Source organism: Brachyistius frenatus, unplaced genomic scaffold, assembly GCF_029030835.1.
Source record: "Brachyistius frenatus isolate BFR_SWC_R1_liver_20210118 unplaced genomic scaffold, ASM2903083v1 Contig_171, whole genome shotgun sequence".
Lineage (NCBI taxonomy): Eukaryota > Metazoa > Chordata > Actinopteri > Embiotocidae > Brachyistius > Brachyistius frenatus.
This window is the reverse complement of record NW_027210770.1, coordinates 354226-424834: the sequence shown is the minus strand read 5'-3', so window position 1 is coordinate 424834 and position 70609 is coordinate 354226. Positions and strand designations below refer to the sequence as shown.

Below are 70609 nucleotides of genomic sequence, written 5' to 3'. Positions count from 1 at the left end.
AATCATCTTCAAAATAACTGCAGATGTGATAACGAGAGATAAAACGTTAAATAACTTCTTTTTTTTTTTGCAGATGATCTACAAACAAGAATATGAAAGTTTAGTTGCACACATCACGTCCTGCACACGTTGTTTTTCAGTGGTTCACTGGTCCGATGCTTCGTGACTTCAATCTGCCTCATCATCCTTAGAAACTGTGACTCAGCACTTCTTCCAAGATCCTCTGCTGTTTTATTTGCACACAAATGAATGCGTGACCGAAGAGACGAGACGTGTTCGACAGCCACAGGAACGTGCTTCAGGTCACCTCGTCATTTAACATCTGCACGACAGACAGAGAAAAGAGAAGATGTCCGTCTACATGCTGGTGCTCCGTCTCAGACAGTGTCGCGTGCCCGAACATCTGTGCAGCACCGTGCAGCAGGTTCCACCTCTGCAGCTCGTCACTGCTGCAGGTTTGAACGGATCAGCTGCTACTACGGAGACAGATGAACAACCGGACTGTTGCCGTGACACCGAACCCCCAGACTCAGAGACGGCCTCGGAGGTTTTGAGGGAATACTCGTAGATTTTCTTCCTGAAGGCGCTGTTGGTGTTCTGCTGCCTCTTAAAGAGGATTATGTAGCACTTTGGGAAGAAGTGACAGCTGAGGATGCCGTAGTTGGAGATGAGAATGACCACCATCTCCACGGCCGGCAGGTACACTCCGGTGGTGGTGACATAGATGGGAACGAAGAGCAGCCAGGAGATGAGGTAGAGCAGCATGCTGAAGGTGATGAACCGCGCCTCGTTGTACTGCTGCGGCAGCTTACGTCCCTTGAAGGCGCAAACGAAGCACACGAAGGCCAGGACGGCGATGTAGCCCAGCATCACCCCGAAGGCCAGGTAGGAGCCCTCGTGACAGTCTGCCAGCAGCGTGGTCGGACTCCGGGTCACGTGATTGGACGGGCTTTTGAGGACGAGCCAGCAGACGCAGGCGGCCGCCTGTAAGGCCACGCAGAAGGTGACTATGAGGTACGGCTTGTAGAGCCTCCGCAGAACCTCCTGCTGCACCGGGTCGAACTTGAAGGCCAGCAGGATCTTCAGGGTCTTCACCAGGATGCAGGAGACACACAGGGTGAAGCTGATGCCGAACAGCACCTGCCGGGCCTTACACTGGAAGCTGTTGGGTCGGCCCACGAACAGCGTGGCGCTGATGTAACTGACGACCAGAGAGAAGAGGATGACTTGGCTCAGGGGCCCTCCGGCGGCCTTCACCACCGGAGTGTCCCGCTGGTGGAGGAACAGCGCCGACACCAGCAGGGTCAGGAGGATGCCCAGAGCGGAGAAGGCGAGCAGCACCGCGGCAAAGCCGTTCTGCCAGGAAAAGGACAACCGCTTTTTGGGGACGCAGCTGGAGCTGCCCTCCGGAGACCACTCGGTGTCGAAGTCGCAGCTCAGACACTGGTCCATGTCTGCGGGGAGGAAGAACAAGGAACCGGTCACATGGCGGCTCACAGAACTCCCGGTCTGACCCGGGTCTTCAGATCACCTGGTTCTGTGTGTGTGTGTGTGTGTGTGTGTGTGTGTGTGTGTGTGTGTGTGTTACCTGTGTTGTTAGAGTAGTAGTTCTCTGTACAGTTGGTGCACTCATAACAACACGTATGTTGACCTTCAGACGTTTTCTTAAACTCTCCAGGAACGCAGCTGTTGGAGCACTTAGAGGTGATGGACTGCAGAGGAGGACACACTGTTACACACTCTTCATCATTACACTCTTTATCACTCTTCATCACTACTCTTCATCACTTAGAGCTGATGAACTGTAGAGGATGAGACTGTTACACACTCTTCATCACTACTCTTCATCACTTAGAGCTGATGAACTGTAGAGGAGGAGACACTGTTACACACTCTTCATCATTACACTCTTCCTCACTACTCTTCATCACTCTTCACCACTACTCTTCATTAATCTTATTCACTACTCTTCATCACTACTCTTCATCACTCTTCACCACTACTCTTCATTAATCTTATTCACTACTCTTCATCACTACTCTTCATCACTCTTTACCACTGTTTTAACTGTAATCAACACGTTCTCTGTTCATAAACTGAAACTCTGAGTCAGCTTCAATGGTCTGTTTTCAGTAAATACACCATGCAGCATGTGTGTGTCTCTCCTTTATGTGTGTCTCTGTCTGTCTCTCGGTGTGTCTGTGTGTCTCTGTCTGTCTCTCGGTCTGTCTGTCTGTGTGTGTGTCTGTGTGTGTACCTGTGTGTGTGTCTGTGTTACTGTGTCTGTTTCTGTGTGTACCTGTGTGTGTGTCTCTGTGTGTACATGTGTGTGTGTCTCTGTGTGTACTTGTGTGTGTGTCTGTGTGTCTCTGCATACCTGTATGTGTGTCTCTGTGTGTTACTTTGTGTGTCTCTGTGTGTACCTGTCTGTGTGTCTCTGTGTGTACCTGTGTGTGTGTGTGTCTCTGTGTACCTGTGTGTGTGTGTCTCTGTGTACCTGTGTGTGTGTGTCTCTGTGTACCTGTGTGTGTGTCTGTGTGTGTACCTGTGTGTGTGTGTGTCTCTGTGTGTACTTGTGTGTGTGTCTGTGTTACTGTGTCTGTTTCTGTGTGTACCTGTGTGTGTGTCTCTGTGTGTACCTGTGTGTGTGTGTCTCTGTGTGTACTTGTGTGTGTGTCTGTGTGTCTCTGCATACCTGTATGTGTGTCTCTGTGTGTTACTTTGTGTGTCTCTGTGTGTACCTGTCTGTGTGTCTCTGCATACCTGTATGTGTGTCTCTGTGTGTACCTGTGTGTGTGTCTCTGTGTGTACCTGTGTGTGTGTCTCTGTGTGTACCTGTGTGTGTGTGTCTCTGTGTGTACCTGTGTGTGTGTCTCTGTGTGTGTGTGTGTCTGTGTGTACCTGTGTGTGTGTCTCTGTACCTGTAGGTCCTGGAACAGCACGGTGCTGCTATGGTTGGTGTATCTGAAGGTGTTGTTGTTTGGATGATACTCGGCCACCACATGGTGAACGTGGATGTTCCTTCCCTGCGACCTCCACATGGTGACGTCGTAGCCAAGATTCAGATCTCCTCTGCTGTCAAACTGAAATCTCTCGTCTCTCAGTCTGAAATCCTGCGAATGCAGAACCTGAAGAACCTGCAGAACACATCGCATTTAATTTCTCTACCGAGTTCCTTTAATCTGTCTTAATCCTGTTATCTCTACTTAACAAGCACTTGAGCACAGACACACTATGAACGTGCTGCATGTGTGTTACATATCAGATCTCATTACTCCAAAAAAGCTTTCCACAGAAAGTCCCCTGAATGTTGTTCAGTAAACAATAAATATCATCAGCAAGTGTCCTCTGCTTTCAGAAACAACAAGCAGTGTTAAAGTGGAAGATGAAATGCTTGGAGAAACCTTTTCAAATGTGTTCTCAGCGAACTCACATTTGTTCTGCAGGTGTGAGAGTCTCTAATCTGTGTTCAAGCTATCATATTCATGTGAACAAGATTTATCCTACAGCTTCTTCCTCATCTGTTACAGGCGTGTGACACCTTATCTCTGATCTGAACTGTAACTCTAACCCTGTAATCATCACCTGGCAACAGGCCTTACCTGCCAGGGCTGCAGCGTGCCCGGGGTGCTGCAGGCTCTGCTGCTGCAGATGGAGGCCACGGCCTGAGCGATGGCGCTCACAGCCATCTCCACACTGAACACACTGTTGGCGTGTATGTGTTCTCTGAGCCTGTTCACAGCTTCAGACATCAACTCAGAGTCTGAAAATTCTCCGCTGCTGTTCATCAGCCTGTAGATCTCCCGGAGGAGGGAGTTGTTCCCGGTGCTGCCCGGTCCAGCTGCCACCAGCCGGCTCAGGTACTCGCTGAACGAGGTCGGGTCTCCTCTTTTGAAAGTGAAGCCCACCACATGTCCTACGTCCTGCAGAGTGAGGTTCCCTGTGACGGAGCTGGAGGTGGACCAGCTGTCGCTGGCCACCCACACTCTCGTCATCGACTGCATGTTGAGTCTGGACGTCAGCGCGCGATGCTGGAGCTCCTGGTACAGATACATCATGTGAGTCGGTTTGGCGAAGGACACGATGACCTGAACCTTGGGGTTCTTGAGGATGGTCTGAGCGGTGTTATTGATGGCAGAGTTGATCTCCGGACTGGTCACTGACTGAGGCAGGACGGATTTAAAGGCCACACAGATGCCCCTCTTAGACGCCTCTGTGACGAAGTGATCCAGAGCCGACCGGCCATAATCTCCGTCGGTGGTGACGATTCCCACCCAGTTCCATCTGAAGGTGCTGAGCAGACTGGCCATGGCGGTGGTCTGGTGCCGGTCGTTGGGAATCGTCCTCATGAAGGCGGGGAAGCGGCTCTTATCGCTGAGGATGACGGCGGTGGAGGAATAACTGATCTGGAAGAGAGAAGAACTCTCTGTTATTACTGTCGGTCAGTGAGTCACATGACCACATCCTACAGGTTCATGTAACGCCTTCATCTTTAACACCACTCTGGAGACACCTGGAGACACTGACACAGCCTGAGATGAACTACGGATGCAACATGCTGACCGTGTCTCTTGACTCTGACTCCTGTCTCTTGTCTTTTGTCTCTTGTCTCTTGTCTCTTGTCTCTTGTCTCTTGTCTATTGTCTCTTGTCTCTTGTCTTTTGACTCTGACTCCTGTCTCTTCTCTCTTGTCTCTTGTCTCTTGTCTCCTGTCTTCTGTTTCCTGTCTCTTGTCTCTTGTCTCTTGACTCTGACTCCTGACTCCTGTCTCTTGTCTTTTGACTCTGACTCCTGTCTCTTCTCTCTTGTCTCTTGTCTCCCGTCTTCTGTTTCCTGTTTCCTGTCTCCTGTCTCTTGTCTCTTGTCACTTGTCTCTTGTCTCTTGTCTCTTGTCTCTTGTCTCTTGTCTCTTGTCTCTTGTCTCTTGTCTCTGACTCTGACTCCTGTCTCTGACTCCTGCGTCTGACTCTGTGGTTCTCAGAACTGACTTGGGGAACCATGCTGAGAGTCAGGTGTCTGGCCACGGCGATGGATATTTCAGAGTAGGAGGCTCCGATGACGGCGATGACCGGTGGGCTGCAGGAGGAGGTGCTGCCTGCTCTACTGCAGTCGGGCTGCTGGGTGAAGTCTGCTGCGGCCCTCAGAGCTGTGCTGACGTCAGAGCAGGAGTCCAGGATTCGATATCCCAGCGTCATGTTGACATCGGTCATGAGAGGGGATTTATTCACAACCTCTATAGCATTGATCATCGCCAATGCCCTCCCCAGGCGTCTCTCTTCAAACCTGTGAGGACAGTTGCAATTTAGTATTCACATTATATATACAATCCAGGTGTATAATCTATAATCCACTTTAACCCACAGCCTATCGGCTGTGTGTGTGTGTCTGTGGACTGTACCAATAAACATATCTGAGAAGTTTGAAGAACATTCACAGATGCAACGATCCAACAGTGAAAAATATGGATGAAATGAGGATAAAATGAGGGTGAAATAAGAATGATATGAGGATGAAAAAAGGATGAAATGAGGATGAAATGAGGATAAAAGGAGGATGAAAAAAGGACAAAATGAGGATGAAAAAAGAATGAAATGAGGATGAAAAAAGGATGAAATGAAGATAAAATGAGGATGAAAAAAGAATGAAATGAGGATGACATGAGGATAAAAGGAGGATGAAATGAAGATAAAATGAGGATAAAAAAAGGATAAAATATGGATGAAATGAGAATGAAAAAGGATGAAATGAGGGTGAAATATGGATGAAATGAGGATGACATGAGGATAAAAGGAGGATGAAAAAAGGATGAAATGAGGATGAAAAAAGGATGAAATGAGGATGAAAAAAGGACGAAATGAGGGTGAAATATGGATGAAATGAGGATGAAAAAGGATGAAATGAGGATTTAAAAAAAGATGATATATGGATGAAATGAGGATGAAAAAGGATGAAATGAGGATAAAATGAGGATGAAAAAAGGATGAAATGAGGGTGAAAAAAGGATGAAAAGAGGATAAAAGGAGGATAAAAGGAGGATGAAAAGAGGATGAAATGAGGATGAAAAAAGAATGAAATATGGATGAAATGAGGATGAAAAAAGAATGAAATGAGGATGACATGAGGATAAAAGGAGGATGAAATGAAGATAAAATGAGGATAAAAAAAGAATGAAAAAAGGATGAAATGAGGATGAAAAAAGGATGAAATATGGATGAAATGAGGATGAAAAAGGATGAAGTGAGTATGAAAAAAAAGGACGAAATGAGGATAAAAAAAGGATGAAATGAGGATGAAAAAAGGATGAAATGAGAATGAAAAAAAGGATGAAATGAGGGTGAAATATGGATGAAATGAGGATGAAAAAGGATGAAATGAGGATTTAAAAAAAGATGATATATGGATGAAATGAGGATGAAAAAGGATGAAATGAGGATAAAATGAGGATGAAAAAAGGATGAAATGAGGATGAAAAAAAGGATGAAATAAGGGTGAAAAAAGGATGAAATGAGGATGAAAAAGGATGAAATGAGGATAAAATGAGGATGAAAAAAGGATGAAATGAGGATGAAAAAAGGATGAAATGAGGATGAAAAAAGGATGAAATAAGGGTGAAAAAAGGATGAAATGAGGATAAAATGAGGATGAAAAAAGGATGAAATGAGGATGAAAAAAGGATGAAATGAGGATGAAATGAGGATGAAAAAAGAATGAAATGAGGATGACATGAGGATAAAAGGAGGATGAAAAAAAGGATGAAATATGGATGAAATGAGCATGAAAAAGGATGAAATGAGTATGAAAAAAAGGACGAAATGAGGATGAAAAAAGGATGAAATGAGGATGAAAAAAGGATGAAATGAGGATGAAAAAAGGATGAAATGAGGGTGAAATATGGATGAAATGAGGATGAAAAAGGATGAAATGAGGATTTAAAAAAAGATGATATATGGATGAAAAAAAGGATGATATGAGGATGGAGGGTCGTCTTGTTGTTATCTGAGCTCACAGTGAACTTTTCTGTTTCCAGAGCTTTAAAGCACATTTCACGGTCTTCAGTCAGACTCCAGCCCATGAAGGTGAGAAGTGTGTCATGTGGCTGAGAACTGACTTAATGTTGTGAGATTATACGAGTAGTGAAAGAGCTCCATGTGGATCAACAGCAGCCTCAGCTCCTCCTCCTCAGAGGTCCAGAGACAGACGGTGAGCTGGCTGCTCTACATCTTCACTACACTGCTGATAGTATCTGAACCAGGAGACACACTTCAGTCCTTCATTTGATTATAAGGGTACATTTGTCTTTTCCTCCATTCACCTTCTCAATAATTCTCTATTTCTCTATTAATGTAATGTCACTGATTTTGTCGACTCTACAGTGTAAATCTGTGTTGTCTCAGTTCTCCTTTTTTTTTTTTTATCCTGCCGGGAAGTTTAACTTCATGTTTCTCTGATAATATGAATAAACACAATAATTCTGCTCCTGTTTGGTTTTACTGTTGTTGAAAGTGGAGAACTTTTAGTTGAATTAATCACAAACTGAATACTGATGATTATTGAGTCATGGTTCACCTGACACACGGCTGCAGGTGGGGAGCGAAGGACCGGTTCTTCCTGTCGATGTCTGCGTGGATGGGAAAGATTCCTCCGATGAGAACGTCTCCTCTGGCCTCTATTCCAGCAGCATGTCCGGGCTCCAGACTGACAGCAGACAGACTGACGATGATGATGGCAGCCCAGATCTTCATCCTGCGCTGACTGTTGTCCCTCTCAGTGTGGTCTCTCATCTGTCTCTCCCTCCTTGTCCTCTCTCTTCACCTTCACCTCCGGCAGACTGATACTCTCCTGTTTAAGCATCCTTACTTGGGTAAAAGAAAATTCTCTCCTATTTCCTCCTTCAGATTTTTGTTCTCATGTTCTCCCCTGCAGCCCCGCCCACTTCCCCATGACTGATGACTCACTGTTTAATATCTGTTGGCATCTCACCTTTTCTCTGTAAACACACACACACACACACACACACACACACACACACACACACACACACACACACACACACACACACACACACACACACACACACACACACACACACACACACACACACACACACACACAAAGTTTACTACACAAACATTTAGTGTTTTCTCAGTGTGCTGACAGATTAATGTACAACTCACTTCACCAGATTCTTTTATAAATACATCATATTGTTGTCATTAGTTCTGTTATTCAGAATTATCATTATGTGTGATTGTCCCATGAACATCGTTTAATATCCAAAACTCCGTCAATGACTATACAAAGGTGTTACCCAGCAGAACAACCTTGTAGTGTGTGAATGGGACTGTGTGTGTGTGTGTGTGTGTGTGTGTGTGTGTGTGTGTGTGTGTGTGTGTGTGTGTGTGTGTGTGTGTGTGTGTATTTGTGTGACCTAATTAATTAATCGGAAGAATTCATTTTACAGATTGTATCTTTATAATGTTATAATAATCATATCACAGATTCTCTGAGCTCATTATTGTTTGTCTGAACTACTGAACACAAACTACAAATATTTTATTTACGTGATAAAACTGTTGTCTGTTGTCTCTGCTCTCTGACTCTGGTTCTGTTAACTGTACAGATGTTCTCCACCTCTGAGTCTGGTTCTGTTAGCAGATGTTCTCCACCTCTCAGTCTGGTTCTGTTAACAGATGTTCTCCACCTCTTCTTCTGGTTCTGTTAGCAGATGTTCTCCACCTCTGAGTCTGGTTCTGTTAACAGATGTTCTCCACCTCTGAGTCTGGTTTCTGTGAACAGATGTTCTCTACCTCTGGTTCTGGTTCTGTTAACATATGTTCTCCACCTCTGATTCTGGTTCTGTTAAGACCCTTCCTGCCACCGTCACTGATGTGATGTTAAGCACAACAGCCCTGGAAGCAACTGTAGGACCAGATGTAAACTTGGAAAATGTCTCTCTTGTTGAGCTCTCTGAGTTAACTAGAATTATTTCTTCATCTGGATCCTCTAGCTGTCTGTTAGATCTCATCCCAATTAAACTTTTTAAGGAAGTCTTCCCTTTAATTAATACTTCCATATTAGATCAGATCAACCTATCTATTGTAACCGGCTATGTACCGCAGGCTTTTAAAGTGGCTGTAATTAAACCTTTACTTAAAAAGCCGACTCTTGATCCAGCTGTTTTAGGAAACTAAAGACCAATTTCCAACCTGACGTTTATTTCTAAAATCCTTGAAAAAGTTGTTGCAAATCAACTTTTTGAACATTTACAAAGGAATGATCTGTTTGAAGATTTTCAGTCAGGCTTTAGAGTTCATCATAGCACAGAAACAGTTCTGGTGAAAGATACTAACAACCTTTTATTAGCCTCAGATAATGGACTCGTCTCTGTACTTGTTCTTCTGGACCTCAGCGCTGCTTTTGATACGATTGATCATACGATCTTATTACAGAGATTAGAAGACGTTATGATGATTAAAGGAACTGCATTAGACTGGTTCAAATCCTACTTATCAGATAGATTCCAGTTTGTCCATGTCAACAATGAGTCTTCCAGACAAACAAGAATTAGTTATGGAGTTCCACAAGGCTCAGTGTTAGGCCCAATACTTTTTACTTTGTACATGCTTCCATTAGGAGATGTCATCAGGAAGCACTGCATAAACTTCCATTGTTATGCAGATGACTAGGCTCCATCATATCTTAGAGATCTTATAGAACCATATAATCCTAGCAGAGCACTTCGCTTTCAGTACGCTGGTCTACTTGTGGTTCCTGGAGTTTACAGAAGTAGAATGGGAGGGAGAGCCTTTAGTTTTCAGGCTCCTCTCCTGTGGAACCAGCTCCCAGTTTGTGTTCGAGGGGCAGAAACCCTCTCGAGATGCATGTAGACACATGCATCTCCATGACGCATGTAGAGACATGCATCTCCATGACGCATGTAGAGACATGCATCTCCATGACGCCCTGCGCTTGTTGTCTCCACCAACAGTTCTTCTCTTCTATCTCTATGCTGTCCTTTTCTCTCTCTGCTCTCCTCTCACCCCAACCGGTCGAGGCAGATGCTCCGCCCACCCCTGAGCCTGGTTCTGTTGGAGGTTTCTTCCTGTTAAGAGGGAGTTTTTCTTCCCTCTGTTGGAGGTTTTTCTCCCTTAAAGAGGAGGTTTTTTTCTCTCCTAGCTTATGTGGGAATTGTTGAATTGTTGGTTTCTCTGTATAATATTGTAAAGTCTTGCTGTAAGGACTTTAATGTGTTAAGTGCCATGAAATAACCTATGTTGTGATTTGGCGCTATATAAATAAAGTTGAATTGAATTGAATTAGATGTTCTCCACCTCTGCCTCTGGTTCTGTTAGATGTTCTCCACCTCTGGTTCTGGTTCTGTTAGCAGAGTTTCCCCACCTCTAAGTCTGGTTCTGTTAACAGATGTTCTCCACCTTTGGTTCTGGTTCTGTTAACAGATGTTCTCCACCTCTGGTTCTGCTTCTGTTACCAGATGTTCTCCTCCTCTGAGTCTGATTCTGTTAAGAGATGTTCTCCTCCTCTGCCTCTGGTTCTGTTAGATGTTCTCCACCTCTGCTACTGGTTCTGTTAGCAGATGTTCTCCACCTTTGGTTCTGGTTCTGTTAACAGATGTTCTCCACCCCTGGTTCTGGTTCTGTTAACGGATGTTCTCTACCTCCGGTTCTGGTTTTGTTAACAGATGTTCTAATTCTCTGGTTCCGTCAACAGATGTTCTTCACCTCTGCTTCTGGTTCTGTTAACAGATGTTCTCCACCTCTTCTTCTGGTTCTGTTAGCAGATGTTCTCCACCTCTGGCTGTGTTAACAGATGTTCTCCTCCTCTGAGTCTGGTTCTGTTAACAGATGTTCCCACCTCTGAGTCTGGTTCTGTTAACAGATGTTCTCCACCTCTGCCTCTGGTTCTGTTAGATATTCTCCACCTCTGAGTCTGGTTCTGTTAACAGATGTTCTCCACCTGTGGTTCTGGTTCTGTTAGCAGATATTCTTCACCTCTGAGTCTGGTTCTGTTAGCAGATGTTCTCCACCTCTGGTTCTGGTTCTGTTGGAGATCCTTCCAGCTATCACTCACGTTGAACTGTTAAGTTGTTGAGTTTTTGAATTATTAATTTTTTGGGTTCCTCTGTAATAGGTTAGGTAGGTTAGGTAGTTACTTTATTAATCCCCGAGGGGACATTTTTTCGCTACAGCAGCATACAGAAGCAATAAGATAATAATAGAATAATAGAAAAAATGTTGTAAAGTTTGGCTTCTCTGAGCAGCGCCCTCTCCTCTACAGACGAGGAGCGCTTGTTTCTCCACATCACATCACTGAGTTTATGAAGCAGCCACAGATGAGGGTTTTATTGAATGTATGATCAGCAGTTTAGGTTAGGTTAGGTTAGGTTAGGTTAGGTTAGGTTAGGTTAGGTTAGGTTAGGTTAGGTTAGGTTAGGTTAGGTTAGGTTAAGTTAGGTTAAGTTAGGTTAAGTTAGGTTAGGTTAGGTAGTTACTTTATTAATCCCCAAGGGGAATTTTTTTTTCGCTACAGCAGCATACAGGAAGCAATAGATAATAATAGAATAATAGAAAGCAATAAAATAGCAGTAAAATAGCAGTAAAAATATAAAATATAAAATGCACAGTATATACAGTATATTCAGTACAGTATATATCTATATATATTATATACAAACAACCAAGAACACAGACAACAGTGTTATTGTTATGTGATGGATTTTGCCAGAGTTTGGGGTATTGTACAGTCTTATTGCGGTCGGCAGGAATGATCTCCTGTAACAGGAATGATCTCCTGTATCAGGAATGATCTCCTGTATCAGGAATGATCTCCTGTATCAGGAATGATCTCCTGTATCAGGAATGATCTCCTGTATCAGGAATGATCTCCTGTATCTGTCCTTGTGACAGCGGAGCTGGAGGAATCTTTTAGAGAAAGTCCTCCTCTGTCCCTGCAGCAGGTGGTGGAGAGGGTGGACAGGATTATCCAATATGGACAATAGTTTCCTCAGCGTCCTCCTCTCCACCACCTTTTCCAGACTGTCCAGTTTGTAGCCGATGATGGAGCCGGCCTTCTCAACCAGTTTGTTAAGTCTGTTGGTGTCACCGGCTCCAATGCTGCTCCCCCAGCAGACCACAGTGAAGTACAAAGCACTGGCCACAACAGATGGTAGAACATCTCCAACATCTCGCTGCACACATTGAAGGATCGAAGTTTCCTCAAGAAAAAGAGTCGACTCATCCCCTTCTTGTAGACAGCGTTGATGTTGGTCTTCCAGTTCAGTATGTTGTCGATGGAGACACCCAGGTACTTGTACTCCTCAACCATGTCCACCTCCTCTCCCAGAACTCTCAGCGGTTGTGGAGCCGTCGCCTTCCTCCTGAAGTCGACCACCATCTCTCTGGTCTTGGCCACGTTCAGGAGCAGGTGATTTCTTCCCGCCCACTCCACAAAGTCCTCCACTACTGCCCTGTACTCATCCTCTCGTCCATCCCTTATACACCGACCACTGACTCCTCCTCCCGTCCATCCCTTATACACCTACCACTGCAGAGTCATCAGAGAACTTCTGCAGATGTCTTGACTCTGAGTTGTTCTGGAAGTCAGTGTTGTAGAAGGTGAACAGGAAGGGAGACAGAACAGTTCCCTGAGGAGCTCCAGTACCACTGACCACCGTATCAGACAGCACACTGCCCAGACGGACAAACTGTGGTCTGCCTGTCAGATAGTCATTGATCCAGGAGACGGTGGACGTGTCCACCTCCACCACCCGCAGCTTCTCACTCAGCAGCAGTGGTTGGATGGTGTTGAATGCACTGGAGAAATCAAAGAAAGTGATTCTCACAGAGTCACCAACAGTCAAACTAAATAAAAAAGAGACTAAAGGTTTATGAGAAGTCATTATTTACCCTGCTTTATTTGATATGTCCAGCTGTCTAATGCCGTCTTAAATCTTTTAATGTCAAAAGTCTTTTAAAGATAAAATCTGTTTTTTTATAGTGAGCATCTGTTTACAACTACACATAGTGGTAGTGCTCAGGCTTCCGCCAGGTGGCAGCACTGCATTAAGAGTATCCGGGGCGGGACAGGAACGACAGCGACCGGAAATGGAAGCTGCTCAGAGACGGAAGAAGAAGCATGGAGGCGGCAGTGTTCATTCTGTCGCTGGTGGACTGCTGTGCACTGATTTTTCTCTCCGTTTACTTCGTATCCTTTTCGTTTGTGTGTCTCTGGTAGATATTGAGCTGTTCCTCAAAGCGGCCATCAGGGAAGGCTGTAACGAGTTCTTCTGATTGTATGAGGCGCTTAGCGGCGCCGTGCTAACCTGTTAGCCGCCTGGCTGCTGGGAGCAGCAGCCCAGACGGACCCCCGAGAGGGCAGAGGGGCGGCGGGACGAGGTGGGCTCACAGGGACCGACTGGAAGGTACACGGAGGGTTTAAGTCCTCCGAGCAAACAGCTGACAGAAATATGTTAACGTGTCTGATAAAACTATCTCATTGACAAACATGAGAGCTTCTGTGTCTTCCTGGCACCATGAAGATCAAACGGGGTCGAAACCTGCTGTAAACAAGCAAATAAACCTGCTGTAAACAAGCAAATAAACCTGCTGTAAACAAGTAAATAAACCTGCTGTAAATAAATAGATAACCCTGCTGTAAACAAGGATAAACATGCTGGAAACAAGTAGATAAACCAGCTGTAAACAAATAGATAAACCAGATGTAAACAAGTAGATAAACCAGATGTACACAAGTAGGTAAACATTCTGTAAATAAGTAGATAACCCTGCTGTGAACAAGTAAATAACCCTGCTGTAAACAAGTAGATAAACCTGAAGTAAACAAGTAGATAAACCTGAAGTAAACAAATAGATAAACCTGAAGTAAACAAATAGATAAACCAGATGTAAACAAGTAGATAAACCAGATCTAAACAAGTAGATGCACATTACATTTAGCTGACGCTTTTATCCAAAGTGACTTACAACATACCGATGGTACACCATCGGGAGCAATTTTAGGGTTCAGCGTCTTGCTCAGGGACGCTTGGGCAGGAGGAGCTGGGGACCGAGCCACCAACCTTCTGATTGGTGTGCAACCCAGTCTACTGTCTGAGCTACAGCTGCAGCCTCCCTCCCAGGCCACAGAGAGACTGACGGAAACAAAGACCATTCACACTCTCATTCACACCTAAGGGCAATTTCTAGAACCACCAATTAACCTGAGGTGCATGTTTTTGGATGTTGGGAGGAAGCCGGAGAACCCGGAGAGAACCCACGCAAGCACAGGGAGAACATGCAAACTGCACAGAAAGGCCCAGGACCGGATTCGAACCTGGAACCTTTTTGCTGTGAGGCGACAATGCTAACCACTGCACCACTGTGCCGCACACCTGCAGTAAACAAGTAGATACACTTACAGTAAACAAGTAGACAAACCAGATGTAAACAAGTAGATACACCTGCAGTAAACAAGTAGATAAACATGCTGTAAACAAGTTGATAAACATGCTGTAAACAAGTAGATAAACCAGATTTAAACAAGTAGATAAACCAGATTTATACAAGTAGATACACCTGCTGTAAACAAGTAGATAAACCAGATGTAGGTCAGAACACTGTTGGCCTCGACAGGTTTAGATTTCCAGTGAAGATGATGATCAATCCTCTTCATCCCTGGTGATCTCCTCCGTCTGACTCCTTGACCAGCGCTCAGATCATCACCCTGTCAGATCTGGAATGTGACTACATCAACGCTCGAGCCTGCTGCTCCAAGCTGAACAAAGTAAGTCTCCTCCCTCTGCAGCACTCAGGTGCTTCATTTATTATGGTCTGGTATTTCTGACTTTATTGTGTGTGTGTGTGTGTGCGTGTGCAGTGGGTAATCCCAGAGATGGTGGGCCAGTGTCTCTCCACGATGCTGATGTTGGTGTCCATGCACTGGTTCATCTTCCTGCTCAACGTGCCTGTCGCAGCCTGGAACATGTACAGGTATGTTGGTTCTGGATCGGTTCTGTGTTCTGAGTCGGGTTCTCGTTCCCAGACACGTGGAACAAACATCTGCTGACTGCATCCTTACTGCTTAATGTGTTGAATGGTATTTAAAGTTTGACGGAGGAGCTCAGAGTCGGAGGGCAGGCCGACCTCCACCTGTTCCTCCACCTCTGCTCCGTCCACCCTGTCAGTAAATATCTCTGAGACGTCTGAGTCAGCTCCTCCGTCCTCGTCCCTGCAGGTACCTTAAGGTGCCCATGGGGAACATGGGCGTGTTTGACCCGACTGAGATCCACAACCGAGGTCAGCTCAAGTCCCACATGAAGGAGGCCATGATCAAACTGGGCTTCCACCTGCTCTGCTTCTTCATCTACCTGTACAGGTGAGGGCTGCGACGGTGTGATCGTCCTGTCCGTCTGCTGCTCGTCTCCTCTCAACTAACTCCTGTTTATGTTTTCTGCAGCATGATCCTGGCTCTGATCAATGACTGAGTCCCTGGCCGCCAAACTTCAGGCTGTTTGTCCCTCACGTCCTGCCGTTCTGTATGCATGAGATGTCTCACAGCAGCTTGACGAGTGTCCCGCTCCACTCCGCTCTTTGTGTCGTCACAGCACTTTGGTTAATGTCGAACCCGTCCGCACCATCTGACAGAACCTCCCTCAACCTTTACTGAGTAAATCCAAGTAGCTGCTGGTGGTCACCTGACTGGTGGGACGATGATCCCACCTCCTCCCAGGACACACAGGAAGGCTGTTGAAGGTCTGCAGGGACACTCGTGCTGTGTTCCAGATGTTGTTCTTGTGTACTAACTCTCTCTACTCTGAGTGCATCAGTGTGTTCACACTGTCAGTACAGAACCATCAGAACACTACAAGTACCAGGATGAAGCACTCAGAACGCTCCAAAACAAGAAGTGTGAAACTCTGGACACTTTCCACCCTAAACGGTCGCCATATTGGCTCCATAGAGGAAGGGGGCGGGGCCACTGACCTAAACGATTTTCAAATTAAAAGCGTCTGAGGAAGCTGCAGATGTTCCTGAAGACAAAGTGTTTCTTTTCCACTGCTGCTGCTGGACAGAAGAATCAGTGTGTTTATTGAGTGTTAAACAGAGGACACAAAAACATGTTGATTTCTGGGTAAAATAATTAAAGCTGCAGATATTTTGGAGGATGATGTGTTCACATGAGGAGGTCATTTCTTGTCAGTGCAGAACATCAGTATGTGATTGAAACAACACAACTCTGTCTAAACTCCTGCACTTCACAGGTAAGAGTCCTGACATGGAAGAGTATCTGTTAGTGTCCTGAGGGAAGTCCATCATCTGGAACACAGCATCGGTCCTTTATCCAGTCCATGTTTGTAGCTTTGGTGACCTCTGACCCCCAGAACAGCATTCATTAGATTAGAGACAGAGTTTAAAAGAGCACACAGTGTGCTAAGGTCAGCTGTGGTTCTCCTCCACCCTGCTGTGGTTCTCCACCCTGCTGTGGTTCTCCACGCTCTGTAGTTCTCCACCCTGCTGTGGTTCTCCACGCTCTGTGGTTCTCCTCTCCACGCTGTGGTTCTCCTCTGGTCCTCTCAACATCTTCAGTTTAAATGTGTGTGCTCCTGTTTCTCCAACACGTCTGTGACCTCCAGCAGTTTGTCATCCTCACACCGTCTGGGACTGAGAGGGTTCAACTGTCTAATCACATATTTGATCACATCTGATCACGTTTGATCACATCTGATCACGTTTGATTACATGTCTGATGCTGAATTGGACTGAAAACTGTGACGACACAAGAGAGCACAAAGTGGAAGAAAACTGCTGCTGAGACTTCTTCTGTATACAGGAGCTGCAGGACTTCAGCATCACACACACTAGAGACACTATATACACACACACACACACACAAACACTAACAATATGAGGTGATGTGTGTGTGTGTGTGTGTGTGTGTGTGTGTGTACAGTGGTCTCAGGCGGTCGGTGATGTGATGCTGCACCTCTGTGAATGGCTGACAATCCCACAGGTGTGCTTGTGTTGTGACAGACTGAGCAGGTGCGCCTTGGTGCTGCCCCCTTGTGTTTACTCTGATTTTGTACTGTACGTTGAAGCCTGGCGCTCCTGTTAGAACGGTTTCTGGATCAGCAGCTTGTAAACGTGGACGCGCGAGCTCATCTTTTTTCTGCCGAACACGTTCATGTCTGACCGTGTTCATTGTGTTCTGCGAGTGTAAACCTTCTTTGATTGGAGGAAATGTGTTTCATAAATAAAGGTGAAAATCTACTCTGTCTGCCTCGGCTGTTGAACGCGTGGAACCTTGCAGCGGTAAACTGACTATTGTTCTGTGTGAAATCATCATGAAGTGACTCATCATAAGTCACAAGTAAGAAATTTAAAACCAAGTCCAACTGAATCACGTCGCTCCTCTGCTGCGTTCTGGATGCTCGCGAAGAACCAGAAGAATAACACGGTGATCTGCAAAGATGAACGTCATTGCGATCACCTTCACACACCTGGAGAAGATCATTACAGTCTGAATGATATGGCATCAGGCTGATGACATCTGAATGTATTTAATGGAGCTGTTGTCCTGGCAACAGTTCGAATGTGTAACTCAGTTAGTTGGATCACCCAAATATAGAGTAGAAAATATGTGAAACATTCTCCTTTTTATGAACACCAAAGGTTCTGTCTCTTGTTATTTGCTGTTTATTTTTTAACTTATTTATATAGATATATAATAAGCAGAGAAAGCAGCATAGCAGCCAGACATAGGAGACTTATTTCAGACAACATACTAGTGTGATGTTTTCATGATGTTTTGGACATGTCAGGATCCCTGTGTGTGTTTTTCCTTTGTTTCCACTGGTCTCCTTTTTTCTCATATTTCTGTCATTGCCCGTGTTTGTTTCCATGTGCTCTGGATTTGGTTGTGGTCTGTGTCTGGTGGGTGTGGTCTCTCCTCTTCCCTCCTCCAGGCTCCTCCCCTCCACTCCCCCGGCGGGCTGGCACAGCTGCACTCCACCGATCACCTCCTGACAGGAATAAAACGTAGACTGTATATGAAATCTATAGTCAAAGACATGTCAAAATCAATTCCACTTTAAAACCCTGAATCTTTATTTAAAATATGCACACAGAACAATTGTCCTACAGAACTATACGGAACAGTACAATCACTTTTTGTAATAACACAGTTAAAATGTCAAATGGTTTCTGCAAGCAAACAAAGTCCCTACTCTGTCTTCTTCAGAGAGGACGGAGAAAAGAGGAAGAGGAGAGGAAGAGAGGAAGAGGAGGCAGATGAGGAGAGAAGAGGAGGAGAGAGGAAGAGGAGATGAGAGAAGAGGAAGAGGCCGAGAAAGAGGAATAAGAGGAGAGAGGAAGAGGAAGAGGCCGAGAAAGAAAAAAGGAAGAGGACATGAGAGAAGAGGAAGAGGAGACGAGAGAAGAGGAAGAGAGAGAAGAAGATGAGAGAAGCCTGAAATATTCAGAATAAGAAACTAAAGGAGTCACAGAGGCAAGAAGTAGAAGAGCACACCTGTGACTGTGTGAGAGACATCGAGTGTGGTGCACCACTGGTGTGTTGTTGTATTGTTGTGTAATTGTGTAGTCGTGTAGTTGTGTAGTTGTGTAGGAGGTGAAGCTGCAGATAAACAGGGTTCCACACACAGAACGGTTCTCCTCTGACCGGTCCAGCTGCTGCAGTCCAGAACATCTGGAGAGATGCTCTGCGATCAGCTGGAAGACAGCAGGAGTGGAACCAGAACCACACATGACCCGGTCTGCAGGCGGTCCGCCTCAGAACACAACAGAGAAATATACAGAACACATCACACAGAACAACAACCGGGCCGGACGGTTCTGCAACTCCTGAAAGGAAACTGTAGAAACCCATCAGAACTTTATGTTACACTGTACAAACTGGTAAAGATACTGTCTCTGTCTCTCACTGTCTCTGTCCCCTCAATGTCCCTCAATGTGTCTGTCCCTCTCTGTCCCCTCAATGTCTCTGTGTCTCACTGTCTCTGTCCCCTCACTGCTCAGGTGTCCATTACTGTCTCTGTCCATCACTGTTCAGGTGTCCATCATAAAAGGACAAGGCTGCTATTTTTAATGTGTTATCATGAACTAATCTCATTGGACGGAACTTACTAACAATCACTGAGTCCAATCAGACTCCTCAGTCCTCTGCTGCCTCCAATACTCACAAAAGCAGAAAGTGTAGATTCATCTGCCACTAGAAATAGTCCCTACAGATGCTGTCTGAACCTTTTCCACGTTTAAAGATTTTCTTCCACAGAGCAGGACGTCAGAGCGTCCTCTAAAGAGGGGTTTATAGAGACAGAGAGAAGAGAGAAGAGCAGCCTTAACGTTTACCTCAGGTCACACAGCGTGGGAGACGGGGAGGGGGTCATTCAATACTACAGTCAATAAAAAACACACGTAGAAATTAAACTTAAAACACAGAACAACTAAAGCCAACCCAAAAAACACCAGAAGAAAAGGGAGTGGTGTGTGTGTGTGTGTGTGTGTGTGTGTGTGTGTGTGTGTGTGTGTGTGTGTGTGTGTGTGTGTGTGTGTGTGTGTGTGTGTGTGTGTGTGTGTGTGGGGAGGAGAGAGGAGCTGCTTCAGGACCACAGAGGACAGATGAACTCTACAGGTCTGCACACATCAGCAGCTGTTTGTCCTCCGAGAGTTGGTACGTCCTGCTGTCTGTCCCTCAGACATAATCATCAAACACTGTCTCTCTGGACAGAAGCAGGAAAAATGAAATCTGCTCTGGATCGGAAACACACGGTACCACAGAGCTGAGAAGAGGAGGAGGAGGAGACGTCCATCAGGGGGTCCTGCAGGTCTGTAGAGTCTCTCAGAGGAACAGGTGACTAAGAACAAACACCTCCACCCGCCGCTACGTCACAGCTAGCACTATCAGTGAACTACTCAGGAATAAATAAAGTCCTTTAGAATAAATAGGAGGAGGTGGGCAGGTCTGCTCGGTGCTGGGGGACCGGGTCCAGACAGGAGGAGGTGGGTCCGAAACCGCAGGTCCTTGAGCCCAGCTTCATGGGGCCGGCTCTGACATCATCACATCTCCAGGAAGCAGCTGTCCAATCACTTTCCGCGCATCTTCCATTCAAGTGTCTACAGAGTCTAAAAGTATGTCGGCGGATCATCAGCTGTCCATGCTGCAACATTCTAAAACAGGAAACAGGAAACACACAGGTCAGCATCCTCAACATCCTCAACATCATCAGCATCCTCAACATCCTCAACATCATCAGCATCCTCAACATCATCAGCATCCTCAACATCCTCAACATCCTCAGCATCCTCAACATCCTCAACATCATCAGCATCCTCAACATCCTCAACATCCTCAGCATCCTCAACATCCTCAACATCATCAGCATCCTCAACATCCTCAATATCATCAGCATCCTCAGCATCCTCAACATCCTCAGCATCCTCAGCATCCTCAACATCATCAGCATCCTCAACATCCTCAACATCCTCAACATCCTCAGCATCCTCAACATCCTCAACATCATCAGCATCCTCAACATCCTCAACATCCTCAACATCCTCAGCATCCTCAACATCCTCAGCATTCTCAACATCCTCAACATCATCAGCATCCTCAACATCCTCAATATCATCAGCATCCTCAGCATCCTCAACATCCTCAGCATTGTCAACATCCTCAACATCATCAGCATCCTCAACATCCTCAATATCATCAGCATCCTCAGCATTCTCAACATCCTCAGCATCCTCAACATCCTCAACATCAACATTCTCAACATTCTCAGCATTCTCAACATCATCAACCTCCTCAACATCATCAGCATCCTCAACATCCTCAACATCATCAGCATCCTCAACATCCTCAGCATCCTCAACATCCTCAACATCCTCAACATCCTCAACATCATCAACATCATCAGCATCCTCAACATCCTCAACATCATCAGCATCCTCAACATCATCAACATCCTCAACATCATCAGCATCCTCAACATCATCAACATCCTCAACATCATCAACATCCTCAACATCATCAGCATCCTCAACATCCTCAACATCATCAGCATCCTCAACATCCTCAACATCCTCAACATCATCAGCATCCTCAACATCCTCAACATCATCAGCATCCTCAGCATCCTCAACATCATCAGCATCCTCAACATCATCAACATCATCAGCATCCTCAACATCCTCAACATCATCAGCATCCTCAACATCCTCAACATCATCAACATCCTCAACATCCTCAACATCATCAACATCCTCAACATCATCAACATCCTCAACATCCTCAACATCATCAACCTCCTCAACATCATCAGCATTCTCAACATCCTCAACATCATCAGCATCCTCAACATCATCAGCATCCTCAGCATCATCAACATCATCAGCATCCTCAACATCCTCAACATCATCAGCATCCTCAACATCCTCAACATCCTCAGCATTCTCAACATCCTCAACATCCTCAACATCCTCAACATCCTCAACATCCTCAACATCCTCAACATCCTCAGCATCATCAACATCATCAGCATCCTCAACATCCTCAGCATCCTCAACATCCTCAGCATCATCAACATCCTCAGCATCCTCAACATCCTCAACATCATCAGCATCCTCAACATCCTCAACATCCTCAACATCATCAACATCCTCAACATCCTCAACATCCTCAGCATTCTCAACATCCTCAACATCCTCAACAGCCTCAGCATCCTCAACATCCTCAGCATCCTCAACATCCTCAGCATCCTCAGCATCCTCAACATCCTCAGCATCCTCAGCATCCTCAACATCCTCAGCATCCTCAGCATCCTCAACATCCTCAACATCATCAGCATCCTCAACATCCTCAACATCCTCAGCATCCTCAACATCCTCAACATCCTCAGCATCCTCAACATCCTCAACATCCTCAACATCCTCAGCATTCTCAACATCCTCAACATCCTCAACAGCCTCAGCATCCTCAACATCCTCAACATCCTCAACAGCCTCAGCATCCTCAACATCCTCAGCATCCTCAACATCCTCAGCATCCTCAGCATCCTCAACATCCTCAGCATCCTCAGCATCCTCAACATCCTCAGCATCCTCAACATCCTCAACATCCTCAGCATCATCAACATCATCAGCATCCTCAACATCCTCAGCATCATCAACATCATCAGCATCATCAACATCCTCAGCATCCTCAACATCCTCAACATCCTCAACATGCTCAACATGCTCAAACTCTTCTGGAGTCTGAACTCTGTTTTTTACTGAAACCTGTTTCTAATATTCTGCACCTGTGTGACATGAACTGCAGCTGGATGACAGGTTTTTTTGTTGTTGGAGCAATCACATGTAATGCTCTCTGCTCTAGCCTCACACACTGGCACAACCCTCCAAACACTCTCCCATCATACGACATCTCCATACCATTGAGCCCCTCTGCGTCCTGCACGTCCAGGAAGGGGGCAGGCCCCCAGATGCGGACGGTGCCGTCATCGGAGGCGCTGGCGAGCAGTCCGGGCAGGACGGGGTTCCAGCTCACACAGTTGACGGTGCGGGTGTGACCAGTGAGCTCTGCGATGGGCAGCTCGCTGCGCCGGTGCCAGATGTAAACTTTGTGGTCTGACAGGAGACAGAGACTGGATCAGCTGGAGGAGACTTAAAGGGACAATCCACCGCTGGACAGCACTGCTGCTGCTGGGTTATAACCTTCAGGTGAACTTCATGTTTACATCTCCAGTTCCCCACAACCCCCTCCTCTGCACAGAGTTACCTTCAGAGAAGCTCCACCTTCAGTCTGAGGCGCCACAGGAGCTCTACAGGAGGCTCTACAGGAGGCTCTACAGGAGCTCTACAGGAGGCTCTACAGGGGCTCTACAGGAGCTCTACAGGAGCTCTACAGGAGGCTCTACAGGAGGCTCTACAGGAGCTCTACAGGGGCTCTACAGGAGGCTCTACAGGAGCTCTGCAGGAGGCTCTACAGGAGCTCTACAGGAGCTCTACAGGAGGCTCTACAGGAGGCTCTACAGGAGCTCTACAGGGGCTCTACAGGAGGCTCTACAGGAGCTCTGCAGGAGCTCTACAGGGGCTCTACAGGAGGCTCTACAGGAGCTCTACAGGAGGCTCTTCAGGGGCTCTACAGGAGGCTCTACAGGAGGCTCTGCAGGAGGCTCTACAGGAGGCTCTACAGGAGCTCTGCAGGAGCTCTACAGGAGGCTCTACAGGGGCTCTACAGGGGTTCTACAGGAGGCTCTACAGGAGGCTCTATAGGGGGCTTGACAGGAGGCTCTACAGGAGGCTCTATAGGAGGCTCTACATGAGGCTCTATAGGAGCTCTGCAGGAGCAGATGACCCGATGCCATCACAGAGGTGCTGTTTTCAATGAGCTCCGCCTCCAGCTGTCTTACCTTCACTGCCGCTGGCGATGAAGTCCTCGTTGTGTCCTCCGAAGCAGGAGTGGATGGTATAGAAGCCCTGGGTCACCCCCTGGTACTTCCTCACCAGAACCCGGTCCTGCAGATCCCACAGGTGGACTCCCTGCAAACACAAAACACGCCTGAACTCACCGCGCTGAGGACGGAGGGATGGACCTCTGTGGTTGGACAGCTGAGGGGGAGGAGCTGCTCACCTGAGTGGCCACGTTGAGCAGGGCTAACCGTCCGTTTTTGGAGACGGTGAAGGACATGATGGGATGGTCCTCCTGCACGCTGCAACGACAGAAGAGGCTGCTTCAGCACAGAGGACAGTCACATGGTGACGTTGCCTGTGAGACCAGCAGGGGGAGCACATCCACTCTGCCTGTGTGTGATGTGACCCATTGTTTGAAGGACACAGCGGTGAGGGTCCCGGTCAAAACGATGCAAGTCTGACCAGTGAGGTCAATATTACACAATGATCAAATCTAAAACAAAACCTTTCATTGGGACCATCAAATCTGTTCCATGTTGAGGAAACTTTGGGTAAAAAAATTTGAAATCCTTCCAACATCACACCAACACCGGCTGCACCCTGTGGTCCCGACAGGACAAAGACTCAGACACGTTTTAACGAGGCCTGAAATGAAGCTGTTGGAACGATGACTGAAGTTTCTAATCCTTCCAACACAACTGAACTTTAGACTCTTTATTCAGTACATTCAAATGAAACGGAAGTCACAAGATCAAATTCAGATCCGGTTCTGTTCAGACAGCGGAAGAAGCAGAACTCTCCCGACTTACATGTTCCTGTCTGTCAGATCCTCAAAGTTGTACCCTCGGATGCGTTGGTGGGTGTCGGAGGCGAGGACGGTCCGGCCGTCACTCAGACACCACAGGCACTGCACCCGGACCCCCTCCCACGAGTCCAGCAGGTTTCCATCTAGATCCTGGGAGGAAGGAGGAAGCAGACTACGTTCAGGATCAGGATCAGGATCAGGAGCAGCATCAGCATCACCACACTGCTGCAGATATACAGGAGACAACTGGTTTTAACGTCATCACTCTCCAGCAGGAATAAAGCATTTTTTTCAGCGATGTGTTAAAGTAGCAACAGATTCGTCCAACAGTCAGCTGTCAGTCTCATACGTCCAGACTCATATCACACGTTGAACCCGACACACAGAAGATCTCACAGTTCAGATCAGAGTCACACATTCAGGATGTGACCACATCTGGAGTCACAGTCTGTCCTGCTGTCAGAAATTCGATGGAGGTGACCTTTGACCTGTTAGATATAAACCATCATCTCGTCATCCTTTTTCATCTTAAATTCTGGAGTTATGGCTGCTAATGTGTTTAAAGTCATGGTGACCTTTGACCTTTGGTGAGCAGTGTGTGTGCAGTGTGTGTGCAGTGTGTGTGCAGTGTGTGTGCAGTGTGTGTGCAGTGCAGGATACTCACACACTGATAGAACTGGCCTCTCTGGCCACCAGTGACGAAGCGCTTGCCGTCTGGGTTCCAGGCCACGCTGGTCAGACTGTCCTCATGAGACTGACTCATCTTGGTCCGTAACTCTCCGGTCTATCAGAGGAGAGACAGGCCTGACTGAACGGATCCGACACCTCCTGTGAGAACAGCCTCTGACCCCGGTACCACTGTCCCTCTGTCCCACTGTCCCTCGATTACCCTGTCCCCTGCTACCACTGTCCCTCTGTACCACTGAGGTGGTGTGTACAGTGTTATCACCTGGGAACCAAATGACAGACTACTCTGGAGATACAAGTTCATTTAACGGTCACAGATTTAAAGGTTCGCTTCACATTTTTACAGTCTATTTTGTAATATTAATACTTTTATTATTATTATTATTATTATTATTATTATTATTATTATTATTAACGCTGGTAAACCTGCATGTAATCTGAGGTAGCTGTGATCGCTGTAATGTTCAAATGATGAAATATTACTTTTAGGACACCTGTGTTATCGTCCGTCCACTGCAGCTCAACAAGGAGACACCAGTCTGGACTACAAACTGTGAAGTCCAGTGGACGGGACTCAGACTACGGCTTGGAGTTAGTTTCATGTCAAGACAGAGACGTTTGTCCTTCGTCTCTGACGGATCCGTCCACAGCCAGAGGAAACGGTGAATGTTCCTGAGGCTGAGTGTGTGTCCGGCTGTGCACCACACACTCGGTATCTCCTGTCCATCATGATGCACCGAAATCACTATAATCATGAACTCAGAGGTCACACAGATCTACAGTCCTCACCCAGTTCTTCACTTTGTCTGCAGGGGACAGAGAGACACTGAGGATGAGCCCCAGCCTGCAGGACGGAGCTAAAGGCTTTAAAAGGATTTTAGGACCTTTAAATCAGGTCATTTAAAGCAACAGTGTCTCAGGACAAACAGTCTGTATACTGACGAACTGCTGCTGATGTCCCTGATCAAACACTGTCTCTGTCCTGCAGGGACTCGGAGTGTCTCACAGACAGACACAATCACAGCTGACTGATGTGGGGTCAGTGACTGCTGCTTGTTTCATTTTCTGACTGTGGTTTGAATCCAGACAGAGAGGTGCATGCTGGGACATGTAGTACCTGCACGTTCCACAGCCACAGCTCGGAGCAGTCGTCGGGACCGCAGGCGATCAGGTAGCAGTCGTCTGGACTCCACGCCAGGTAGGACACGCCATAGGCATGTCCCTCCAGAGTCTTCATCAGCTTCAGCTGCTGGGTCTCCTGAGTGGACACACACCGTCACTGACACCGTCACCGACACACAACGACACACACACCGTCACCGTCACACACACACACACACACACACACACACACACACACACACACACACACACACACCCACACACAACGACACACACCGACAAACCATCACTGACACACAACGACACACACCGTCACCGACACACAACACACACCGACACACAACACACACACCATCACCGACACACAACGACAGACACACGTCACCGATACCAACACACACCGTCACCGACACACCGTCACTGACACACAACGACACACACGACAAACCATCACTGACACACAACGACACACACACCGTCACCACACACACACACACACACACACACACACACACACACACACACACACCGTCACCCACACACAACGACACACACCGACAAACCATCACTGACACACAACGACACACACCATCACCGACACACAACGACAGACACACGTCACCGATACCAACACACACCGTCACCGACACACCGTCACTGACACACAACGACACACACGACAAACCATCACTGACACACAACGACACACACCGTCACCGACACACAACATCACTGACACACACACCGACACACACCGTCACACAACGACAGACACGCGTCATCAACACCAACACACACCATCACCAACACACACACACTGTCACTGACACACACCGTCACACCGTCACTGACACACAACGACAAACCATCACTGACACTGACACACACCGTCACTGACATGCACGACAAACCATCACTGACACACAACGACACACACACACCATCACCAACAGACACCATCACTGACACACAACGACACACACCGTCACCGACACATGACACCATCACTGACACACAATGACACACACCGTCACCGACACACACGTCACTGACACAACACACACCATCACTGACACACACCGACACACACCGCCACAACACACAATGACACACACACACACACACAGTCACCGACACACACCGTCACTGACACACAACGACACACACACCGTCACAGACACACACCGTCACACGACACACACAGTCACTGACACCAACGACACACACACACCGTCACAGAATGACACACACACGTCACACAACGACACACACCATCACTGACACACACTGTCATGACACACAACGACACACACACCGTCACCAACAGACACCGTCACTGACACACAACAACACACACACCGTCACCGACACACACACACCGTCACTGACACAACGACAAACCATCACTGACACACACGACACACACACCATCACGACACATTGTCATTGACACACAATGACACACACACCGTCACACAACGACACACATAGTCACTGACACACAACGACACACACACCGTCACACAATGACACACACACCGTCATACAATGACACACACCGTCACACAACGACACACAACAACACACATACCGTCACTAACACACAACGACACACACACTGTCACACAACGACACACACACGTCACACGATACATACGTCACACAACGACACACACACACACTGTCACTGATACACAACAACACACACCGTCACTGACACACACACACCGACACACATACCGTCACCAACACACAATGACACACACTGTCACTGACACACACACCGTCACACAATGACACACACACCGTCACCAACACACACACACACTGACACTGACACCGATACACACACCAACACACTGCTGGTCTAAGGATGAGTCTCTGATTACCGTGTCCACCTGCCACACGATCACCGTGGTGTCTTTGGAACCGGTCGCTAGTTTGGTTCCGTCGTTGGAGAACTTACAGAACCAGACTTCATTACAGTGTTCAGTGAGGATCTGCTGTGTGTAGCAGGGGAACTGTTTCCTGCAGGATACACACACACACACACACACACACACACACACACACACACACACACACACACACACACACACACGCATTAATTAACAGCTGTGATCTGATTCTGGTGGAAACACGTAAACATAAAGATGACTCGTTTTTTTACAGAGTTCACTAGACTGGATGAGACTCTGCGGGACACCCGACTACAACCGGATCAGGTGGAGGTGTGATGCCGTGCTGCATGTGTGCATCCTCACCGGCTGCAGGCGTGGTCCAGCAGCAGAGACACCGAGTCCAAACCGCTGTCCAGCTTGGTGTTGTGGTAGAGACAGCGTTCCCTCTGCAGCTCCACCGCCTGCTTCAGCAGGGTCTGCAGGCGGCGAGGAGGCAGCATCACCGAGGGGGGCAGGTACGCTGCACACACACACACACACACACAGAGACACATAGAGACACACACACACACACACACACACACACACACACACACACACACACACACACACACACACACACACACACACACACACACACACACACACACACACAGAGACACACAGACAGAGACACACAAACACAGAGACACAGAGAGACACACACACAGAGACACACATACAGAGAGTATTAGTTCAGAGCACATATTGATGAAGCCACAAACAGCTGCTGCTCTTTGATTGAAACCTGGACTCTACATGGGAAGATGATGTCAATCATGTTGGTGTTCATGGAGGTTTTAATACAACATCAAGATTTCATCATGGTTCAGACTGAAATGAAGCTGAACCTGTTCTGCAGTAGTGAACATCTCTTTTCTGAAAATGTTCTGCTTCATGTTACTGTCTCTACAGATGAGGACTGGTTCTGATACAGCCAATCAGATCTCACATCAAACAGACAGCTGCAGGGTTTTCTAGATGATGTATATGAGGTATAATTATGTACAGTAATGTGATGTACATTGATGATGTAATGATGTACAGTGACGATGTAATGATATACATTGATAATGTAATGATGTACATTGATAATGTAATGATGTACACTGATGATGTAATAATGTACATTGATGATGTAATGATGTACGTTGATGATGTAATGAAGTACAGTGATGATAAAATGATGTACAGTGATGATGTACATTGATGATGTAATGATGTACGTTGATGATGTAATGAAGTACAGTGATGATAAAATGATGTACAGTGATGATGTACATTGATGATGTAATGATGTACGTTGACGATTCTAATGATGTACATTGATGATGTAATGATGTACATTGATGATGTAATGTAATGATGTACAGTGATGATGTAATGATGTACACTGATGATGTAATGATGTACACTGATGATGTAATAATGTACATTGATGATGTAATGATGTACGTTGACGATTCTAATGATGTACATTGATGATGTAATGATGTACATTGATGATGTAATGTAATGATGTACACTGATGATGTAATGATGTACACTGATGATGTAATAATGTACATTGATGATGTACAGTGATGATGTAATGATGTACATTGATGATGTAATGATGTACAGTGATGATGTAATGATGTACATTGATGATGTAATGATGTACGTTGATGATTCTAATGATGTACAGTGATGATGTAATGATGTACAGTGATGATGTAATCATGTACATTGATGATGTAATGATGTACAGTGATGATGTAATGATGTACGTTGATGATTCTAATGATGTACAGTGATGATGTAATGATGTACAGTGATGATGTAATGATGATGACACTGATGATGTAATAATGTACATTGATGATGTAATGATGATGTAATGATGTATGTTGATGATTCTAATGATGTACAGTGATGATGTAATGATGTACAGTGATGATGTAATCAGTACAGTGATGATGTAATCATGTACAGAGATGACAGCAGGGGTGGCCAACCAGTCAGAGACTAAGAGCCACATTTTTTACTGTGTTACAGCAAAGAGCCACATCATACACATGGGCACACATGAACATCACCCCATCCCTTCCTCTCACACACACACACACACACACACACACACACACACACACACACACACACACACACACACACACACTGCTCAGCCAGATTTATTGTAAATGTCACACACCAACATGATAATGACAGACATTGACTCCTACAGTACTAAGACCACAGACCAGTCATTTTCAACAATGAACATTGTGTGCACTGTCTCACACACACAAACTCTCAGTTCAACCAAGTCCACAAACAAAAACATAATATAATTACATAATTACATAATACATAATTACAATAGCGTTTTTCTTTTATAATGCATGTTGCTTAGTGGGACTTCTGGCATTCCTTGAACAATCCTCTTCAAATCTGGCTTGTATTCCGTTGTTGCCACTCGAAGCAATTCTTTCACACGGGTGTCAGTCAGAACAGATCGATGCTTTGATTTCACGTGTTTCAGGGTAGAAAACACAGACTCGTTCACAGATCCGATCATGGCTGGCGCTCCATCCGTGGCTATTGCAGTTAGCTTCGGTGTGGGCAGATTTGCTTTCGCAAATGCAGCCATCATTGTTTCTTTCACATCTATGCCACGGGTTCTGTCTTTTAATGGCACAATATCAAGGCATTTTTTAACGAACTCCCCTTCATTGTATGGCTTTTTAGCCCGTGCAATGTTCCAAGCCAGTTGATACGATGCAAGCGTTACGGTCTCTGAGTGCTTTGTAAATTTTTGGAAAAACTGTATCTGCTTTTCTGCCTGACTTTTCAAAGTGTCCAACTTGTGCTTGCGAAGTTCAGTCCCTTTTGGAAATCCCTGGTCGATGTTAGCATGGAGTGAGCTGAAGTGGCGCTGAAGATTTGAAGCTTTGAAATGCGCTAATGACGTCTGACATATCAGGCAGAATGGCTCACCATTACGTTCAACAAAAAAATATAAACTCTCCCATTCTGTTAAAAACGTCCTGTGTTCATCTTCATATTTTCGTTTTGCTGTGCATTTTTTCCTGCCATTTTGAGAGCGAACTGGACACAAATTGTTTCCTCAAATGATCTTGCCCCTACTGGAAAACTTTGCGGTATTTTCATCTCACGCGCATGCGCGTTTGACAAAAATACCGTATTGAACTCAAGCGAAGCGAACACGCACATTAAAAAAAAACACAAACACTACCTCCAAGAGACTTACAACTGAATGTACTATTCTGTATATCCCAATTTTTTGGAGGGGTAATCCTGTCCTACCTCTCTGTCTAAAGTATTTGCAAAATCAATAAAAAGATTTTAAAAGAAAAAAAAAAACCCCACAAACTTCGATATGAATGTAAGAGCCGCGGGTTGGCCAGGCCTGATGTACAGTGATGTACAGTGGGTACGGAAAGTATTCAGACCCCTTTAAATTTTTCACTCTTTGTTTCATTGCAGCCATTTGCTAAAATCAAAAAAGTTCATTTTATTTCTCATTAATGTACACTCAGCACCCCATGTTGACAGAAAAAAACAGAAATGTAGAAATTTGTGCAAATTTATTAAAAAAGAAAAACTGAACTATCACATGGTCATAAGTATTCAGACCCTTTGCTCAGTATTGAGTAGAAGCACCCTTTTGAGCTCGTACAGCCATGAGTCTTCTTGGGAATGATGCAACAAGCTTTTCACACCTGGATTTGGGGATCCTCTGCCATTCTTCCTTGCAGATCCTCTCCAGTTCCGTCAGGTTGGATGGTGAACGTTGGTGGACAGCCATTTTCAGGTCTCTCCAGAGATGCTCAATTGGGTTTAGGTCAGGGCTCTGGCTGGGCCAGTCAAGAATGGTCACAGAGTTGTTCCGAAGCCACTCCTTTGTTATTTTAGCTGTGTGCTTTGGGTCATTGTCTTGTTGGAAGGTGAACCTTCGGCCCAGTCTGAGGTCCAGAGCACTCTGGAAGAGGTTTTCTTCCAGGATATCTCTGTACTTGGCCGCATTCATCTTTCCTTCAATTGCAACCAGTCGTCCTGTCCCTGCAGCTGAAAAACACCCCCCATAGCATGATGCTGCCACCACCATGTTTCACTGTTGGGATTGTATTGGGCAGGTGATGAGCAGTGCCTGGTTTTCTCCACACATACCTCTTAGAATTAACGCCAAAAAGTTCAATCTTGGTCTCATCAGACCAGAGAATCTTATTTCTCATAGTCTGGGAGTCCTTCATGTGTTTTTTGTCAAACTCTATGCGGGCTTTCATATGTCTTGCACTGAGGAGAGGCTTCCGTCGGGCCACTCTGCCATAAAGCCCCGACTGGTGGAGGGCTGCAGTGATAGTTGACTTTGTGGAACTTTCTCCCATCTCCCTACTGCATCTCTGGAGCTCAGCCACAGTGATCTTTGGGTTCTTCTTTACCTCTCTCACCAAGGCTCTTCTCCCACGATTGCTCAGTTTGGCTGGACGGCCAGGTCTAGGAAGAGTTCTGGTCGTCCCAAACTTCTTCCATTTAAGGATTATGGAGGCCACTGTGCTCTTAGGAACCTCGAGTGCTGCAGAAATTATTTTGTAACCTTGGCCAGATCTGTGCCTTGCCACAACTCTGTCTCTGAGCTCCTTGGACAGTTCCTTCGACCTCATGATTCTCATTTGCTCTGACATGCACTGTGAGCTGTAAGGTCTTATATAGACAGGTGTGTGCCTTTCCTTATCAAGTCCAATCAGTTTAATTAAACACAGCTGGACTCCAATGAAGGAGTAGAACCATCTCAAGGAGGATCAGAAGAAATGGACAGCATGTGAGTTAAATATGAGTGTCACAGTAAAGGGTCTGAATACTTATGACCATGTGATATTTCAGGTTTTCTTTTTTAATAAATTTGCACAAATTTCTACATTTCTGTTTTTTTCTGTCAAGATGGGGTGCTGAGTGTACATTAATGAGAAATAAAATGAACTTTTTTGATTTTAGCAAATGGCTGCAATGAAACAAAGAGTGAAAAATGTAAAGGGGTCTGAATACTTTCCGTACCCACTGTACAGTGAGGATGTAATGATGTACAGTGATGATATATAGTGATGATGTAATGATGTACAGTGATGATAAACAGTAAACATCTGACTACAGTTTTTTGTTTATCACCAGGTGTAAATATAATTGGGAGTGTTTTGGACCTGTAGAAGGTGACTGTGATGAAACAGGACATCAGAGTGGACTACAGAGATAACATGACTGGATCCTGCTGCTGTCAGCTGGTGCACTGTTCACTGGGTGGTGTGTGAGTGTGTTCACTGGGTGGTGTGTGAGTTGTTCACTGTGTGGTGTGTGTGTGAGTGTATTTACTATGAGTGAGTGCTGTGTGAGTGTATTTGCTGTGTGAGTGTATGCTGTGTGAGTGTGTGAGTCACACTCACTCTGGAGCTTGTCCAGCAGCTTTGTTCGAGATGCCGTTCCTTTCCCTTCCCACTCAGCTTTGGCTCGCAGGTCCTCTGCATGGCTGCACATCAGGTACCTTCAGATGCAGGAGCACATTCTCAGTCCCTGTCACACACTCAGGTACACAGAACCTCCACAGGTTTGTCACAGGTACAGAGAACCTCCACAGGTGTGTGGTCAGTCTGAATAATAAAGACTCATCCTTCATGAAAACAGCTGCTGCTTCTCCTTCTCTGTGGATGTTCGTGGTCCCGGAGAAGAGACGTCTTCATACTGTTTCCGGTGACTGATCAAACTGAAGCTCAGTCACATATTTCACACACTTCCCTTCCTGTGGTCAAATGGACACTGCGGTCTTGATGCTGCAGGACTCATCAGAGTGGTGAACTACGAAGCAAGTTCAACATATCCAGGCTTTCTGTGTCTGAGCTGCTCAACAAAGCGGAAACTCTCCGTCAGAGATAATCAGTACTACGACTACTACGGCTCTGAGTGCGTTCAGGTGAAAGGGGAGGAGTTTGTCGTATCTGACCAATCACAAACATGGACAAGTGTACTGAAGTTTGCAGCATAAGTTACCATGGTGATCTAGCCATCTTAAAAGAGAGCCACCTTCATGATACTGACAGTCTCAACATACCTCACTAATAACCCACTGATCTCACTTCAGTCCTCTCTGACCTGCTGCACAAACATACTGCGCACAGATACACAGCAGAGACACAGGTGCCCTCTGTCTGCACAGCCTGGTACTACACTGTCAGGAACACTTAATATAAGAACCGGGACCCTCAGGCCCTCATTACTCTCATGAACTTCACAGAGTTTACAGACAGACTCAGTGCTCCTGTCAATCAAAGCCCACTGTGGCTCCGCCCCCCTCAGTGAGCTGACCCACACACTGCAGGTAGAGAGCTGGAGTGTCTGACTGACCCGCTCAGGATATGGATCCGCTCCGTGTTGTACTTGAGGGGAGTGAGCTCGGCTCTGAGGACCTGCAGGGCCTCCAGGACCTTCCCGTCCTCCAGATACTCCAGATACTTCTGCTGCAGCAGCAGGAACTTCATCCGCTGGGGACAGGGAGGGGACCACAGGGACGGACAACAGGGAGAGGACAGGGAGGGGACAACAGGGACGGACAACAGGGAGAGGACAGGGAGGGGATAACAGGGAGAGGACGGAGGCGACAACAAGGAGAGGACAGGGAGGGGACAACAGGGAGAGGACAGGGAGGGGGCAACGGGGAGAGGACAGGGAGGACAGGGAGGTAACAACAGGGATGGACAACAGAAGGAGGACAGGGAGAGGACAGGGAGGACAGGGAGAGGACAACAGGGATGGACATTAGGACATCCAAACGCTATGTTCTGCTACATTTACACACTCTGTGTTCAACACAGCATCACATGACAGGAAGTCACCGACAGCAGCAGGTCTGATTTTCATCATTTATATTGTTTTAATTCAATGATCATTAAAATGAATGACGATTCAAGCAGCGTTAGTGACGTTAGGAGCTGTGATTTCACCTCATTAAAGGTGCTGCTTCATTAATACAAAGTTCTTAGTTCTTGTTTTGATTTGATTTGATTTTCTTTAAATCTTTAAATTATTTTCTGAACTTAAAGAACCATAATGGGGCTCAGATATAAGAAATTCCTAAAAGTGACATAGCTTTATAAACATCCGCTACATGTGCTGCCAAAATAAGATCTTTAAATCCTGTTTGAATAAACTGTATGTACAGAAACTCACAGCTGGAAGTCTGGATGAACTCTATTCAACACTAACTGTACCATCACACTGATGCAGGAAGTGGGATGATTGACAGCCTAATTCTCATCATAAAACCACAGTCCCCATAAACCCTCTCACTTCCTGTTTTACCTTTTTTTTTTTTTTTTCAGTCAACCAGTATGTGGTTTGTTTTGATGATGAGGAGAGGATGAAGAGCTGCTAACTGAACATGAGGAGTTATGTTGATGAAGCAGCTTTTATTTTGAAAGGCTCACTAACAGAGACTCTGTTGGAGAACTTTAATGTGGAGGAATCACAGGAAGTAAACACTGCAGACTGGTTGGATTAGAAATCATTATGGTGACTGACAGATGTCCTGCAGGGACATAAGACTAAAATAAGACACAGTCGGTGGTCTGAGGTTTGACCTCCACTCACCACGATGGCGCTGGGAGAATGCATCAAGGCCTTCAGCTCGTTCAGGTCACTCTCAGCCTGAGACAGAGACACAGGACACAAAGATGTCTCATTGAGGACAGACAGAAAAATACTTCCGTTTATCAAATCAAATGGGAGTTCTGTCCTCCGGGTCCACAGGCAGAGCTCTGTCCTCCAGGTCCAGGGGCACAGCTCTGTCCTCTGGACCAGACACAGAACCCAGAGTTCTGTTGGAGCTGCTTGGACGTGCATGTCAGGATGTTCACCTTGTCCCACTCTCCCTCGACGACGTGGTTGCGGAACTTGGTGGCAGAAGGATGCTCCAGTCTGCAGCCGGACTCCTGCATCAGGAGGTCCACAGTCTGACTGTAAACAGGAACACAGCACAGGGAAGTGATGAACATGACATCATAAACCAGGACTGTATCGGGCCTCACTGAACCACACACACACTGACTGGACCTGGAACAGAACAGGTCCATCTGAGCTGGATGAGAAATAACATGTAGTGTGTGTGACAGTGTGTCTGACTGGGTGTGTGTCTGTGTGTGTGTGTCACTGTGACATATCAGAACTAATGAGAGCAGGCCTCTGACACCAGAACCCACTAGAACTAACCTGAGCAGGATTTCTTAATGATTCGAGAAAATCTGATCATCTGACTGCAAAGATGATGTCTTTGTTCACCAGAGAGGAGAACCAGGTTCACACACACACACACACACACACACACACACACACACACACACACACACACACACACACACACACACACACACACAGTGTGTATGTCTGTCTGTGTGTATGTCCCTGTGCGGACCCGAAGACCAACTGTCCCCAGTTCTGGATGTCCCGGATGTCCCCGGTCTCCGGACTTACTTGAGACCCAGGTCGTGCAAGTGCTGTCCGATGAGCCGGATCACGTCCTCCTCGGACTGGGACAGACGCTTCTTCTTCTTACCGTCGGCCGCGCTGTTGTTGTTGGAGGCGGGCGGCGCGGACACTCCGTTGTTGTTGTTGTTGTTGCTCACCGCGGTTCCGTTGTTGGACACCGACAGTCCGTTAGAATGGGCTGTCCCGGTGGAGGACGGCTCGCCGTTCTGCGTCCCGTTCTGGCAGGACAGGTCTGGATCCCGGTCCTGTCCTGCCCCGTTAGCCTGCATGTTAGCACGGTGTGTACCGGAGGACCGGGGGGATATGGACGGATGGCGGGATCACCGGGACACTGCGGGGGAAACAACAGCAGCGGAACAGCCTCCGACAGGCCCACTGACCCAGATGCAGCTCCGAACTGCCCTACTCCCCTGCGGCCGAGGCTCCGTGTTTGGCGACGCTGGCCGCGACGATACACGGTTTGGGTTTCGGAGGACGGCGGGACGGAGGCGGGAGTTACGTGGAGCAACGCATTCTAAGGAAGTGGCCGGTGTCGCGCGCTGTCGGAGCGGTACCGCCGCCGTCAAGTTGTTGGGTCGCGCTTGTTATTGTTGCTCTCAGACAGCTGCAGCTCTGTTATGGACATACGCAATGACGTCAGCGGAAATTCCTTCACGTCGTCTTGTGCTCGCTGCGTCACCGCCAGGGGCCGCTGTTTCCAGGCTGCAGTCCCTTAGATCAAAGTCCTCAACAAACTCTCATTGTTCTCCCCCTCTGCACGTCTCAATAAAGTTTATGGTTCTGTTCAGCCTGTTTCACACTCAGAACCGCCCACGGCTGCCTCCTCCACGCGCTGAGCTGTCCACACTACGGTGTTACACATAGAAATAGATTTAATTCCAAAATGTGAACAGGAACGTTGTCACTTCATATGAATAGGAGACAAACTAAAAATGACTTTAACGTCTACTGTAACTTCAGTGAACATCTTTGATGCTGTTTCTGTTGTTGAAGCTGCAGTCTGATGGGAGCGATCTGATTCTAAAACACATTCACCATGTTTTTATTCAGGCTGTTCTTCACATGCACTTTTAAATTTGGACCCACAGATTTTATTTATGAATTATTACTCTTTAATTACATATATTAATCTGTGAAGCTGCCCCTCTCTGTAGCGTTACATACATTTATATATATATCTGTGTTCTTTGAGTGTTTCCATGGCACGTTGAGATGTGCGAGGCTCTGCTGTTATGATTCTCTACCTGGGCTCAGCTCTCTGTCTTCATTCATTTCAGTGCAGAGACATGGCGTCTTTGATCCATCAGCTGATGCTCTTCCAGCCTCTGTGTAGTCTCAGGGTGTCAGTGAACAGATGTGGAGACGTCACATCTGTTTAGGAATGAAACACGGAGGCTCTTCTTTATCAGACTTTTTTTAATCAACTCACTGAATGATGACAAACAAGTGAAAAGAAAGAGGAAACACTGAGTGGGAGTTCTTCCGCTTCAGAATCAGGATGAGACCTGCAGGACGTCTAATCCGGTCCACCGAGAATCCAACTCTGAGCAGGAACAACCAGAACCACCGGACCGAGCTGTTCTGTTGCCTTCTGGAGCCACCTGGTGGCCCTGCGTCGGTCTGTGGGCCTCCACACGGCCCCTCAGTGTTCTGCCGCGGGTCCTCGGCTCAAATAAAAAAACCTGCAGTCATATTCAGAGTCGACACATTTTGAAAAGTGCTGTTTGTTCCCGATCCTGAGATTTTCTCCAACAGTTCAGGGAACAGCCGCTCCTTCATCGTTGGCACTTCTTCACATCAGAGTAAGAAAAACAAACACAAAGTCCTGTCATGTCCATAAATAATCTGATCAATAAACACCTACAGTCTATTTACACCGAGAACACATTCAGTCCTCAAACTGAACATTACATTAGAAAAATAGGAAATAAAGGTACGGAGGCCCAACAGGGACAGTTTAAAATGATCAGGTACACTTGAAAATGTAATGAAGAGTACACGTGTGTGTTAACTGAGTAAAAATTTAAATGAAAAGGCAATAATCAAATTTTCAGTTCACAAACTCATCTGAACGTTCCATGAAACGAAAACAGAAACACAGTTTAATGATTAATGTTCAAAATTAAACATCAAACCTGTTGTTCCATTTAAGAAAACAATGATTACATCACAATGTAAATGAAAATTTCTCAAACAGTTTGTAAATGAAAACAAAAACAGTATCTGACATTTCATTTCCGGAGGACAGTATTCAGATGCAGAGTGAAACGGCGCCCCCAGTGGACTGAGTCTACACTTACAGCAGCCTGTGACGATGAAGGCGAGCGTGACATCACTCCCTGGTTTCTGAATAACATTAATATCATCCACTGAAGGACTCTGAGCGTTAAATCTACAACATAGTTTACAGTTCAATTATAACACACACAGGCCTGAAAAAAATAAAAAGTGGAATATTATGTCTTCATTACATTTAAAACAAAACATGAAGAGAGATGCTGATGTGGAGTTTTATTTTGAAGTGTCCATGATGACTTTAACGTCGTCCCCTCTGGGCTCCATGGATTGGAGGTTCAGGAGAGCGTCGGGTTCGTAGAACAACAAACTATTGCACTTTCATCTGTTTCTGCAGAGACACTGACGGCGTTACAATCAGAGAGGAGCGGAGGATCTCCTGAACATTCACCTGTCCGTTCTCCGCTGCACACCTCCACCTGTCTGTATGTCCCCCTGTCTGTCTGTCCTGTGCAGACCTGTGACGACCCTGAACTCCACCTCCGAGTGACATGACGGTGATCACAGCTGGAAGAGGACCTTCAGTCCTCAGTTACAGTTCTTCATGAGTCAGCGGATCCTCTCCGACAGCACCTGTCCTCCGTCAGGTCTAATGCAGGTGTTGTGAGGTGTCAGCAAGGGGGAGGAGCTGAGAGGAGGACAGACCTGGTCCCACATCACCAGCAGGGGCAAACTGTGGACAGACACCTGAGAGATGCACACTCTCTTCTACACACCCACAGCAGCAGGTGGTTATCAGTCTGTACAGTCACGCTCTCATTGGTCCAGATCCTCCTCCAATCCTCCTCCAGGTCCAAATCCTCCTCCTCATCACAGAGAAGATCTGAACTCAGATCAGTGTGTCCAAAGGAGTCGTCTCCAGTCCGGGTGTCCACAACCCACCAAGTGTTCCGGTGCTGAGGATACGGAACCAAGAAGGCTACTGTGTGTGTGTGTGTACGTACCTCTGTGTGTGTGTGTGTGTGTGTGTGTGTGTGTGTGTGTGTGTGTGTGTGTGTGTGTGTGTGTGTGTGTGTGTGTGTGTGTGTGTGTGTGTGTGTGATGAAGAGATAAAGCTCATCTCTGTATCTAACCACCAGCTGATCATCTTTCACAGCTCCGTCCTGTGTCTGTCTGATTCCTGATTTTAGATCTTAGATCTTACATGAAGTGAGACCAGGAGGACAGATGATGTCCTGCAGTTCTGGTGCCTGCTGATGAGTCGCTGTGTTCGGTTAGTGGTGCAAGCAGAGCCACAGATGGATGACTGTGACTGCAGCAGTCTGACAGCTCAGGTGACAGTCACAGGTGAGACGTGTGTCTATGGACAGGACCAGGACGTGTCTCCATGAGCGTCTCTGTCCATCTCACTCCATCCACTGAACACATAAATGGGGGGCTGATGTTGGATTCACTTTCTGTAACATTATTTTATAAACATTAAAGCAGTTTGTTCGGTTGTTAAGTTTCTAATGGAAACACAGGAGCAGGAAGTGGTGTCACCTTCAGCCTATCATGTCTCACCCTGCCTCCACCTCAGTTTTAATATTATTCTAATATCGTCTCCCTACGTGTCAGATGTCTGACCGTCTCATATTCACTCTTCTTTTAAATTTTCTGGTTCAAACTGAAATTAACGTTCAAACAGTCTTTAGACAGAGAACAGTGCTGAGAGCCATCAGTGGTGTCCGTCCTCTGTCCCTCATCACACAGACAGGGTGTGTGTCCCTGTATCCCCCTGTGTGTATCTCTGTACGTGTGTGTCCCTGTGTGTATTTCTGTATGTGAGTGTGTCCATGTGTCCCCGTGTGTATTTCTATGTGTGTGTGTGTGTGTGTGTGTGTGTGTGTGTGTGTGTGTGTGTGTGTGTGTGTGTGTGTGTGTGTGTGTGTGTGTGTGTGTGTGTGTGTGTGTCCCTGTGTCCGTCCCTGTGTGTCCTTAACTGTCCACCACCTGGTGTGGCAGGGTGACAGAGGATCCGTTGATGAAGGACCCCTGTTTGTCTCGTCCCTTCAGGAAGTAGGTGAGCAGCTCTCCTTTCCCCTTCACGAAGATCGGCCCCCTCCTCACGAAGCGGAAGCCATAGTCCTTCAGGATGTTGTAGCAGTCCTCCACCACCTGGGGGAGATACAAACACACAGAGCGGTGATGATCTGGTCACACACTGGGGGGCCAGTCCCACTCTCCCCCCTCACCTTCTCACAGACTTTGAGGCGTTCCCAGTAAGTCCTCAAGGGTTTAAGACTGTCCCACTGTCAGCTCATCAAGTCCATGAGGACACTCTGGAGACAATGTTACCTGGATGTTTAGCAATGTTGATGAGATCTTAAACCTGTTCATTCCGTTACCTGGATGTTTGTATGTTAACCAAACATGGATGATGTTATCTGTTAGTGATGTTACCTGGATGTTTGAATGTTACCTGGATGTTTGAATGTTACCTGAATGCTACCTGGATGTTTGGATGTTACCTGGATGTTTGAATGTTTAAATGTTACCTGGATGTTTGGATGTTTAAATGTTTGCTGGATGTTTGGATGTTTAAATGTTTGCTGGATGTTTAAATGTTTGCTGGATGTTTAAATGTTACCTGGATGCTTGGATGTTACCTGGATGTTTGAATGTTACCTGGATGTTTGAATGTTACCTGGATGTTTGAATGTTACCTGGATGTTTGAATGTTACCTGGATGTTTGAATGTTACCTGGATGTTTGGATGTTACCTGGATGTTTGGATGTTTAAATGTTTGCTGGATGTTTAAATGTTACCTGGATGTTTGAATGTTACCTGGATGTTTGAATGTTACCTGGATGTTTGGATGTTACCTGGATGTTTGAATGTTACCTGGATGTTTGAATGTTACCTGGATGTTTGGATGTTACCTGGATGTTTGGATGTTACCTGGATGTTTGGATGTTACCTGGATGTTTGAATGTTACCTGGATGTTTGGATGTTACCTGGATGTTTGAATGTTACCTGGATGTTTGGATGTTACCTGGATGTTTGAATGTTACCTGGATGTTTGAATGTTACCTGGATGTTTGGATGTTACCTGGATGTTTGAATGTTACCTGGATGTTTGAATGTTACCTGGATGTTTGAATGTTACCTGGATGTTTAAATGTTACCTGGATGTTTGAATGTTACCTGGATGTTTGAATGTTACCTGGATGTTTGGATGTTTAAATGTTACCTGGATGTTTGAATGTTACCTGGATGTTTGGATGTTACCTGGATGTTTGGATGTTACCTGGATGTTTGGATGTTTAAATGTTACCTGGATGTTTAAATGTTACCTGGATGTTTGAATGTTACCTGGATGTTACCTCAATGTTACCTGGATGTTTGGATGTTACCTGGATGTAACCTGGATGTTTGAATGTTACCTGGATGTTTAAATGTTACCTGGATGTTTGAATGTTACCTGGATGTTTGAATGTTACTTGGATGTTTGGATGTTACCTGGATGTTTGGATGTTACCTGGATGTTTGAATGTTACCTGGATGTTTGAATGTTACCTGGATGTTTGGATTTTACCTGGATGTTTGGATGTCATCTGGATGTTACTTGGATGTTTAAATGTTACCTGGATGTTTGAATGTTACCTGGATGTTTGGATGTTACCTGGATGTTTGGATGTTACCTGGATGTTTGAATGTTACCTGGATGTTTGAATGTTACCTGGATGTTTGGATGTTTGAATGTTACCTGGATGTTTGAATGTTACCTGGATGTTTGGATGTTACCTGGATGTTTGAATGTTACCTGGATGTTTGAATGTTACCTGGATGTTTGAATGTTACCTGGATGTTTGGATGTTACCTGGATGTTTGGATGTTACCTGGATGTTTGGATGTTACCTGGATGTTTGAAATGTTACCTGGATGTTTGAATGTTACCTGGATGTTTGGATGTTACCTGGTTTGATGTTTGGATGTTACCTGGATGTTTGAATGTTACCTTGGATGTTACCTGGATGTTTGAATGTTACCTGGATGTTTGAATGTTACCTGGATGTTACCTGGATGTTACCTGGATGTTTGAATGTTACCTGGATGTTACCTGGATGTTTGAATGTTACCTGGATGTTTGGATGTTACCTGGATGTTTGAATGTTACCTGGATGTTACCTGGATGTTTGAATGTTACCTGGATGTTTGAATGTTACCTGGATGTTACCTGAATGTTACCTGGATGTTTGGATGTTACCTGGATGTTTGGATGTCACCTGGATGTTACTTGGATGTAACCTGGATTTTACCTGGATGTTACCTGGATGTAACCTGGATATAACCTGGATGTTTAAATGTTACCTTGATGTTTGAACGTTACCTGGATGTTTGAATGTTACCTGGATGTTACCTGAATGTTACCTGGATGTTTGAATGTTACCTGGATGTTTGAATGTTACCTGGATGTAACCTGGATGTTTGGATGTTACCTGGATGTTTGGATGTTACCTGGATGTTTGAATGTTACCTGAATGTTACCTGGATGTTTGGATGTTACCTGGATGTTTGAATGTTACCTGGATGTTTGAATGTTACCTGGATGTTTGAATGTTACCTGGATGTTTGAATGTTACCTGGATGTTTGAATGTTACCTGGATGTTTGGATGTTACCTGGATGTTTGAATGTTACCTGGATGTTTGTTACCTGGAATGTTACCTGGATGTTTGAATGTTACCTGGATGTTTGGATGTTACCTGGATGTTTGAATGTTACCTGGATGTTTGAATGTTACCTGGATGTTTGGATGTTACCTGGATGTTTGAATGTTACCTGGATGTTTAAACCTGTGTTTGGATGTGGATGTTTGGATGTTACCTGGATGTTTGAATGTTATGTTACCTGGATGTTTGAATGTTATGTTACCTGGATGTTTGAATGTTACCTGGATGTTTTGGAAATGTTACCTGGATGTTTAATGTTACCTGGATGTTTGAATGTTACCTGGATGTTTGAATGTTACCTGGATGTTTGAATGTTACCTGGATGTTTGGATGTTACCTGGATGTTTGAATGTTACCTGGATGTTTGAATGTTACCTGGATGTTTGGATGTTACTTGGATGTTTAAATGTTACCTGGATGTTTAAATGTTACCTGGATGTTTAAATGTTACCTGGATGTTTGAATGTTACCTGGATGTTTGAATGTTACCTGGATGTTTGAATGTTACCTGGATGTTTGAATGTTACCTGGATGTTTGAATGTTACCTGGATGTTTGGATGTTACCTGGATGTTTGAATGTTACCTGGATGTTTAAATGTTACCTGGATGTTTGAATGTTACCTGGATGTTACTTGGATGTTTAAATGTTACCTGGATGTTTGAATGTTACCTAGATGTTACCTGGATGTTTGAATGTTACCTGGATGTTTGAATGTTACCTAGATGTTACCTGGATGTTTGAATGTTACCCAGATGTTACCTCAATGTTACCTGGATGTTTAGATGTTACCTCAATGTTACCTGGATGTTTGAATGTTACCTGAATGTTACCTGGATGTTTCACAGATGTTACCTCCGAATGTTACCTGGATGTTTGAATGTTACTGTCTGCGGTAGATGGATCACACACTCTAAGGACTTATCTAAAATGACTATTGAGTCTGTGGAGATGGCTCGAGTGTCATCTACAAGATTTCTGGGAATTCTTGTTGATGAGAGTTGGAGTTGGAGAGATCATACTGTCTGTGTTAGCAGAAAAATAAATAAATCTATTGGTCTAATAAGGAGGTTTAGTTGTCTAGTCTCCACACTCTATATTTAATTATCTCTCTCTATTCTCAATAGAATCTGGATCCTCCAGAAACCTTTTGTTTGGACTGAAACCTGATCAGATTCACAAAGTTCATTTCTCTGTTTCAGAAACTACATATTCTTACTATTTATGATTTATAATATTTTTCAAATGTGTTTTGATTTATAAGATACACTCAAAAGAAGGAAATATTCCTGAACAGTTCAAGACTTACTTTAAAGTAAATTCACAGGTTCATTCTTATTCTACTCATCAATTCCCAGATCTTCATCCTTCTAAACTTCTCACCTGCAGAGGTCAACATTCAATACGATACATTGGTACCAAATTAAAGTTCTTCAAAAAAATATTTTAAAAGGTGCTTATAAAAACATTTAACTGCTGTTTTGTAACTGCAACATACGTACACAACATACTCACATCTTTTTACTTCTATATTGACCTTATTGTTTTTGCTGTTGTTGTCGTAAATATTTTTGTTGTTATTTGTTTCCATTATTCCTATGTACTAATATTATTTCCGCATGTAAACTCTGTTTTCTATAACTTTGTGAACTTTTAACATTATCGAGTGGAGGCTTCAAATAAGCCCACTGGGTGTTTTTGGCTCTCACTGCACGGCACAGAACCTTTGTTATCTTGTGTGATTTTTAAAATTTGTACAAAATAAAAATCAAATCAATATAAACCTTCCTGTGAAGCTGCCGGGTGATAAACTCAGCTCACAGAGAGGATCAGTTCCTGTTTGAGGCTCCTCCCCTTTGACACCTCCTTCATGTAGGTAGCATAGAGGAGCAAGATGTTCGAGGCTATCTCGTTACTTTTATTGTGAAGAAACGTTCAACATCCTGTATGACAGGTGAAGCTGGTGATGGTGTCACCACAGAGAGAAGGACACCCGTGTTCACCTGTAGGTGGGACACCTCCCTCTCAGCAGGGTGGGCGGTCCATCTATCCATCACTGTCACCACCTGTCCATCACTGTCACCACCTGTCCATCACTGTCACCACCTGTCCATCACCCCCCACCCGACGTACCGATGCGCAGCATGAAGTTGTTGAACGACTGGTAGTTGATGTTCATCAGCGTGACCTTCATGGCCAGAGCGAAGTCTGCCAGGTCGGCCAGGTGCTGCCAGCGCTCTCTGTCCGACTGCTCCTCCTTCTGAAGGACAGACAGGAGACAGGGGGACATCATCAGGGGACATGCTGCAGCAGGATATCCACATTATACAGGAGACAGACTGGAGCAGGATGTCCACATAATACAGATCAGTCATGTGATAAGGGGTCATGTGACCGGGCCCACCTTCATGCAGCTGTAGCCGTTGCTGACGTCTGGAGTAACACCTGAAGCTGCCATGTAGGTGCTGCCGATGGTCTTTATCTTAGTGATACACCGGAACTGAGGCTCGTCCAGCAGCTGACGGGAACACAGAGGACAGCGGACATTAACACAGGAGGAGAGGACGGATAGTCAGAGGACAGGATAGACAGACTGAAGTCAGGAGACATTAACACAGGAGAACAGGATGGACAATCGGAGGACGGGACGGACAGTCGGAGGACAGGAGACATTAACACAGGAGAACAGGACGGATAGTCAGAGGACAGGATGGACAGACTGAAGTCAGGAAACACTAACACAGGAAAACAGGATGGACAGTCAGAGGACTCACACTGTCGAAGTCGGAGATGATCTCGTTGAGGAAGCGTAAACACTCGATGCCTCCGTTGTTGATGCTTTCCTCCGTGTAGAAGTCAGAGAAGTTTGGGATGGAGGCGAACATGACTCCGATCTCATCGTAAGACTGACTGTACAACTCCTGGGACACCGCACGGCATCATGGGAGTTAGAGTTTTATTATGGAGGACAGCCATTACAAGAAACAACAACATGATGTCCAGGGTTGAGATGTCAGCCTGTCTCACTGTCTCTGACTGTCTCTGACTGAAATCTGAACAGACCTGTAATAAACAGACAAACAGGCTGCTGTGCTGAGCAGACAACAAACAGACACATTCATTTACCATCACTGAGAGTTCACAGGTGTTTTCAGTACAAAACTTTCACTTCTTAAATCCCTGATATTCTCTGAAACTCTCCAAAACTTTCTGAAACTCCCTGAAGCTTCACCTGTGCAGGTAAAGGCCGTTTGTCCTCTCACAGAGAGGGACTGAGGACAGAAGTGGACTCTGTCTCACCTCGTCCCGTTTCTTGGAGCCTAGGAAGTGTCGGGCTACGTGTTCAGGCAGCATGTTGGTGACCAGAGCTTCATTCCAGCGCCGCATCTCATACACCTTCTCCTTCTGCTCGTGGACCTCGATCTTCCACAGGAACAGCGTTCGCGCCAGCTTCTCCACCTGAGACAGAACCAGCACCAGCACCAGAACCAGAACCAGAACCAGAACCAGAACCAGAAACCAGAACCAGCACCGGACACATTTCCTGCTTCAGTCTGAACTCAGAGTTTACATCACGTATTGAGTGAAATTCAAACCATTCAGCAGTGAATCTTTGTTCTGTCTGTCCAACAGTCCTCTGTCTGTCCAACAGTCGACTGTCTGCCCAACAGTCCTCTGTCTGCCCAACAGTCCTCTGTCTGTCCATGAGTCCTCTGTCTGTCCAACAGTCCGCTGTCTGTCCATGAGTCCTCTGTCTGTTCAACAGTTCGCTGTCTGTCCATGAGTCCTCTGTCTGTACAACAGTCCACTGTCTGTCCATGAGTCCCCTGTCTGTCCAACAGTCCTCTGTCTGTCCATGAGTCCTCTGTCTGTCCATCAGTCCCCTGTCCAACAGTCCGCTGTCTGTCCATGAGTCCTCTGTCTGTACATCAGTCCACTGTCTGTCCATGAGTCCTCTGTCTGTCCAACAGTCCCATCTGTCCAACAGTCCACTGTCTGTCCAACAGTCCGCTGTCTGTCCAACAGTTAGTCATCTGTCCAACAGTCTGCTGTCTGTCCATGAGTCCACTGTCTGTCCAACAGTTCTCAGTCTGTCCAACAGTCCTCTGTCTGTCAATCTGTCCACTGCCTATCCATCAGTCCTCTGTCTTCCTGTCCTCTCCCACCCTTGTGTTTGGCGTGTCGGTGCATGTCACGTATGAACTCACATGTCTGGAGAAATAATAGAAGCTGCCCATCATGATGAGGATCATCACAGTCATGGTGAACTTGGAGGGGACCAGGAACGACCTGCAGACAACAACAGGGACACACTTCTGTCTGTTAAAGGAGTATTATGCTTCATATCTCCCATTAATGTGTCGTACTAACTCCAGCAGAGACACGGAGAACACTCGGCTGTCCCATTAATAATCCCTTCTGCTGTCACTGCAGGTGTCTCATCTCTGACTGAAACTTTGAACTTCCTGTTCAAATCAGGTTTGTTGAAAAGTTTTGTTTGACTCCTTGTTTCCTGAACCCGAACACGGCGAGAGGAGAGTTACAGTCAGCCTGAAATTCAGCAGAATGATCCTTTAAACCTTCAAACACATCCTGACAGTCGAGTTAGAGGGTTATAACACACACACACACACACACACACACACACACACACACACACACACACACACACACACACACACACACACACACACACACACACACACACACACACACACACACACACACACACACACACACACAGCTCTTACACACAGTCACCAGCAGGAGGCTTTCCCCAGGTGAGGTCCTCCAACTCACCTGTAGTCCTGGAAGCGGGCCGTGTCGTAGCGATCGAAGATGTCCCTCCAGCTGTAGATGTTCACGATGCCGGTTGCCACGGTGATGAGCAGCATCAGGGTGAGCTTCACCATGTGACTGACCTGGACCAGCATGGTGGTGGCCATCAGAGCCAGCACTGCCATGTAGCTGTAGTATTTGGGGTTGTTGAGGCAGCCCTCAAGGCTGGACCAGGACGAGGAGGAGGAGGAGGAGGAGGAAGATGAGGGGATCGTGGTGGTGCTGCTTGAGTCCAGGTCTCCAGGCAGACAGCTCAGCTGGACAGGGAGACACAGAATGATGTCAGTCAGACTGTCCTCCGTGATGAAGCTGCTGCTGTCCTGCAGAGTGTCTCTAACGTTCCTAAATACTCCGTAACAGACAGGCAGTCTGAGAGATCGATACTGAGAACAGGATCTTCTTCAGTTAGCTGATCGGGATCAATACCTTATGTTTGTACAGAGATGTCCAGACACGTCATACATGAACCTATGAAATGAGCATTGACTGTCCAATCACATCCAGGGGGTAAACACAGGCTCAAAGTTCAAACACAGTGAAGGAAGTCTGAGCGCTGAGTGTGACTCAGGCCCAACATCCATACTACCATTACTATTTAGTATGTCCCAATACACAAGTATGTTAAATGTAGCATTCCCAAAGCACCAGGATGTTCTACTACAACCGGTCATATTCTGCAGTCTGCAGGTCAGTGTGATATTCGAGCTGTTCTGACCCACAATCCTCTGCGGCGGAAGATACGCCACATCGACTGAGCTGTCGAGAGAGCTCCGCCCACAAAAGAAAGGAAAAAGAAGAGGCATTAAAAGGAAGCGTACTCGTTCCAAATCGCATCCTTTTTCTTTCTATTTCAGATGTTGCACCACAGGCCGCAATGGATATGACCAAGAGGGTCAAGCAGTATGTTCCAGTTGTAAACATACTATGTGCACCATTACATACTTTGTGAGGGGAGCTGCAGTCCGTACCAACAGAAATAGTGCGAGTGTGAAACTGGATCTGTTCTGTTTCTGCTCAGTTCACAGATTCATGTATGAACTGTCCAAACGTATTGATCCTGATCAGATGAGCTGAGCGGCTCTAACAGAGAGCAGCTCACCATGTCCATGATGTCTGCCATGGTGAGGATGAAGATGGCGGCCATGGCCCAGGTGTTCCGAGCCCACCTGGTGTGGTCGATCCAGGTGGAGAAGGACACCAGCTTCTTGGGAAACACCTGACACACACAAACAGAGAGACACTTTTATTTCCATTTTACCAGGTGGTGCTACTTCCTGTCCTGAACACGAGCACGTTCACACACACACACACACACACACACACACACACACACACACACACACACACACACACACACACACACACACACACACACACACACACACACACACACACACACACACACACACACACACACGTGTGCCTCTGATCACACACACGTGCCTGTGATCACGGACACGTCTCTGCATGATGTATTGATGAGTGCTGTGGAGCCTCCGGCAGTGTTTACAGTGATGGACTGTGTGCTGCCGGACGACCTGAACCGGGCCGGCCGAGCCGTCAATACCAGCCGGCCTGCTGCAGATCAATACACCAGAATTTCCATGATGATGTCCGATCAGAACAAACCAACAAACTTCCAAAAGTTGTCTTTATCTTATAAAAAGAAATGCACTGATGCTGTTTAAATCTGACTATTTTCAAAATACCTAGTCCCCCCCCCCCCCTCCCCCACCACACACACACACACACACACACACACACACACACACACACACACACACACACACACACACACACACACACACACACACACACACACACACACACACACACACACACACACACACACACACACACACACACACATTTTGCTGTCCTCCTTTGACATAAAGACGTCACATTGACTCATTAAAAGCTGTTGTTAGACATGATTCTCTGGTGTAAACTACAGAGATGTAAAATCATCAGACTGCAGATGGACCTTTTAAAGGGACAGTCCGTCCTCTTTGCGTCTCTGACAGAGAAACGAGAAGACTGATGTCTCAGAGGGTCTCTGGACAGACAGTTCAGGAAGCTGCACAGTCACATCTCTGACTGCTGGTCAGCAGGAAACACCTACATCTAAAGTCCCATTTATCATATGTCCCAACATGCAGACAGGAGACTGACACTCATCCTCTTAAATGGACAGGAGGATGTGTTTTCTTTAAATATGTATTTTGTTTGAAGTTAGTTCTTCTGAACAGAACTAACATGCATGTATGTAGACATACACAGACAGACAGGCAGATGGACAAGCAGACAGACAGACAGACAGACAGACAGACTCGGAGGTGTTGTAACTCACTCTGGGAAAGATGGCTGCCAGAGAGCAGATGGTGAGGATGAGTAGCAGGACTTCTCCCACTGCGAAGGTGATGTAGTTTGCGATCAGCCTGTTCAGCAACACAGAGGACAACGTTCAGACAGCTCAGAGAGGAGACAGTAAGTTGTCGTGTCGTCCCCCATCCCCCGTGAGTGAGACCCTGTGAACTGACCGGGGGTCAATGAGCGCCTCCATCACTGCGGTGAAGAGCAGAACCACACAGGAGCAGCAGAAGGCGGCGCCGCTCTGTTTCTCCTTCTCCACGGAGTAGCGGGTCTCCAGGTCCGGGTCCACGAACCTCAGGGACAGACGGTTGGTGTGTTTCCCCTTCAGACTGAGACACACAACAAGCTCAGGTTTTATCATTATTATATATTTATACAAGATCTACCTGCTCCATTTCCAGTGCTGCTGCAGTTTGGGACTGAGACCACAGGGGTTCCCAGAGGACAGACAGGTGTCTACTTACGCCTGGACCGTCTCCCTCTCCAGCAGCGCCTCGTTCAGCAGCTTGTTCAGCTCCTGTTCGTTCTCCTGAGCGTCAATCACCCGCTCAGCCAGGTCCCGCAGACGCAGCCGCCTCCGGGGGTTCGGGAAGGACGGGTTCACCACCTCAGAGACACGGAGAAACACAGAGACACAGAGTGAACACCTGAACCTGTCACTCAGCTGCTCTGTAACAGCTTCATCATCCTCCTCATCAGGAAGGTTACATGACCGTCTGCTTTGTACTCTGACATCAGTTTACACAGTCACCTCCTGACCGGAGGAGGGTCTGGTCTGTGGACCTGTCAATGAAGCTCTGGGGTTCATTAGAACAGAGTGAAGTGAAACCTCCCGATCTGCAGAATGAACTCTACATCCCTCTGTGAGCTTCCTACTCTGAACATGATGGAGCTCCGCCCACCGAAGAGCTCCGCCCACTGAGGAGCTTCAGTCTGTCAGCAGGTTCACAGGAAGACTACCAACCAGACATGATGTAACATGGACTGAGGAGGAACTCATTAAATGTTGGAACGGGTCTGAACCCTGCTCAAACAGCAGCTGTGGTTCTGGAGCTCTCAGTGGGTCCATAGAGAAGAACCAGAACCAGAACCACTCTGAGGAGTGACGCGGCAGATACAGTACACTCACAGCATCCCCACATCAGTTTAATAAATCTATCCAGACATACAGAGGTTACAGCAGGAGATGTGTTCACTATAGAGTCGGTTCTGTTGGACTCTGACTGAACGTCTAGTTCAAGTCATGTGATCAACAGATTGAGTGTCCCAGAGGATGAAAACTGGACAGTCTGGAAAAGGTGGTGGAGAGGAGGACGCTGAGGAAACTATTATCCATATTGGATAATCCTGTCCACCCTCTCCACCAACTACTGCAGGGACAGCGGAGCACTTTCTCCAAAAGACTCCTCCAGCTCCGCTGTCACAAGGACAGATACAGGAGATCATTCCAGATACAGGAGATCATTACTGATACAGGAGATCATTCCAGATACAGGAGATCATTACTGATACAGGAGATCATTCCTGATACAGGAGATCATTCCTGATACAGGAGATCATTCCAGATACAGGAGATCATTCCTGATACAGGAGATCATTCCAGATACAGGAGATCATTCCAGATACAGGAGATCATTCCTGATACAGGAGATCATTCCTGCCGACCACAATCAGACTATTCAATAACTCACCTCTGGCAAAATCCATCACACAACAATGACACCCTGGCACTGCTGTCTTGTATGTTGTTTTGTCCTAATCCATTGCACTGTTGTTTAGGTTTAGGTTAGTTTTGTTTAGTTTAGTTGATTTAATATTATTCAATTTTATTGTATAGAATGTGCATTTTTTTTAAGTTATATAAAATGTTTTGCCCTGTACATGCTGCAGTGACATAAAAATTCCCTCTGAGGGATTAATAAAGAATATATCTATCTATCTATGAACCCTGTACTGTCTGCAGGAGCTTCACTCTGATCTCAGGTTCATATTTAGGTACAAAGTTGCTCTCAAATAAAATCCTTAAGAACAGTTATCAGGATTTATAAAGTCCATCTGTCATCTATACTCTTTGTATCCTGTGCAGGAACACAGGGGGCGGAGCCTATCACACCTGTCTTTAGGACAGCAGTTTTAAAGTGTGAGTTGTAAACACCCTGCAGCCAGCAGGGGGCGTCTGGTTTAGTTACCCGTGTGTCCAGCTCCTCCGGATCCTCCGGCGTGGTGCACGCCGTGTTCACGCTGCCGTTACACTCCGTGGTGTTGATCAGCAGCGGAGAGTTCCCATTGGACGAAGTAACAGACAGCTTCTGATGGGAGACAAGGAAGCAGGAAGTAAGAAAGGGACACACTGTCTTACACTTTCAAATGATGGAGTAAATGATCTAAAGTCAGTGAAACAGATTTGTGTGTTCCTGATGGTCCTGATCTTCTCGCCGGTCTGCTTCTTGTCTGAGGGCGGAGCTTATCTGAACATTTACAGCTTTATGACGTTGAGCACCATGACAGGATTCAGGTGGGACTTCCTGTCACGTGCTCTCCGGGCTGAGGAGGTGAACATTTGAATATGTAAGCATTATCTGGGTGAGAGCGGGGCCTCGGACTCACCACGCCGTTGATGGCGTTCTTTCCCATGGCTCCTTTAGGAACGACCACCAGGTAGGTGTCGATGCCTCGCTCCCTCAGGTAGTCGCAGCGCTCGCCTCCGTACCCCTCCTCCACGTCGAACTCCCCGTGAAGACACTCCATGGTGCTCTGTGAGATGTGGACTCGACTATCCACAGAGGTCAGAGAGGCTGCAGTAATCTCCATGGCAACAACACAGTTTAAATTCCACCATACAAAAGGTTATTACACGACAACACAGCATAACAGCTGTGATGAAGAGGAGGGTGAGTTGAAGAATAAATATCTGTTGGTACTGATACTATATTAAAACTTAGAGCTGGCTCTACTGATGACATCATCGACAAACTGAAGATCTATAGGTGACATCATCGACAAACTGAAGATCTACAGATGACATCATCGACAAACTGAAGATCTACATCATGTTGGAGGTTTTATCGGATCTATTGCAGGGTCCAAACGTTTGACAGCTTCAGTAACGTGACAACAGTCGGTTCACACCTGGTGACCCAAACAGGAGGGTTGGTCTTCATCACTCTTCATCATTAATGTTCAGTGAGGTCAAGTGACTAAAGTCCTGACTCCTCCTTGCTCTCTGAGGAGTATTTGGTTCCTCCTCCTGCTGCTGCAGGATGGCTGCTCCTCCTCACAGATCGAATCAGATCAGAGGGAGGAGCGCTTCATTTAAACATGCTGTCAGATGGTTGGACCTGGTTCATGCTTTCATTCATTCAGTCATGTGATGATCATGCGTCTCTGTGCTTCCTAATTGTTCTTCAGCTGTCAGTCATCAGTAACACCTGAACACCTGGAGCAACACCTAATCTTCATCATCGTCATCCTCTGCCCCTGACCTCTTCATCCTCAATACCTGACTTCTTCCTCATTCTTCCTCAGTCCCTGACCTCTTCGTCCTCCTCGTCCTCAGTACCTGACCTCTTCATCCTTCTCTTCCTCAATACCCGACCTCTTCCTCCTCTCCATCCTCGGCCGCTGACCTCTTCCTCCTCCTCTTCCTCAGCCAGTGACCTCTTCATCCTCCTCTACCTCAGTACCTGACCTCTTAATCCTCCTCTTCCTCAATACCCGGACCTCTTCATCCTCAGCCCCTGACCTCTTCCTCCTCCTCTTCCTCAGTACCCGACCTCTTCATCCTCAGCTCCTGACCTCCTCCTCTACTTCCTCTGCCCCTAACCTCTTCCTCCTCCTCTTCCTCAGTACCCGACCTCTTCATGCTCAGCTCCTGACCTCTTCTTCCTCAGCCCCTGACCTTTTCATTCTGCTTTTCCTCAGTCCCTGGCCTCTTTCTCCTCCTCTTCCTCAGTACCTTTCCAGGTGTGTTCTTACCCTGGTATCCCTCCCGCCTCCATCTTGTTGGCCACGGTGACGTCGGTGGACCAGACATCATACTGCCAGCGTTTTTGACCCAGAACTCCTCCCAGGACGGTTCCACTGTGGACCCCGACCCGCATGTCCACGTCGGTCTGGGTCTTCTCCCGGACGTACCTGCAGTCGGTTTATAGAGAAATCAGATTAAAGACAGGAGACAGGGAGCTGTCCCTCCCTGGACATCACGTCCCCGTCCCTCCCTGGACATCATGTCCCTGTCTCCCCCCCATCAGTCAGAGCGTGAAGGACACTGAATAAATCCATCATGTGGAGTCGGTCCAAAATGTTACATCACATCAATCTGATGACCTCAGAGACACTTTATACACATACAACGATCAATGAGAGTCAATGAGGGTCCATCAGAGTCCTTCGGCGTCCATCAGAGTCTTTCAAAGTCAATCAGAGTCCCTCAGAGTCCATCAGAGTCCTTCAGCGTCCATCAGTCTTTCAAAGTCCATCAGAGTCTGTCAGAGTCCATCAGAGTCCTTCAAAGTCCCTCAGAGTCCTTCAAAGTCCGTCAGAGTCCCTCAGAGTCCATCAGAGTCCTTCAAAGTCCATCAGAGTCCGTCAGAGTCCATCAGAGTCCTTCAGCGCCCATCAGAGTCTTTCAAAGTCAATCAGAGTCCTTCAGAATCCGTCAGAGTCCATCAGAGTCCTTCAAAGTCCATCAGAGTCCGTCAGAGTCCTTCAGAGTCCTTCAAAGTCCATCCGAGTCTTTCAAAGTCAATCAGGGTCCATCAGAGTCCGTCAGAGTCTGTCAGAGTCCTTCAAAGTCCGTCAGAGTCCCTCAGAGTCCTTCAGTGCCCATCAGAGTCTTTCAAAGTCAATCAGAGTCCTTCAGAATCCGTCAGAGTCCATCAGAGTTCTTCAAAGTCCATCAGAGTCCGTCAGAGTCCATCAGTGTCCTTCAAAGTCAATCAGAGTCCATCAGAGTCCGTCAGAATCCGTCAGAGTCCATCAGAGTCCATCAGAGTCCTTCAGTGCCCATCAGAGTCTTTCAAAGTCAATCAGAGTCCGTCAGAATCCGTCAGAGTCCGTCAGAGTCTTTCAAAGTCCATCAGAGTCCGTCAGAGTCCATCAAAGTCCTTCAGAGTCCATCTCAGTCCATCAGAGGGATCAGTGCTACTACACAGAGGACAGACTGAGGACAGACAGAGGGCCGAGGACAGCATGTACTTACGAGATAGCCTCCACCATAGCCAGTCCCATCATGATAGAACAGGCGGCGTGGTCCTCCCTGAAGTCTGGTAGTCCACAGATACAGTAGTAGCAGTCCCCCAGGATCTTTATCCTCAGCTGGTGGTACTTCTGACAGGGGACACAGGGAATACAGAGGACAGTCAGAGGCACACAAGGATACAGAGGACAGTCAGATGGGGACACAGAGGACAGTCAGAGACACGCATGGGGACACGGAGGACAGTCAGAGACACACAGGGGGACACAGAGGACAGTCAGAGACACACAGGAGGACACAGAGGACATTCAGAGACACACAGAGGGACACAGAGGACAGTCAGAGAAACACAGGGGGACACAGAGGACAGTCAGAGACACACAGGGGGACACAAAGGACAGTCAGAGACACAGGGGGACACAGAAGACAGTCAGAGACACACACTGGGACACAGAAGACAGTCAGAGACACACACGGGGACACAGACGACAGTCAGAGACACACAGGGACGCAGGACAGTCACGTTCATGTTGTGTGATTTAGGCTTTTATTGTTTTGTTTTGATCATTTAAAGTGTCTTTGAGTATCTTGAAAGGTGCTACATAAGTAAAATGTATTATTATTATTATTATATTACTATTATTATTGCCATTGTTATTATCATTATTAGCATCATTATTATTAAAATAACAGAGGATTTTGTCTCAGACCTGAGCAGCACACAGCCGGTTTCCTCCATTCATTTTCTGTCATAATATAATCCAGCTGTTTATAATCCAGCTGCTGCTGTTACGCATCACTTCCTGTCAGGGCCTCAAAATAAGAGCTTAATGTGGCAGCAGTGGAACCACCAATCCAGCACTGCCACATGATGCTGCACTGCGACCCTGCATCACTGTGAGGTTGCAAGGCAACCAACAGTGACTCCAGGAAGTAGCTGCGAGCTTCAACTCCCCATAAAACCTTGGCATGTTGTTCCTGCACCTCTGTTTGTTTTACAGATTAAATAAATGAGTTCCAACGAGCTGCTCTGCAACATCACATAAAAAAAAAACATCCCACTGGACACGCTGAGCCAGCAGAATGACATCAGCACGGACCTGACACCGTTAGTGTGAGTGTTGTAACTGTGTGTGAAGCATCATTCTGGAAGTGTTTCATTAAAATGGTTTATTTACATCAACAGCAAAAATAACTTCCTTTTAATAACGATTAATAATCAGTTAATCGATAACTGATATATGGGCTTTGATTCCTCCTGTTTGCACTGTGAATATGTGTGTGGTGTCTCAGGTGAACTCACCGCAGCCAGCTTGTCGAAGCGGGCGAACAGCTCGTTGAGCAGTTTGACGAGCTCCTGCGCGCTGCAGGATGACGACAGCTGCGTGAAGCCCACGATGTCTGCAAACAAAATACTGCAGGAGACACACACACACACAACAACAACAACAACGACGACAACAACACATCAGAGCTGACATCACGGCGGCAGCATGAACACAGTGAAGACGTCACTTCATCTGACCTTCGGTGCTGAATGTTTCTCGGTCAGCTGGCTCTCCTGTGCACTCTGAGTGACGGGCACACGTCTGTCTCAGTGATCGACCGGGTGTTAATGACATAGTGACAGCAGCAGCGACGGATGTATTAGTGGTAGTAAGCAGCAACGGTTCTCATCCCAGGTGTCAAATCAGTGGTGTGACCTCATCGTTCTTCATATCGAATCTTTCTCTCTCTCAGACACACTGACATGCTGCAGAGTGTCTGTGGTTCAGTTTTGAATGAGACTCTATGAGACTGTGACGTTGAACCTTGTGAAGGATCCATTCAGACTGCTGTGAAGCATCATTAGACTGTAGTTCTGCAGGTACAGTGTGAAACATGACATGGTAGTATGATCGCAGCAGACAGCAGACACGCACGACTGTTGGGACTGTTGGGACTTTTGGGACTGGTGTTACAGACTGAAGGACTCTGTGTTACAGACTCTGTGTTTCTGGTGTCTCTGACTCGCTGTTACAGACTCGCTGTTTCTGACTTGGTGTTACAGACCGAAGGACTCTGTGTTTCTGACTCTGTGTTTCTGACTCTGTGTTTCTGACTCGGTCTTTCTGACTCCAGGACTCGGTGTTAGACATGAAGGACTCGTTCCAGGTGTTACCTGACGTTCTCGTGGCGGTACATGTACATGGTGTTGAACTGCTGCATCTCTTTCTGACTCGGCTCCTTCTTCATGTCCTGAAGCATCTCATCAGCGATGTGCTTCGGAAGAATGGAGAGCAGCAGACGCTCCTGTGGAGGACAGAGACAGAGGACAGATGGAGAGACAGACAGTTGATTGTGAGTGTCACTGAGTTTGATGAATTGAATGATCTGACAGTCGAGTGACATGTTCAGATGAATAATATCATCATCATCATCATCATCATCATCATCATCAGTGAGTGAAGTCATGCTCATCGTCAGCTGACCTTAAAGCGCCCCGACTGTCTAAACTCTGATCTCAGCTCTTTATTGATTATAAAACAGCAGAAACAAACACACAGCCGCTGGGCTGTGTGGACTTCCTGTAAGTTTGTGATGTCACACCAGCAGGAAAAAAACGGTTTAATCTGAAACATCCAGGAGCTGTGAGGAAATATGTTCTTCTTCCTCAGCAGAATGAGGAAAAACTCCTTCTTCAACCACATCTGTGATGTGAGAACATCAGCTCTGTGACTGGAGACTCTACCTTCGTTACAGATAGTCATCTTGTGTTAATATGAGGTCAGTGTCTGACAGGGGATCTAAGTAATGGACACTCATCACAATTTGAAACGTAGCCTGAAGCAAACAAAACATGGCGGTCGGCTGCTCGCTGATCACCTGATCTGAAACACTTCTAACACAACAAGAGAGAGGAGGGGAGTACCAGCAGGGCAGGGTCCACACGGAGCGCATGGTGCTGCTCTGGAGACCAGCGGCCTCAAACTGTCAGTTTGACCCAGACGCACAGCTGACGTGTCAAAGTCAACACACACACACACACAGACACACACACACAGACAGACAGACAGACAGACAGACACACACACACACACACACACACACACACACACACACACACACACACACACACACACACACACACACACACACACACACACACACACACACACACACACACACACACACACACACACACACACAGAGCTTTCAATACTCTTATCAAAATGTGACAGAGAGGAAACAAACGGCTGAGCGCGTTGGCTCTGTGATTACAGCTGACACCATCTCAGGAGGCCAGTTGCCATGGTAACCAGCAGCAACCGGATGCTCCTTGATTGGCTGGCGGCCCTCGTCTCCCGGCAGCCTTTGCTCCTCCATTAGTATTCCGGGAGTTTCTTCCACTCATCGTTTTATCAGGCTTCTCGTTATGTTTTTCCTCTCCATCACTTCTCACCCACACACACACACACACACACACACACACACACACACACACACACACACACACACACACACACACACACACACACACACACACACACACACACATCCCTCTGTGGTGCAGACCATCTGTTCTAGAAATAGTCCTGATGCAGAGAGCCCAGTGGCCCCAGACATGAGGAGGGGAGCTGACTGTTGACAGCAGCAGCTCCGACAGACATTATAATAGATATTATGTCATATATTTATAAAGGTGTTACAGTGTGTCTGCACTGTGTGTCTGTCTGTCTGCTCTGTGTTCCATGTGAGGGTTCGTCTCCCTCTGCTCTGGACAGACAGATGAACATGACGCGGTCTGCTCTTCTGTATTTGTAGGTGACAATGTTCTGTCCAGTGACCCGTGAGCAGAGAGTCGGAGCCGTGACCTCTGACCTGCTGCTGGCTCTGCTCCTCCAGGTTCAGTTTGACCTCCAGAGACTGTCTCGCCTCCAGAAAGGCCTTCCGATGCTTGCGGTCAGCCATGTAGTAGGACATGACGCCCACTGTGATGGCACACACGTAGATCACGAGGTTGGCCAGAAGCTGGAAGACAAAAAGAGAACCAATGTCAGAACATCAGACGAAGACAGAAGATACGATCTTGCAGAGCTCTGAGGAGGAAACTATTCACACAGTCATCGGTGTGCACCTGTGAGGATGAAGACACCACATGATGACAGCATGAGGATCTACTGAACATGAAGCCTGTGGAGGACATGCCGCAGCTCCGGCTGGTCTCCCTCGGCTCCACTCGGATGGGATCTGATGCTCTACGCACACGACGACTTCCGTTTACATTTCACTTCATCACGCGTTGTTTTCATAACCTGAGACAGGTGGAAAACATCCCGACCTCCTTCACATGTCCAGAGGTTTAGACTTCAGGAACACATGGCTGGAAGGTCGTTTGTTCCGACGGCTGTCACACTTTTCAACACCAGCCTTAAATAACATTTCACCGTACTCCATTTCATAGCACCTGACTCTTTTCCACTTTTTCCACTCACCCCAAGCCGTATTTATTTTATATTTATTCATTTTTTGTATATATAGTTTGTGTGTGTGCATTTTATATTTATTCACTGCTCTTATTTTTTTCTAAAGTAATTATTTTTATCTATCTTACTTTATGTATATGTATTTGTACATTTTGTCTCATTGTGCGCACCTTTTTTTGTGTTTCTTTGCTGCTGTAGCAACTGAATTTCCCCACTGTGGGATAAATAAAGAGATCCAGAAACACACATGCTTTATGTTATCTGACTCTTCTGTCTGAAGAGAGCAACATCCGAACATCACCGTACCATCCTGCTACAGATACGTAATATATGACGGAAACGTTCGGAGGACCAGCTGCAAACACAACGGACAGCTCATCTTCAGTTTGCATGTATCAGGTGGTTCCAGTTTGAGGGTGGATGTATTCACTCAGAAGATGGAGGCACAAGGACAACATGAAGGAAGGAGGCGGAGCTACTGCTGCTCCCTGAGGAGAAGGGTTGGTGTAATGACTGACGGCGGCCTGGGACACCTCCATGTGTCCTCCATGTGTCCAAAGCTACCGGACTGACGGATGATCTGATAACGCGGTCGTCCTGAACCCTGTGTGGTCATGTCCACTATGACCTTTAACCTGTCTGATCAGATGGTGATGTGATGTTTCTGCAGTGTTTCTCTCCTGCAGTCACTGAGATCTGTTCAGATTCAACAGGTTTACAGATCAGTCAGACACAGAGGAACATCTCCTCCGAAGTAACTTTCATCTGTACTGTACTGTTCTATGTTCTGTCTGTTGTCAATCAACTTCACGGTTCTGGTCCAGTAGAACCACCTGGCTGCTGTGTGGAGCAGTACGAGTAAACTTAAGGTTCAGAGTGTCGGTTTGTTCTGTGGTTTACAACATGTTGAAACAAGAACAATTATTGTTCTTATAATATATAAATATTATCTCTAAAAATGATCCGTCACATGTTTCTGCTTTTAGAGCCCTGTAGTGAACATGATTTCCCATGAACCCCGGCGGTATCACATGACTCGACAGACCAGCTGGACCGGAGGAAGTGCTGCTGTCTCAGGTGGTTCCAGTTTGAGGGTGGGGACTACTTTCAGCATCGGATGAATCTGCATTGTTGTGGAGAGTTCTGGTGGCAGCAAGACGTCCAGGTAAAGTCCAGAGAGTGATGATGATGATGATGATGATGATGAAGGTGATGATGATAATGATGAAGCAGCGGTGAGAGGCAGACACACACACAGAAGGAGGCTGCTGCCACAGAGGGCGCTGTTCTCTGTTTATATACCTGAGCTCATCCAATCACAGCAGCCTGCGCGTGCCACGTGCGCACACGCACACGCACACACACTGCAGTTTAAATGATGACAGGGTTCATGTAGAAGACAGGATTTATCCTCCGTCTGTCTGTCCGTCTCTGTCTGAACAAGTGTGTCTCAGTCTCTCAGGTAACTCAGGACCACTCAGAGCAGCGCCCTCTCTGTACTTCCTGTGGTTACCATGGTAACACAGTGAGCTGTGGCAACAGGTTCAAAACAGTGAGGCATCGTTGGTGGCAGCAGCAGCGCCCGGTCGGAAGCAGAGGCTGTCAGTCAGTGAATGTCTCCACGACGATCAGATCATTTCTGACTGATGTCACGATGCTGACAGTTTCGTACAGTTTGTGATGAAGCTCAGTGCTGCTGCTCATCTTCACGCGACCTCCAACAATGAGCCCCGATACGGACTGATGGACAACACGATGAATCAGAGTCAGACTGTGTGCTCGTATCAACCTGCAGCTCGACGTGGACGGTGCTCTGAATCATGACCCGACTACACCTGCTGATGATGACCAGGTGAGCTGATCGAGAGCTCCGGAACGACCCGGTCAGAGGACTGCAGGTGGATCAGTGTGATGTATACGATGTACGCGACAGCTCCCACCCTCCCTTCCCCAGTCTTACCTGCCGGCCCAGGGCCGCCCCCTGGATGTCCTCCTGTTGCTGCTGGGCGATGGTGACGCCCAGAACCAGGGTGTGGACGCTGCAGGACACGGTGGTGATGAGGACGATGGGCGTCAGCCTCAGCGGCAGAGTGAGGAAGAAGGAGAAGCTGAAGAAGGCCTGCCAACCCACCGTGTCACTGGCCTGGTGGAAGCGGGCATAGTTCAGCCCCAGGTAGCAGAAGATCTGCGCCGCTATGAGCACCCACAGGGCATAGGGCACCACCCGTCTGGAGATGCGGTCCGGCAGCAGCCCAAAGCGGCACAGCAGGTAGAGGCTGACGTCTGCCGCCAGTCCCACCGAGGCCACCAGCACAGAGGCCAGCTTGTCGGACGTGTAGACCACAGTGCACATGACGATGACGTAGCTGTCGAACAGGGCGGCGAACACCACGAGCACCAGCAGCGTCTCGTGTCTCTGTCGCCGGAAGTAGGTCTGGTACAGGTTCTCCAGGGACTCCGGCGCAAAGGTGAGCCGCATGAAGCGCGGCAGGCAGAGGCAGCATCCCGAGCTCCGCACCGTCACCTCGTGAGTCCGCCCCACCGCCTGCCCGGGGTCAGAGGGCAGCGTCACCGAGCAGTCCACCGAATACTCTGCAGAGTACTCGGGCTCGGAGAAGGCTCGGTTCCGAGGCATGCTGAGAGATCTGGTCAGAGAGCGTTAGTCGTCCTGCGGGAGAGAGACAGCGTTCAGGTGAGCATCACCTGCTGGAGGAGCCTCTGCTGGGTGTCCACGTCTGTCCCCTCTCAGCCCTCATGTGAGGTCTGAACACAGCAGCAGGTCGACTGTCAGGATGGAGCTCCGCCTACATCGCTGCATCCAATCACTGCTTTTGGGCTGTCCTGTCACGGCTCACTGAGAGCCCACCCGCTCTTCATCAACGTAATCCAACAGTCCAACTGCTTGTATGTTCAGGTTCACATACGTGAGTGTTTCAGCTGCTGCTCTCCACCCGGGTTCCCCACAGCAGTGCACTGTGTCAGAGTGGATGACCTCATCACCGTGTGACCAGCTGAGTTGATGTCTGAGGGACTTCCTCCGGCTCCATCACCCCTTTGAGGCGGACAGCTCGCAGCATCCTGGGCTTCCATAGCTGCTCCTCATATGGCCTGGAGAGAGCGAGACGAGAAGAAAGTCAGCGGGGACTTCAACACAGAGGTTCATGTAATTAACAACAGAACCTGATGAACAGAACCAGTCCAGAACCTGTCTCCCTCCTCAGATCTACCTCTCCACACCAGGTCTACATGGACAGCATGTGATTAAAGGTATATTTCAGGAGAGTCTTCACCTCCACCTTCATACAACCCAGCAGACGGCAGAGAGTGAGCAGGTTTCATCCTCTTCATCATCCTTCTCCTGACAGGATGAAGAGGACCCCAGCTGAACCTCTGATGGTGCCTGGCGTGTTATTTGTATGACGAATTGAAGAGTGACCCTCCGTTTGATAAGAACAGCAGTGATGTTTTACTGGGTCACATCTGTGGTTTGTTTGAACACAGCCGATGTTAAATGGTCAGATTTTGATTCGGGGTCTGGCACAGAGCTCCCACTAAGGGCCTACCGAGCTACATGTTGCGCTACGTCACACACAGGTGGAGAACACACACTGAAAACACGGAGCTCATGGTGTCCACACACACACACGCTCACAACGAGCCCGGGGACTGGATGGAACCGCTCTCCGGTGATACCGGGACCGATGTCCGCCTACAGACCGTTAAACGGCAGCTGGATCTGGGTGTGTGACAGAAACTTCCCCCCGCCTCTCCTCACTCTGTCCGCGGTCTGCTCTCCCTCCGGCAACTCGGCCTCTCCTCCAGACACCGACACAACACGGACATGATGTGCCTCCTCTTACCGACTGATGCCAGATTGGTCTCCTCTGGGCGCGCGCGTCCTCCTCCTCAGACCGATGTGTGTCACGAGCCCGCCTCGCACAGCAGCTCACACCTGTTCACACCTGCTCACACTCACACCGGATGAAGAGTTCCGCCGGGGCCACGAACCGCCGCTTTCTTTGCCCACTGTTTTCCGCAGGCGACACATAACAGCTTCACCGTCAAGTTAGAAGGCACGAAAAACAACGTTTCCGGTCACCTTCAAAATAAAACCTGAGCTGGAAAATGCCCCCTTTTCAATGTAAAAGTAAAGGAGTGTATGGAAAATAATTTCAATGTCCTTTAAAGTTCGTATTTATTTTTCATTTGGTATTGGTGGGATGGAAAGGCAGTCTTATAGAGCCGTGTGTGTGAATCAAATATTACCGCTACACACAATATGTATTCACTTTATCTGAGTCACTTTATTTAATTAAATGTTGTAGAAAGTGAATTTGAATGAGTTTCACCTTTACGGTACACTTCAGCTGCAGGTCATCATGGTTCTACAAAAGAAATAATCATAAACCTCATTCAGTGATGAAGACCATGACATGCGAGGAAGCGTTGCCACGGTTAAACAGCTGTTAAAATCAGATGCTGTGTTCCAGATGTTGTACTTGTGCACTGACACTCACTAGTCTGAGTGCATCAATGGTGCATGGAGAACGGTCGCCATCTTGGCTACGTAGAGGAAGGGGCGAGGCCACAGACCTAAATGATTTTCACATTAAAAGCACGCTGCAGCTGTTCCTGAACAGTGTTTCTTTTCCACTGCTGCTGCTGGACAGAAGAATCAGTGTGTTTATTGACTTAAACAGAGGACACAAAAACACGTTGATTTCTGGGTAAAATAATTAAAGCTGCAGATATTTTGGAGGGTGATGTGTTCACATGATGAGGTCATTTCCTGTCAGTGCAGAACAGCAGTGTGTGATTTAAAACAACACAACTCTGTCAACATTCAAGTACTCAGTAAGTGTCCTGACATGTAAGAGTATCTGTTAGTGTACTGAGAGACGGATGTCATCTGGAACACAGCAAAAGTGTCCAACATCAGTGGAGCTTCAGCACACACACACTGCACACTACACACTACACACTATACACTACACACTATACACTGTACACAACACAGCTTCTGTCTTTCTTCTGGTGTTTTCTGTCTAACTTGACATGACCATCACTCGTGTCCACATTTTGTCCAGGTGTCCCCGCCCCCTCTAACTCCACCTGCTCCCTCCTCCACCCACCTGGACGTGAGGACCAGAAGTGGAAGCTGCAGGCTGCGGGGACAGATCGGACAGGTGTCCTCTGGGGGGGACAGAGGAGAGTCTGTGGTGCCTTCAGGACTCTGCAGATAGCCCTGAGAGGATGTAGACTCTTTATCTAAACCCTGTTTTGTGTCTGATGAGGGAACTCCGGAAGTCTGAAATAAACTCTTTTAATCCGTTTTTTAAAAAAAAATCTGCATCAATAAAAGACCACAACCTCCATGTCTGATCCTCCTGATGATACAATATAGGATCAGTAATGATGATAATAATCGACTGTATGGTCAGATGGTTCATGGTATCACGTCTCCACAGATTTAAAAACTAATCAGAGTGTCCTGATGGGAGACGACGCTACATTATTATTGGCCTCTATTCATAAATGAGGATTCATTAAAAAGCCATTAATTACATGATACTGTTCACATGTAGTTAAACATTATGCTGCCGTGCCTCAGCGACGCCTCCCAGCTGGACGGGATGATTCCTCCCACAGTGAGATGTAACTGATGGTCAGTTTCATGTTCACTGAGTGCCAGAGTTAGTTAATGAACTGGTGAGTTCAACACAGACTAAACCAGGAAGGACTTTAACTGCAGCTCAGCTGACTGTAACCTGAGGTTGAACCCAACCACTTCCTGTGACGTCATCGGTCTTTGCTTGTGATTATAAAGTAATTCTGGACACTCTGTCAAAGTATTTAAAACCTGAGCGGTGTTTCGGAGTCTGTGGACAGAGAGACGAGCTGCTGGCAGTGACCCACACCATCATCACCTGCATTGATTGTTCCACTGGCACCCTGCTGTGAAGGTCTCATCACCGCGGCGACTGTTGGGCCATTGACCCAACATCATCTGTCTTCAGCGTTCCATGCTGACGGTCAAGGTCACACTGCAGAGGCCCAGAGCAACGCTATGTGGTGGATGATGATGATGAGAACATGTCAGTCTGGGAATCGGCTGTTGTCTCAGGTCTGCTGCGTCCACAGAGAACGCACTAATTCATTTATCTGAGGATGTCCCTGATGAGGTCAGCAACGCTGATGGATTACCACAGAGATATAATTAATAAAGAGTATAATGAGAGAGGAGGAGACGGGGCTGCTGATGGAGCACATAGACTAACATCTGACGTCGTAGACAGTTTTTCTTCACATGACATAAATCAGCATGAGTTATTTCATAGTTTCGATGTCTTCAGTTTTGTTCTACACTGTAGAGAACAGCCAAAATAAAGTAAAGCTTCAGACTTGTGACAGATGTGTCAGAAAGAAGCAGCTTCCTGTGTGAGTCTGATAAGGTCTCAGGTGGAGAAAGAAACAGGAGGAGCTGATGGTCTTAAAGACAAATCTAGAAATGTGAATATCAATGGTAATATCACGACATCATTAGTAAAGAATAGTTTTTATTGCCTGCACTGATAAACTGTTAAACTGGCAACACAGATATTTATGCGAAAAACTCAACATACGCGTAGCAGTCTCATCACGTGGTAAAAAAACCAAAAACAACGCGCTCTGGTCGTGTGACGTCAGGACGCAGCGTCCCCTGCCTGACGCTGCTGACGTGTAGTTCGGGAAGTGGCTGTGGAACTGCCTTTAGCATGACGGTAGCTGCTCTTCATCACTGATAGTTCAGTATGAGATCAGCAGAGTTAGTGTTTAGCTCTCTTGTGAAATAACACGCAGGATAACACGGACTGGCTGACTGCACAGGTAGGATACGTCAACGGCAACTACCGGCAGCTAGCAGGGCTGACTGTAGTGGCTAAACGCTATTAGCTGCACTCCGACGCTTTGACGTAACCTGGATGTTTTCTCACGTTTTTAGTCAAACATAAAATATTTATCATTCACAGCTTTCACCATTCACCTTCCTGCCCTGCTTGGTGGCTCATTCTGGGAGCTGCTAGCCCAGGTAGCTGAGAAACAAAGAACCTGCTGCGTTCACATGACAGCCGCCGGGCTCGGTCATGTGGACGACACGGTCCGCTCTGGTTAAACTGAAGACATTGTCACAGTCAAAGCTGTCAAAAAATACCTAGAGCGACCTTTTAATTTAAACCGGGGAGAGTCTCGGAGGCTTAAACTCACTTAGCATCGGTCACACAATATTAGAGCCAGCCTGACAGCCTGTCAGAGCTGCACGGTCCACCTCCTCATCCACTGCAGTCAGATACCTGTGCAGGTAATACAGGTCCAAACTTTTACATAGTCTCCACAGTTTTACTTTATTATAAATATTCATTTTGAAGTTGATGAAAAGAACAATTACAGCACACTTCATTACTGAATGATTATTACAATGAACACTACACCTGGAGCTGATGATTCTTGATCATCTGCTGAGTTGTTGGTCCATGAAGTGTGAGAGGACAGTGAATAATGATCATCTGTAGTGTCTTCATATGTCTCATGGTCTCTGACCAACAGTCCATAAACATCACAGTTACTGTGACAACAAACAGAGAGCAGAGCTGCTGTTCCAGCTGCAGCAGGTCGACTAACCCTCTGTCCTTCACAGGTGGGGCTCAACACCGCAGGTGTATGAAGAAAAATGGGGAAGAGGAGAGTGCCAGATCTGTACAGAGCCCCCTTTCCCTTATACTCCGTTAAAGTGGACCCCGGTTCAGGGCTGGTAATCACAGCAGGAGGGGGGGGGGCCTCTAAGACCGGCATCAGGAATGCTTTGGTGAGTGTTTCACTGATGGAGACGCTTCTTTCAATATTATTACATGTCAGCGCACTGCGGCTTTGGAACACACACACACACACACACACACACACACACACACACACACACACACACACACACACACACACACACACACAGGAAAACAGCTTCAACAGTCTTGACAGCAGCTTCTTCATTTGGACTGGTTAGTTTTCCCCTCAGCATGTTTTTCTAAACTCTGAATGTGTGGTCAAAGTGTTGAAGCTCTTTTCCTCATTTAGTTTCACTTTGTCTGTTCACATGTGTTCTCTGTCTAACACCTCACACAGTACTGTATCCTGCAGTGGAAAGTCTCACCTGCTCAGTGAGTGTGTGAGTGGATGTGCGCGTTACAGTCTTTGTGAGTGTGTGAACAGTGAGTGTGTGTGTCACAGACCTCTGACTGTGTATTACAGCACTTCCTGGACCTGCAGCTGGTCGGAGACCACCAGTACTCCGCCACTCTGCTCCACTCGCACGACACTGACACGCGTGCTACTATGAACATGGCTGTAGGTAATGGCGTGGTCGCCGCGGGACAGGACGGGACCTGCTGTCTGCTCGGCTTCAAACGCGGCACACAGAAAGGAGGCGGAACTAAGAGAGAAGGTGAGTCTTACCTGAGTCTACCGGATAAACGTGATCTGTGTGTCACGGTTCTTTGATATGGGACTCTGTTACTGGAGTGTGGCGGTGTTCAGCAGGGACCGGTATGATCCAGTAAGTGATCGTGTTTAGCAGCCAACGGTGTGATCCAGTAACTCTGATCGTGTTCAGCAGGGACTGGCGGTCAGACGGGTGCCGCCCGACGACGAGCAGGGAAAAGCGACAAAGTTGGACAGGACGGCGCCGCGGCACCCGGAGACGCGTCTGAGACGAAGGACGAGACGCCTCTGGTCTCCGTCTACGGTCTGGGCGAAGTGCAGTCGGACCTGAACCCTCAGGACCCCCTCCAGAAGGTGGTCCGGTTCAGTCCCGACCTGAGCCTCCTGCTGACGGGAGGCACAGACGGACACGTCCGGGTCTGGGAGGTAAAGCGCATCCCTTCACAGCAGCTGTTTGACCGCTGCGTCCTAAATGCGTTTTCTCCTGTTATAGCAGACTATGACGGAGTTCTCTGTTGTTGTTGATTTGCGTTCTTTGTCGTTTTCCAGTTTCCATCCCTGAAGAAGAAGTTTGACTTCAGAGCACATGAAGGGGAGGTAGAAGACTTGGACATGAGTCCAGGGAACAAGGTGAACCACCGACACCTCACGGAGTCCAACATAACGTCTACTGCACTCTGTCAGTCAGTCAGTCAGAGTTACAATGAAAACATCTCTTCTTCCATAATTCTGGTGGTTTATTATAAACAACACCTTCAGATTTGCTTGTTTATGAAATAAGAACTGAAGTTATGATGATAACATTTCAGTGCGGATGACCTTAATAATAAAGTGTTGAAGTGAGACGATGCTGAGAGTCTCAGTGTTTCCTCAGGTGTGTGTGTGTGTGTGTGTGTGTGTGTGTGTGTGTGTGTGTGTGTGTGTGTGTGTCGGTTCCTCAGTGTGTCGTGTTGTCCTGCAGCACCTGGTGACGGTGGGCCGGGACTTTGCCTGCAGCGTGTGGAGCGGGAACCAGCTGGCGACAGGTCTGAACTGGAATGAAACCATGCCTCAGGTAGCAGAGAAGACGTACCGATACGTGGCCTGCAGGTAAATGGGAGTCCTGGCCGATCGCCTCGGGGTCGGTCCGTCCAGGTCGTGACGGTTGTATGTTCATGTGCTCCAGGTTTGGACGGGTAGAGGACCAGAAAGATGCCCTGAGGCTGTACACGGTGCAGATCCCCCATAAAAGACAGCGTAGACCTCCTCCCTGCTACCTCACCAAGTGGGATGGGCGGAGCCTGCTGCCCATGCTGACGGCCCCCTGTGGTCCTGAGGTCATCTCCTGTCTGGCTATCAGGTACTGATCCGTTAACACACAGAGGGAGGGGCCCATGGTGCCGCACGCAGAGGGGACTGTTTGGACTTTTCAGAATAAAAGTGTTGGGTTTCCTGCAGAGTTAAAGTTGGACTGTCTTCACAGTGACTCTGGAACGTTTCTGGGTCTGGGAACTGTGACGGGATCAGTAGCCATCTACATCGCCTTCTCCCTGCAGGTAACACGTAGAACCACAGGGCATAGATCACTCGCACGTAGAACCGCAGGACATAGATCACTCACACGTAGAACCATGGGACATAGATCACTCACACGTAGAACCACAGGGCCTAGATCAGCCAGCAGCCCTGCTGTTGTCTCAACATCTGTCCCTCCCTGTGCTGTCTCACCGTCTGTCCTGTGTTGTCCGTCCTTTTTGTTGTCTCACCGTCTGTCCTCCGTGTTGTCTGTCCTCTGTGTAGAAGCTGTACTAC

The 70609-nt window shown here is 46.9% G+C and overlaps 5 protein-coding genes and 1 long non-coding RNA gene across 12 annotated transcripts in view; 2 read left to right on the top strand and 4 right to left on the bottom strand.

The window, feature by feature from the left end:
- Window positions 1–357: 357 nt before the first annotated feature.
- gprc6a (G protein-coupled receptor, class C, group 6, member A) lies at window positions 358–7881 on the bottom strand. Its single transcript, XM_069717280.1, has 6 exons — window positions 7567–7881; window positions 4989–5283; window positions 3603–4406; window positions 2922–3137; window positions 1589–1712; window positions 358–1454 (listed from the first exon to the last, which is right to left on the bottom strand). Exons 1-6 carry the CDS (start codon window positions 7779–7781, stop codon window positions 358–360), a joined length of 2751 nt encoding a protein of 916 aa, XP_069573381.1. The 5' UTR covers window positions 7782–7881.
- Window positions 7882–13124: 5243 nt separating this feature from the next.
- On the top strand, window positions 13125–16007 carry cnih4 (cornichon family member 4). Its single transcript, XM_069717264.1, has 5 exons — window positions 13125–13221; window positions 14731–14799; window positions 14893–15005; window positions 15250–15390; window positions 15472–16007. The coding sequence occupies exons 1-5, from the start codon at window positions 13153–13155 to the stop codon at window positions 15497–15499; spliced, it is 420 nt and encodes a 139-aa protein (XP_069573365.1). The 5' UTR covers window positions 13125–13152; the 3' UTR covers window positions 15500–16007.
- Window positions 16008–17694: 1687 nt separating this feature from the next.
- wdr26a (WD repeat domain 26a) lies at window positions 17695–37203 on the bottom strand. 3 transcript variants are annotated; one of them, XR_011311775.1, is made up of 15 exons: window positions 36510–37203; window positions 35897–35996; window positions 35631–35687; window positions 34389–34525; window positions 33434–33531; window positions 28320–28476; window positions 27945–28083; window positions 26051–26191; window positions 24911–25030; window positions 24251–24396; window positions 23662–23740; window positions 23441–23570; window positions 22461–22655; window positions 18541–20198; window positions 17695–18034 (listed from the first exon to the last, which is right to left on the bottom strand). XR_011311775.1 is itself a non-coding variant. In XM_069717235.1 (14 exons), the coding sequence occupies exons 1-14, from the start codon at window positions 36791–36793 to the stop codon at window positions 20176–20178; spliced, it is 1806 nt and encodes a 601-aa protein (XP_069573336.1). In that variant the 5' UTR covers window positions 36794–37203; the 3' UTR covers window positions 18419–20175. The 3 variants fall into 3 exon arrangements, 1 of the variants encoding a protein (XP_069573336.1); XR_011311776.1 differs by having other exon boundaries at window positions 18691–20198; XM_069717235.1 differs by lacking the exon at window positions 17695–18034 and having other exon boundaries at window positions 18419–20198.
- Window positions 37204–42082: 4879 nt separating this feature from the next.
- On the bottom strand, window positions 42083–43413 carry LOC138632024 (uncharacterized). The gene is made up of 4 exons (XR_011311787.1): window positions 43292–43413; window positions 42981–43084; window positions 42369–42406; window positions 42083–42224 (listed from the first exon to the last, which is right to left on the bottom strand). It is a non-coding gene; the product is annotated as an uncharacterized lncRNA (long non-coding RNA).
- Window positions 43414–44386: 973 nt separating this feature from the next.
- adcy3a (adenylate cyclase 3a) lies at window positions 44387–64428 on the bottom strand. 4 transcript variants are annotated; one of them, XM_069717277.1, is made up of 19 exons: window positions 64210–64428; window positions 62310–63457; window positions 59745–59894; window positions 58045–58175; window positions 57187–57298; window positions 55887–56014; window positions 54662–54820; window positions 53294–53459; window positions 52876–52995; window positions 51151–51293; window positions 50854–51015; window positions 50664–50751; window positions 49413–49529; window positions 48275–48570; window positions 47683–47764; window positions 46775–46933; window positions 46249–46395; window positions 45879–45992; window positions 44387–45734 (listed from the first exon to the last, which is right to left on the bottom strand). In XM_069717277.1, exons 2-19 carry the CDS (start codon window positions 62982–62984, stop codon window positions 45588–45590), a joined length of 3096 nt encoding a protein of 1031 aa, XP_069573378.1. In that variant the 5' UTR covers window positions 62985–63457; window positions 64210–64428; the 3' UTR covers window positions 44387–45587. The 4 variants fall into 4 exon arrangements, 3 of the variants coding, with proteins under 3 accessions (XP_069573378.1, XP_069573379.1, XP_069573380.1); XM_069717278.1 differs by lacking the exon at window positions 46249–46395; XR_011311786.1 differs by lacking the exons at window positions 44387–45734; window positions 45879–45992; window positions 46249–46395 and having other exon boundaries at window positions 46842–46933; window positions 47683–47787.
- A 2628-nt stretch (window positions 64429–67056) lies between these two features.
- Window positions 67057–70609, top strand: part of preb (prolactin regulatory element binding) — a 4595-nt gene continuing 1042 nt past the window's right edge. Inside the window, exons 1-9 of one of the 2 annotated variants that reach the window (XM_069717227.1) lie at window positions 67057–67216; window positions 68025–68192; window positions 68630–68822; window positions 68994–69244; window positions 69368–69448; window positions 69780–69907; window positions 69984–70157; window positions 70281–70353; window positions 70598–70609. The exon at window positions 70598–70609 is cut by the window's right edge and continues 148 nt beyond it. In XM_069717227.1, the coding sequence (XP_069573328.1) occupies window positions 68058–68192; window positions 68630–68822; window positions 68994–69244; window positions 69368–69448; window positions 69780–69907; window positions 69984–70157; window positions 70281–70353; window positions 70598–70609 (1047 nt within the window). In that variant the 5' untranslated portion in view covers window positions 67057–67216; window positions 68025–68057. Of the gene's footprint in view, window positions 67217–68024; window positions 68193–68629; window positions 68823–68990; window positions 69245–69367; window positions 69449–69779; window positions 69908–69983; window positions 70158–70280; window positions 70354–70597 lie in introns of both variants that reach the window. The other variant, XM_069717226.1, reaches the window with a different exon arrangement.

Bases quoted from the DNA above. Each gene is read 5' to 3' on its own strand.
- gprc6a (XM_069717280.1), bottom strand. From the start codon at position 7,781: ATGAGAGACCACACTGAGAGGGACAACAGTCAGCGCAGGATGAAGATC. The intron at 4,407-4,988 runs GTCAGTTCTGAG...TCTCTCTTCCAG, and splicing joins CTCTCAGCATGGTTCCCCAA to ATCAGTTATTCCTCCACCGC. The intron at 1,713-2,921 runs GTACAGAGACAC...CCTCCTCTGCAG, and splicing joins TGCTGTTCCAGGACCTACAG to TCCATCACCTCTAAGTGCTC.
- cnih4 (XM_069717264.1), top strand. From the start codon at position 13,153: ATGGAGGCGGCAGTGTTCATTCTGTCGCTGGTGGACTGCTGTGCACTG. The intron at 14,800-14,892 runs GTAAGTCTCCTC...GTGCGTGTGCAG, and splicing joins GCTGCTCCAAGCTGAACAAA to TGGGTAATCCCAGAGATGGT. The intron at 15,006-15,249 runs GTATGTTGGTTC...TCGTCCCTGCAG, and splicing joins GCAGCCTGGAACATGTACAG to GTACCTTAAGGTGCCCATGG.
- wdr26a (XM_069717235.1), bottom strand. From the start codon at position 36,793: ATGCAGGCTAACGGGGCAGGACAGGACCGGGATCCAGACCTGTCCTGC. The intron at 35,997-36,509 runs GTAAGTCCGGAG...TCCTGTTTACAG, and splicing joins TTGCACGACCTGGGTCTCAA to TCAGACTGTGGACCTCCTGA. The intron at 34,526-35,630 runs GTGAGTGGAGGT...CCCTGTCCCCAG, and splicing joins ATTCTCCCAGCGCCATCGTG to CGGATGAAGTTCCTGCTGCT.
- adcy3a (XM_069717277.1), bottom strand. From the start codon at position 62,984: ATGCCTCGGAACCGAGCCTTCTCCGAGCCCGAGTACTCTGCAGAGTAT. The intron at 47,765-48,274 runs GTGAGTTGGAGG...TGTTGTCTGCAG, and splicing joins GCCCGCTTCCAGGACTACAG to GTCGTTCCTGGTCCCCTCCA. The intron at 46,396-46,774 runs GTGAGACAGAGT...GCGGTGTCCCAG, and splicing joins GCTCCAAGAAACGGGACGAG to GAGTTGTACAGTCAGTCTTA.